The sequence below is a fragment of the Neltuma alba genome, unplaced genomic scaffold (assembly GCF_004799145.2).
Source record: "Neltuma alba isolate B1F8T4 unplaced genomic scaffold, ASM479914v2 tig00011490_pilon, whole genome shotgun sequence".
In the NCBI taxonomy this organism is placed as follows: Eukaryota; Viridiplantae; Streptophyta; class Magnoliopsida; order Fabales; family Fabaceae; genus Neltuma; species Neltuma alba.
In genome coordinates, this window is record NW_021636159.1 from 167,565 (window position 1) to 239,653 (window position 72,089).

The 72,089-nt window shown below is 32.7% G+C and overlaps 2 protein-coding genes across 10 annotated transcripts; both read left to right on the plus strand.

The window, feature by feature from the left end:
* The first annotated feature begins 8,428 nt into the window (after positions 1-8,428).
* Positions 8,429-45,207, plus strand: LOC114714185 (UMP-CMP kinase 3). Of its 6 annotated transcripts, XR_003737424.1 has the most exons (11): positions 38,016-38,122; positions 38,963-39,024; positions 39,774-39,825; positions 41,320-41,437; positions 42,348-42,504; positions 42,606-42,686; positions 42,770-42,877; positions 42,972-43,043; positions 43,904-43,953; positions 44,847-44,860; positions 45,000-45,207. XR_003737424.1 is itself a non-coding variant. In XM_028898908.1 (10 exons), the coding sequence occupies exons 2-9, from the start codon at positions 9,339-9,341 to the stop codon at positions 43,910-43,912; spliced, it is 627 nt and encodes a 208-aa protein (XP_028754741.1). In that variant the 5' UTR covers positions 8,429-8,467; positions 9,307-9,338; the 3' UTR covers positions 43,913-43,953; positions 44,847-45,207. The 6 variants fall into 6 exon arrangements, 5 of the variants coding, with proteins under 5 accessions (XP_028754741.1, XP_028754742.1, XP_028754740.1 ...); XM_028898908.1 differs by lacking the exons at positions 38,016-38,122; positions 38,963-39,024 and adding exons at positions 8,429-8,467; positions 9,307-9,368 and having other exon boundaries at positions 44,847-45,207; XM_028898909.1 differs by lacking the exons at positions 38,016-38,122; positions 38,963-39,024 and adding exons at positions 8,434-8,467; positions 9,333-9,368 and having other exon boundaries at positions 44,847-45,205.
* Positions 9,350-24,104, plus strand: LOC114714183 (nucleolar GTP-binding protein 1). 4 transcript variants are annotated; one of them, XM_028898900.1, is made up of 16 exons: positions 9,350-9,368; positions 10,119-10,169; positions 13,169-13,355; positions 13,799-13,920; positions 16,486-16,606; positions 16,708-16,772; positions 16,881-16,994; positions 17,173-17,247; positions 17,977-18,015; positions 18,092-18,163; positions 18,252-18,365; positions 20,381-20,452; positions 20,545-20,581; positions 21,295-21,407; positions 22,410-22,616; positions 23,658-24,104. In XM_028898900.1, the coding sequence occupies exons 3-16, from the start codon at positions 13,274-13,276 to the stop codon at positions 23,733-23,735; spliced, it is 1,311 nt and encodes a 436-aa protein (XP_028754733.1). In that variant the 5' UTR covers positions 9,350-9,368; positions 10,119-10,169; positions 13,169-13,273; the 3' UTR covers positions 23,736-24,104. The 4 variants fall into 4 exon arrangements, with proteins under 4 accessions (XP_028754733.1, XP_028754735.1, XP_028754734.1 ...); XM_028898902.1 differs by lacking the exon at positions 9,350-9,368 and having other exon boundaries at positions 9,384-10,169; positions 23,694-24,104; XM_028898901.1 differs by lacking the exon at positions 9,350-9,368 and having other exon boundaries at positions 9,385-10,169; positions 13,177-13,355.
* Positions 45,208-72,089: the final 26,882 nt, after the last annotated feature.

Consider the following 72,089-nt stretch of genomic DNA (forward strand, 5'->3'; position numbering starts at 1 on the left):
CATACTTAAGGGTCATACAATGACCCTAAGTGGTTCCAATTGTTATATAATGAGGTAATAAAGAAGGTGTGACAAGTTATTATTGTGTATTATGAATTTAGGACCATGAGACACTAAGAAAGAGGAATGACAAGATTGTTCAAGCAATCTTGGTGGTTGGGAAATAAAAGGAGCAAGAAGGAAAGTTTAAGAATAAAAGGTAGTGAACTTACCTTTCTTGTGTGCTTGATGTGCATGCTTATGTGTTGATGATGTGTATCATGTTGTTTGAAATGATTGGAGATGCAAATGCTAGTAAGATGCTCTGTTCTTTGATGTTTTCCATGGCCATGCATGTTAATGAGAAACATTGAGCATGAGAACATGTTATAAATAAGCATAAGTTAGATCAAGTAAGGATGTCATACACTTGAATCCATCTTGCATGTATAAATGCTAATGTTCACTATTGAGATTCTCTCTAATCTCACCCTCTCTTAACCAGCCATAATGGTTACAAGGAGCATGGGAGAAGAAATCAAAAAGTGAGCAAGGAAGAGAGGAAAAGAATTTAAGAAATATATTACATTATATTGTATAATTTGTATGTTAATATATGATATAAACATGCCATTAATATTATGTGATGTTAAATAATGATGATGGCATGTATAATTAGGTATGATGCTCTATGGGAATGGCTAATACATGGATGGAATGGTAGTATGCAAGGAAAGAATTAATCATGAATTATTAATACAAGTTCCCTAAATGAGCAACAAAATTGAGACAGAGTGGAAGTAAAGCAAATGATTAAATCTATCCATGTAATTTGGTATGATTAAAGTACACATTCTAACTTTAAAACAAGTGGTAGATCACTTAAAATGGATGTGTGTGCTAAGAGTTATGCTCAATCAAAGTTAGGGTAGAGAATTTGGAAAGTATAGTTTTTACCAAATGAATAGTAAAATTCAATGAGTAAAATGTACAAATTGGCAAGGACTAAATCTAATTTTATTTTTTTTCCTGTAGAGAATTGAAAGAACTTCAAATAAAATTTTGAAGCACCTCAATGCAATTTTTCTATAATTAGCTAGGATTTTTCAAAGTTGGACCGAAAATCTAGAATTTAACTTATGAATAGTACCTGAGAACAAATTGCAAATTTTCAATCCATAGGCTTGTTTCGTGATCCCCTTGAACTATAACGCTTCCAAATATGTACTCTAAGGGGTTAAAGGAATGATGTTTCAATTAATAACTCTTATAATAATATTCACAATTCAATTAACACTATTAACCATGTGTTTTTCAAACTTTTAAACAGGGAGTTTTTTAGCATTTGTAATGTGATTGACAACTCTTGTAATTATATACACAACTATATTAACGCTACCAATCACTTCATATGATAGGTTGTAACAACCCCGTAATTCATGGTAAATAAACATTTTCAAAACGATAATTGCTTTAAAAAAGCTAACCATGGTAGGAAGGACAAACCTAATCAAATAGAAATCTACCATAGTCAATAACAATCCAAATCTTTAACAGAGTAGTAGCTACTGTTCTAGAACAGTAAAGATAGTTAATCAAATCAGAAAGGATCAACATTTGATTTTTCATGTATATATCAAATCCATCAGCAATACTCTGGAATCTCAAATACAATTAAGACCAATTGTAAATGGGCTAAGGCATTTGAAGTCCACCAAAATAACTACCACTACTGCCCATCATCAATTGCAATCAAAATAACAATCACATATGTCCACAGAGGGCTCCGCCCAAGAGTGCAAGTCTAGAATGCAGCGGAAAGGCTATGATTATGTTAAGAATAACAAAAAGGCCCTAAAGTTTGGCAATATACATCAGTCAAATCATGTATACCAAAACAGAGGCTATACAGAGTGGAAAAGAAAACTTAAGCCTCGGACACCTTCCCCTTGGGACCAACAATTGAACCCTCACCTAAAAATGTTAAATAACCACGGGGTGAGTCAAATTGACCCAGTAACCACAATTCCAATTCAACAAGTATCCAGGGAGTGATTACAAGATAGCTAAGCGGGCAAAGTACAATTTCAAATAACATATAAGTTAAACATCTTTACAGAAAACAATATATAATAATTCAAAAATAACTTGCATGCACAGAACTTCATCAACCATCCTTATAACCTCCTTGTAACCTCTAACAGAACCCATGGGCTATTCACACATAACAGGATTCGTCTCTTTTACAAGACTGCACCAAGCTCTCCAATAATGAGGTGTAACTCGGCCAAAAGTTACAGAGCTCATATCGGACCATGGTTTCCCTTTCCTTGGAATATGGAAAGGTGTCATGTCCCTTGGGCTGACCCTTGACCCGACCGAAGGAAGGGTGATACCAAGGGCCCTAAGAATGTTAATGCCAACCACTGGGCGCCAAGTAGCGGCTATACCACATGGTATAAATAATCAGACCTCCCACAACTACATTTCAGCACAACCAACACAGCACAATTCAACCATCCAATTCCACACAATTTCATATCCATAAAGTATTCTCAGATTCAATAATCAAATTTGTTCAACAACAACAAAATATTCATAAGATGAAATAATTCATGCCCACTTAACTATTAAATTTAACGAAACATAAATCTTGATATAGATATATAAATTACTTTTCATACAAAAATCACCATAACACATATTGATAACATTTATAATATCAACACATGCTTATAATCACATCAACAAGCATACAAGGTAAATTAGAAAGTGGTTACCTCAATTTCTTGACACAAGAACTAAAAATAGGAGGATTCAAACCCAAGAGCCAAACCAAGCTCACTCTACAATAATAAATTGATAAACATATATTAATATAAAAAGGCTAATTAATATAGCATTAGAATAGTTTATTAACTAAATCCCCATAATTAGCTTACCTTAAAAAAATTATCTTTAGGAAAAATAATAATTCATCTATTCTTCCAAGTGACAATTTCTAGTACTTCCCAACTCTATTTCTCTCATTCACATTATTAATAAGAATAATCCCTTCAAATCATCTAAAAATCTCCAAAAAGTGCTTACTTTAACTCTTAGAAAAATAACCATATATCAACTGCCTTCAATCATTATTAAAATCCTATTCCCTTCTTCCATTAATCATTTCCCATTCATTAGAATCAATAACTTATAATATTTTCCTCAATTTACTCCAAACACCCAACTTCTATTAATTAAAGTCTCTCCAAGAATCATCAACATTACTATTTCAACAACAATCCTCAAAGTTTAAGCATTGGATCCTCAATATAACCTCAAATGAACTCAACTAAGAGATAAATTTCGAAATTAATATCATCATTAACACAAATCACTATTTCCCAACCAAACCCTAACTTATATTGTCTCAAATCAACCATCCAACTAAAATCTAAGTCATAAGACTCTTATTCTAACCACATAAGCTCCATTAATATCCTAATACTAAATTAGAAACTTTAAAAATTAAAAATCTAACAAGCCCTAATAAACTTTATTTTCTGCCATAAACTTACAGAAATAAAAAGAAAAAGCTAAATAAAAATAATAGGATGAAAATAGTTTACCTAAATATCTTATATGTACTCAAGTAGAGTCCTTCCTTTCTCACACCCTCAATCTACCTCTCATAGTCACTCACTGTCACGGCGGACGAATAGGACGACGGATCAAAGGAATACGACGCGAGGCATAAAGGGGAGGGGAAGCATTTGAAAGTGGGGGTACACGTGACCCCCACTTGAAATGCCATTTTTTTTTAATTAAAATAAGGCCACGGCCCGTACCCCTCCTTCCCGCTGGCAGTGGGTGGCCCACGTGCCACCCACTTGCCTTTTTATATATATATATATATAATTTTTTTGTTTATATAAAAAATAATTTTTTTAAATATAATTCTTATTTTTTATTTTTTATAATTTATATGTATATCACAAAAATTATGATTTACAATTTATTCAATAAGCTTTAATGTTAAATATTATGAATTAATCTCATCCATATAACCTAAATCCTATAATAAGATAAAGAAAAAAAATGGAATGTTACATAGGTTTTTAAACTTGGAGAAATTAGAGGAAATATGAATCATGTTAACCTCTTATATACTTAATATGCATTTGTTTTATTACATTAAAATAAAGTTAAGATGCATCCAATACTCTAAAGTATTTTGTGTTATATCTAATATCTTAAAGTATTTTTTAGATATTTGACATCCTAAAATATTTTCTTGCTTGATGATTGATGCACCAAAGAATTTTTTAGGTTGTTGGATGCACCTTAAAAAAAAAGTTTAAAGTATTTGATGCATAAAAAAATACTTTAAAGTGTTGGACCCATCTAAAAAAATGTTTTAGGGTGTTGAATGCATTACAAAATATTTTAGGGTGTTGGATATAAGTAAGAACATATTTCAGGATACTGAATGCACCTTAACCAATTAAAATATATATTAAATTAATACTATTAATTTAAAAGCTTATAATATAAAGTAGTTAATAGATTTAATAGAATTTTTAATTATATTATGAATGCTGAAAAAAAATCCTGGTTAAAAAACTTGAAAATCACAGTTAATAATATTAATAAAATTGTGATTATTATTTATAAGAGTTGCCAATCATATTATGAATATTAAAAAAATCCCAAAAATAAAATAGTTGTTGGTAATGATGGTGACTTGAGGCTTTACAAAGAAAAAGTGAAATATTATAAATTTACCAACATTTCAAAATTTCAATTTTGTCATTACGACTTATTTGAAATTTTACAAATTTAGGTCATCTTTTGGAGTTTTAAAAATTCAACTATAATTTTTTTTTATAATTTTTCCTTAATTAAATTTTTATATATTACCTCTATTTAAATCATTAACCATTCGAAAATGCAATGGAAATTTTGAAAACTTAGTTTAAATATTTGTAAAACCAGAAATTTATTCCATCTTCAAACAAAGTTGATAATTTATATTGATCAGATATGTCTTCACTCTTCAGCTTTAATTCTTTTGGATGGAGAATATGCTTTTACGAAAGTTAGCCTGTCCAAAACTTAACTTGATTCCACTATAAATTAGTTGGAGTTTAACATGGGTTTTGGATGTGATGCGTAAATTTGTTCTAAAAGTTTTTTTTAATAGCTTTGGATATTTGTAATTTTTTAGGAGGAATTACAATAAAGTCTCACAAAAGAGAAATAATTACCAAAAGGTCCAAATAACAATCGTAATAGTCTATAATGACAAGTCTTATAGTGAGAATGACAACCTCTGGGACTTGTTTTTCAATTGTTTTCCTTGCTTGGTACCTCATTGTAATTCTCTCATTTTTTTAGGTGACAAATTTATCCTAAAAGTTTAAAATCTTAGTGATCTTGATCAATATTAGTAAACAAAACTAACATTGACAATGAAAATAGTGACATTAACTATTAATATTTTTAATAATAAAACGCAACATTACTATGATTTTAAATTTTTGGGATAAATTTGTATAAAAATTTTTTTAGATACCCAATGCTCTTGATGAAAACTTTCAGATAAAAGTAATATCTTAACCCATTGGTTAAATAAGGAAATCCCACTCATAGTAAAAAGTTCTCTTATATTTTCAAATGTTGTTTAAATACAATCATTATTAGATTTTTCATTTTTTTTTTCACATTCACTTCTTGTTTACACAAAACGCACTCAAAGTTCCTCTGCCTTGTTAGTGACTCAAAGTTTTCCTCTTCAAGGAACAGTTGATTCACTATTTCTGGCTCAAATTCATTTGGGAATTCCGAATTCCAGTATTACTCTATTATTATTATTATTATTATTATTATTATTATTATTATTATTATTATTATTATTATTATTATTATTTTGTTAAAGTATAGGTATTCTTCTATTGAAAGCAATCTTATTCGAGGCACTGTCAAGCACTAAATGTGGACACCTCTCTCAGTGGGGATTGGAATCTTGGTTCGTCACGTTGTGAGAGACTAGCTCCTTCTGTTAAACCCAATCTCCGTCGGTTATTTATTATTTTTTAATTTATTAATTATTAAGTAATCACACTGCTCATAAGACTAATATCCTAGCAGCAGAGGGGTTTGCTGATTCAAAATTAGCGTTTGAGGTGTTCATATTCAATTTATAATTCTTTAATTTCTCAGCAATTAATTATATATATTTATATATCTTTTAGTTTAATTTTTCTGAGTAATTCATTATATATATTCATTTTGGCCAAAAAACTATTTATTTTTAAACTCAAAAGTAAACTATTATTTTTATTTTCTTTCGAATTAATTGAAAGGATTTTTCACATCAGATGTCTAAATTGAATATCATGTAAATCTCATCTTTGTTATTTCTATTTTTTAAATTTATCCCTCAATTAAGTATTCCAATCAAGTGATAGGATTTTATTTTCTTTCATAAAGGATCATTTGTTTCAACTTTTTTTCATGAAAAATCACTTCCTGTAAAAAAATCACTTGTTAGACATTTTATAATATTTTGAAAGGAGATAAAAATAATTATAATTTGAAAAAATTATTTTTAATTATTTTGAAAAATTACTTGAAGTACTTTTTGAAAATAATAAGATGAGTAAATAAAAATATTTAAATACGTTGAAAAATCATTTAGAGCTTGTTTGGATTACCGTTTGAAGACCCAAACGTGCCTAGGAATTTGTGAAATGAAGATTTGAAGCTTATTTGTGATTTTTTGCTTGTTTGGGTCAACGTTTCTAAAAAAGCTCATAACCGACTTATCATCCGATAAAACCAATGCTACTTTTTGCTGCTTCTCCCCCGTTAGCATCGTATCCAGTGTTAAGATTTTTCACATGCCCATCTTTTCCTCCACACACATCATTTCTCTCTCTTCCCCCCCTTCGTGAATAATGAAATCCATGTTAATATTTTTATTTCATTTTTAGTCGCTATTATTCTTATAACTAATAGTCTCTCCCCAAAAAAATTTAAACAATTCACTAATTAAAAATTATAATTTTTATTTTTATTTTCATTTTTATGTTTGACTCATCAAAATAAAAAATTATTAAAATTACCTTTTTAATTAAAATATGACCAGTTATATTTTACAAATTTTTCAATAATACTTGGACTCCTTTTAAGTCATTCTCACAATTAATTTTAATATTTCTCTTAAAATTATTACATTATATGCATATAATATAAATATGTATTATTTAATATAATTCATATCCTTTTAAGTCATTTTACATTCAAACTTATTTTTTCATTAATTATTCAAACAAGTTTTAACTTTTTCAACTGACTTTTTATAAGCATCTATCCAAACATAAATCGCATTACATTAACTGACTTTTATTCTAACTTCAGTTACAAAAGTTAGTTAAACTAGAAGTCAGTTTTACCTAACGCCAATCCAAATACACCCTTAATTGTGGGGATTGTTTGCAGTTTGTAGCCGTTAAATTCACGCAAGCACGACGTGCATCTAAGTGTAAGTTTACGAGTGTGTTTGGATTAGCGGTAGAGAAGTAACTTTTTTTTCAATCTGACTTCTACAGAAGTCAGATCGGAGAAAAGCAACTTTTTTGAGCTTATTGTATAAGTCCGTTTCAGTGACAGAAGTCAGATAGTCCCACCGCAGATCTAAACATATAAAACTACAGTCACATTAAAGGGGTGTTTGGATATAACCAAACCATGGTTTGGAGAATAGCTTCTGGAGAATAGATTTTGGGGAGAATAGATTTTTTGAAGAATAGATTTTGTGAAAAAGTGATTCTGAGAAGTGAGAGTGTTTGAATAGTTGTTACCAGAAACACTTTTTATATGTACAAATTACTAAAAAAGGCATAAGTTAATATGATAATTACAGAAAAAATATATTTTATGATATATTTTAATTTGAAAGAATAAAATTGTTAATAATATATTTTTTATTAACATAATTAATAATACATAAGATAATATAATTAATAAATAATTAATATGTATATATATTTATAAGATATAAGATTAAATATATTTATAAAAAAATATGTTTATAAAAAAATAACAAGACACGTATCCTATATGCCTCTTTTTTCCAAAAGCAAAAAAATTTTGCTTTTCCCAAAACCATGATTTTAGAACCAAAACCATGATTTTGGTTTTTTTAAGGGTGTTTGGGTGATTTTTTCCCAAATCATGGTTTGGATCCCCAAACCATAGTTTGGGTTGGAACCCAAACACCCCCTAAAAGCCAAATTGGGACGCACGTTTGGGGGCCCAAACGTGGTCCCAAACGGACCTACGATATTGCCCCTGAACGCCAAAACGACCGAGACTAGCGTTATCTGGTCATTTTATTTAAGGAGCCAAAGTTCCTTTTGCCAAATTCGCATCCGTGTCTCCCTCCTCTCCAGCTTAGTTCAGATCTCTCGTTTGTTCACGTACTCATCTTCTTTTCTCAAAGGTACGCTGCTTCAATCTCTTGGAATTTAGTTTGCATCTCTCATATCTCTTTAAATTGAGGACATTTTCAAAATTTCGGCTTTGATCTCTTCCCATTTGAATTTTTTGCTTGTACCCCTCAAATTTTGAATATTTTGCATAGATCCGAATTTTGATTGGGATCTATGAAGTTTCCATTCTGTGAACTGACAGCCTGCGTCAGACCCAGAATGATACCGTTTGAAAGGCAACATTTTGTTGCTCTGTTTGACATCGTTCAACTTTGTAGTGGCTGCATGTCATTTTGGGTTTTGGAGGGGGGATTGGACGAGTTTAATGATATTTCTTTCAATTTTTAAAATCTTCGTTGTCCTATTTTTTCTCCTTTTCTAATCTCTTTTAGAATAAAAATGGTTTCTTCTGGTTGTTTGTTAATTTTGCATGCATTTTATGCTAACTATACTTCAGAGCTGTCTTTTGTCTGGATCTAATTCTGGAAATTTGTTTACTTCAAAGAAGATTTGATCTGTTGTATGAAGATCTGTCAAGATTCTGCCTTGATCTGTTGAACAGTGAATACCACTATGATTCTACGAATCAATTTCTGCAAATAGCTAATTTTCAAAGGATGCGAGAGTTTAAATTGTAAATAATGAATATATGAACTCAAATTAAGTTTTTATCCTAGCTGAATTTATTGTTCTTTGCCTATACCCCTATCTTAACATGTACATGTTTTTGCTTTGATTGAAACCTCAATGGCTGCTTCGCTCTATGACGTCTGATGATTGGCCTTTGCCCTATACTAACTGCTTACCTAAAATCGTAGTTTTTGGACAAATAATAATTTTTTTTTAATAGATACCTTTTGGTACGGCATTTAATAGGTACTCATGGGAACAGTTGTTGAAGCAGCAAGCCAGGTATTTTTGTTCCTTATGCACATTCACTTCCAGCACTTAAGAAATGAAGATCATTCTTTTGAAAATCATATTAAATTGAGGAGAACATTGTATTTCCTTCTGCCATATAGAATTCTTGAAGTTTGAACTTTGTGAAAATTTCCCCCCTTTTATTTCCTTCCTTTTTTTTAACTCATGTAAGTGGTTGTTTGGTTTCACTACAAATAATCATTTTTTTGCTTTATAAGACAAAACTCTTTTCACATATTTATCTCGTGCAGTACAATATCACTTAAGATAAGTTGATACAAACTGATACCAAATCTTAGACATTTGGATTATCATGTTTCGGTTAGATGCCATGGATTATCATGTTGCTAACTCTGGCCAATTATAGTTTTGTTACTTACTATCATAACAAACTTCAAACCTCAAATAGTCTGTCGTTTTTGTTTTGTCGTTTATTCTATCATTTTCCTGTTGTTAGATCTGGCAGGTTATAGCTTCGTTAAACTCAATCATATCAAGCTTCAAATCTGAAATATACTTTGTCTGTCATATTTTCGTCAGCATTTATTTGATCATTTTTTTTAACTCTGGCAAATTATACCTTGGATACTTACAATCATGGCAAACTGAAAACCTTGTGTTGTCAATTTTTTTTTCTGGTCATCTATTTTATCATTATTTTGCATGATTAATCTTAACTGTTCCTTTCCCTTTTTTCCTTTTTGTTACTTTTACTTTTTGGGGTTCTTCATTGGCTCATAGGATGCAAATGGAAATGCCGTAGAGAAAAAGCCTACAGTGTTTTTGTGTTAGGTGAGCACAAATTGGGAGCATTCAAATGATGCAGTTTTTGTTTTGCTATTCTATGGTTGACTTGGGAGAAATTCTGACCTTTCTTCTTTCTTTATAAGCTTTGAATTGATGTTGATTTAGTCAAGCTGATGGCTCACTAAATTTCTGTTTGCAAGCTTCCCCCATGTATCATATCCTGTATACCTCATTTAATTCTTGAACACACAAAAGTCTGATCTGTTAATTTGAAGAGATCAGGTTGTAAATATGATCAATTATTTTGAAGACCTTAAAATCTGTATACTGAGTAAATTTCCTTTTATAAAATTATTTCAACCGACTTAATCAATGTGTTTTAATGGGATTTGCATTACCCTCATTGAATTCATCATCATTATTATTTGGAATTAAAATCGTAGGGCACAAAAAGATTTATGCATAGACTTGTCTTTCTTTAAGAACTCAATAACTTTCTTAATTAACTTGGTAGTAGTTTCAGTGGTTGTCGTACTTTCAGTATCAAAACAGCCTATACTTCCTTCAGATAGTAGCAATGATGTAAGGCCTTTGATTGTTATGTAAATTTGGCATCAGAGCTTCCGTCTTTTTGTGGTGTAATGCTACAAATAAGATGGTGTTTTAGCCTTTAAATAACAGTTTCTTTAATGCATTTAACTTTCCCCAAGATTTCTATTTTACAAGTATAATCTTTATCAGTTACTTGGTTGAGTAGCTGCAGAAAAGTGGTTTTCTTAGTAGGCAAGTATTTTAACTTGTGAATTTGAAAGTACATGACTAATCTGTTTTCATTCTAGAGATTGGTATAGCTTGAAAGGAAAAAAATCTAAACAATACACACACACACACAACAATAAGAAAGTTGACAGAAAAAGAAACTGATTTAGTTCTTATACACTAACAATATGTCTGAGTGTTTTCTCCAAAAACACTTGAACAAAGCCTAGGAAACTTGGTAATTTGGTGCTGTTTGTCATGTGCTGCCATGTTTTTTGTTCATGGTCAACTGGTGCTTTGACAGCAGGTCACTTGGCAACTCTATCAATCCATGGAAATTTTGGTTCATACTTTCTTGTTTTATGTTTCATAATGTTATACAATGTCATACAATATCACTAATTCTTCAAAACTAATCTATTTTTTTTAATAATGTGATATATAATTTTTATTAAAAGTCAATCATCATTGATATGAAGTTATGAAATCACTTGTCATGAATAACGCATTCACTTGTTAATGGTGGTATTGTGGCTTGTCAATGACATCATTGTGAATCTGCTTAAGTTTTGAAAAAATATAATTTAATTAACATAAATTTTAGTAATACATTTGGATTATAATATAATATAAGATGATGTAATAATTCTATTTTAAGTGAAATATAATGGAATTGCAAATTTGAATGAATGTTTTTTTGCATCAATTGTTAATGTTTGCATCTTGACTTATTAATAGTGGTACTATAACTTGATAATTTTCCTGATGATATATATGATTTTGAGAATTGGTTTGCCTTTTATTTTTTAAAAAATAAATAATATAACCCGGAGGAGACACGAACACCACAAGAATTATTATAAAAATATATATATATATATATATATAAGGATCAAGTTGTCCTTATTATAAACTGTAACAAAGAAAGTAACTTTAGTCAGCAAAATAAACTCATGTATCAGAATAGACATTATATAACGTCAATTCACATTTGTTCCAAACTTATATAAGCAAATAAATTAACAAGTGATAGGGCAACCATTGACAAGTCGCACTAAAATTGTTAACAAGTAAATGCGTTGTTCATGACAAATGATTTCATAACTTCATATAAGTGATGATTGACTTTTAATAACGATTCTATATCATATTATTAAAAAAACAAGGATTAGTTTTGAGAAATTAGTGATATTATATGACGTTGTATAACATTATGTAGCATAAAATCACATTTTTCCAAATTTATATCAGCACATTAATTGACAACTGATAGTGTAGCGAGTGATAAGTGACAAAGAATATATTGACAATAAGCGGATAATGACAACTAATTATGCATCAGAACGTAATACACAGCTAACTTTCATTTACAACTTTATATACATATAATTACATCAATTTCATAACCCATTAAAAAAAATACAATTGCATGTATCAAGTATCAAACTAACTGTTTGTGTGTATTGTGACATTTACAAAAAAAATCCGTCACTTCTATTTACAAAAAAATTCTTTTGCCATTATTTATCTAGGTTCGAAGTGGCAATTCTTTTTGTCATTTCTTTTTCTTTTGTCTCATGTGACTATTCACCCTTCTTCATTGCCTCTTCTTTCTCTTTTTGTAACTTCTGCCAATGAGTTAAGGGTATAGAAGGTAATTGCCTTTATGTAAAAAATTCAAAAAATCGGTTAATATAAATCTACATACCACTATTATTATTGACAAGTTAAGAAGCTATATTGATAACTGTCACGGTCCATATTAACAACATATTTTTTTATTTCGCAGTAAGGATTTCTAGCCATACCAATCTTCATCTTTCTTATCAATTCCCCCTGAACCATGCCCAAACAGAGCAAGCTTACTTTCAACTCACCCATAATATACCTAGAAACAGAATACCCATAATTAACCTACTCACCCCTAATAAAAACCCAACTTAGATGACCAAACACATACCAAACCAAAAACACAAGTAATTTTTGCCAATGACTGACATGAGTGGAGTGGGATGAGATTTTCATATAGGAATGGGGAAGAAACAAAATGAAGTTTGAGTTTTTTCCCCCTTGCTTCTTGCATATTGAGTGATGATTTTCAGATTGAAAAACAGGACAACTTTTAGTTACTGTGGATGCATTTCATTAGGGGCAGAAGCATCATTTTACACTTCACCAAATTGCACTCAAGTCCCTTTGGGACTTCAGATTCATTATCACATTTCCTATGACTTTTTTGTAGTATTTTGTGTTTCATGGAACCTTACTGTCATTTTCTCTCTTAGTTTTATAGAGTACCCGAACGCGAACGCATTATCCGCTAGACGCTGAAACATCACAGAGCAATTCCAAGCTGACATCCTCTGACATTAGCCATTGCCACCCCCGAAATGAGAGCCTCTTCAACTCTCTTTCTCAAAGGGCAAACTCCTTACTTTGCTACACTCATCGGAAGCTCCAAATATTACAAAGGTTGTTCATCCCAGTTTTGAACTTTGAGTTTGCTGTTTGCTTTCTGAGGTCTTTCTTTGGCTTCTCATATTGGTTTTCTTCTTCATTCTTCCTTGGATGATGACAATAATATCTCAATTTTTCATATATCGTGCTGTCCATTTTCCAACTTCCCAAATACCAAGGTTGCCTTTTAATTTTGGTTCAAAAGTTGCGTGGTTAAATTATTAGTTGGTTTGTGCAATGTACTTAGTGGAGGAAGATGATTCTTTATTATGTTTTCAATAACTCTATACAAACGCTTTTTTCAAATACGTACTTGCTAGTATTGTGATTTGTTTTCTATATTTATTTTTATCTATTCTTATCCTTTGCCTCAAAAACTTGCATTTTCTCAAAGTTTCAATTTTTCACCTCTCCTTTCGAGAATCCTTCTATTTCCTATAATTGTGTACTAAATGCAGGAATACTCCATGTCAAGAAGCATCCAATCATCCACTTCTGTAAGAACATACAAACTAGCTCATATGAAGTTGCTAATGGAAGCTATGTTCCCACTTTGCAGATCGAAGACAAGAATAACAAAGTATGAATTTCTTCCTTTCATTTATTTTGTACCTTGTGTGAGGTAGAATAATGTTATCCTGTACTGTAGATGGAGCTAAAGTAAACTTATATGAATCTTACAGAAGATAGCTTAGCCACTCAATCCTCTCAATTGATTGAAGACAAAGCAGTATAGCATTGTAACATGCTACCTCTCTTCCTAATTGGAATATTATCAAAGCAGTATAGCATTGTAACATGCTACCTCTCTTCCTAATTGGAATATTATGGAACTTATGTTCTATTATTTATATGGCAAGCTCAGGCTTGGCTTCAAGGATGGATTAAGGACTGTAACATTGGTTGAACCGCTGAGAGTACGCTCATGTTGACTTTGAAATGGAGCATAGAAAATAAAACTTAAAAATGGATGCTAAGCACCCGCTCCTCCCTAGCATTTGATAACCAGGTTTCTCTCCTCTGACTACAAGGAATTCCATACCCTTCAAATCATTTCCCCTTCCAATATTCTTCTCGCTTCTCCTTGCGTCTATACATGAGATCTTGCTTATTTTGTCTCCCCGTTGTGGGTTCATTCTTATTCTCAGGTTGGGCTTGGCCTTCCTTTCTTTTAGCATACATGAAGCATGCTTCAACCTCTTTTTGGGCTGGTTTCTTTCCTATATAGTGTTCTCTTCCCCACGGCCTGTTATTCCATTGAATGGTATGTGATGCCTTATTTCGCATTGGGTAGTGTGGAATGTTGTACAGGGTATATAAATAGGCTGATTTTCCTACCTCAATGACTAGCTTTTGGGGGAAGGTTCCTCATCCCCCTCAGGTGTCTACTAGAATATCAATTTGGCGAAAAATGGATTTATATATATATATATATATATTTTAATTATCACTTCGTTGTTATGCTTTCCCATAGATTTTTCAAACAGTTTGGGGGGCATTAATGATTTAGTCATTTTTCTTCCTTCCTTCATTCCTTCCTTTTTTTTTTTTTTTGTTCTTTCTCATATTGATATACCATTTTCTCATATTGGAAAGTTTTACTACACTGCTATAAGACTAGCAATGCTATATGGCAGTGAGTGTTGGATTTTATAGGGACAACATGAATATAAAGTGACATTTGCCGAGATGAGAATGCTGAGACAAGATCTGTAATGAACATATACAAGGAAAAGTTGGAATGGTTGTTATTGATGAGAAAATGGGACGCGCCGGTGAGAAGAGTTGATTAAATAGTATGGAGTCCTTTAAAAAGGAGTAGAAGAAGGCCTATATCTAAAGATTTGGCTTTGGATAGAGCTCAATGGTGTCATGCATTTCATGTAGTTGACCCCACGTAGTAGGATAAGGCTTTGTTGTTGTTGTTCTTTCTCATATTGATGTAATGGTAGGCTTAATAATTCTGGCTATCTTTGCATTGAAATTTTCTTTCTTTTCTAATATACTTGCTTGATTGTCACTTTTTTTGTTCTCAAGAAGAAGGAAGTTTGGGGCACACAAAAAGTTATGCTAAAACAAATAGAGATGAACAAAGCAATATAAATCTAACAAAGCCTAAATTACTTGGGAAGGGTAATTATTATTTTCTATGTGTAAATTGGTGACAATTAAAAACATATGGGGCAATGATGTTAAAGCTGAATTTCTGCATCAAGAAATGAAGCTGTCCTTTTTGTTTTCCACATGTTAATTGCATTTTTATGGAGACTGAGTGTTATAGATGAGTGATCATAGATTAGATGTTAAAGGGATTACTTTCATCTTCAAGATATTCCCCATCCGCTTTTTATTTTTGCTTCTTTATTACTTTGGCTTGTGTGAGTATGAGTATACAACAATAACAAAACATTATTCCACTAGGTGGGGTCGGCTACATAGATCACATAATACTATTGAACTCTATCCAAAGCCAAATCTTTGGATATATTATTAATTGAAAGATCTTGTTTAATGATTTCATTAAGTGTTGTCTTCGACCTTCCTCTATTTTTTTTAGAGGGCTTCATACTATTTGATCAACTCTTCTCACCAGCGTGTTTCAAGGCTTCTTTGCACGTGACCAAACCATCTCAATCGGTTTTCTACCATTTTCTTATCAATAGCAGCCACTCCAACTTTTCCGATCACAGATAACTCTTGTCGTTTTTCTTCATTTAAACCACCCAGCTTGAATTATATGACTAACATCTCCATCTATTTCATCATCATTTAGGATAATTTATTCCAAATATTTAAACTTGTCCACTTGTGGAATGACTTGATCTCCCAATTTGACCTCCAAATCTGTTCTATCTTGTCTCTTATAAAAAATGCAATGCATATATTCTTTCTGTTTCTACTCAAACGGAAACCCTTCGATTCTAAGTTTCTTCTCCATGTCTCAATTGTTGAGTACGAGTATAGTTTTGGATGTTATAATTTTACAACTTAGGTTTTTTACATTCTTTGCTATTCTTTAAGATCTCAAATCTGTTTTGAGTATTGTGGTGACTATCAAATCTTTGTTATTCTTTCTTTACAATATGTTAAATTAAAATAGTTGTGCAGACCAAATTGTGGTTACTATTTAGATATTCGATGGCAGGAAAAACAATTTAGAAAATTAGAAGCCATAGGAGCATTTCAAAAGCTGCCCATGGTGATGCCATCTATTGACGTTCTTGGTTCAGCACTAAGGAAGGCAAGAAGAGTTTCTCCAACAAAAGGTTTTTGACTAAAATGATATTCTTTTGTTTAATCTTAGCATGTCTGTCTTCCATCAATGAACGTTTTGTTAATATTAATTTTTAGTCTCTTTAAACTCTAGGCATCGTTAACACTGCAAAAAGGGAGAAGAACAAGGGTGCAAAGCAACTTGATGCATTGATGAAAGTATATTCTTAACTTCCATACATTTCATGTTATTCTAATGTTTGTTACAACTTCCACATTCTATTTTTAGAAAAAAGTAGTAAAAATTGACATTGCAAATATTTTCAGGAACTGGCTGTTCCTTTGAGGACTTATGTGGAGAAATTTCCAAAGAAAACATATCTTCATCCCTATGAAAGGTCTCTCATTGAATTGACTCTTGGAGATGGATATTATGAAATGGTATATAAGGAAAATTGCTCTTCAGCAATTAGAACATTTATTTTGGGCTTCCATTGCCGTTGTAAATCCTTTGAGTACAAATTTTGTTGACCATGGATTTAATCTTGTTCTTTTAGACATTTTTGCCACAATTGTACAATATCATGATTTTGTTGACTGCGGATGTACTATCTAACAGGTCTTGGGAAATGTAGATGCTTTAAGGAAGAAGTTGGTATCTGTTGGAAAGGAACATGCTTCACTTTGTGCTAAGGTTTGTCTAGTTAGTAACTCACATCTTGATGGTGAAATTAGAGTTTATTTGGTTTTGTGTGTATTGGATCAATTTTTTTAGTGTGTGTGTGTGTGTTAAATAACTCTACTCTGGATGTTTTTAAGTTTAACATACGTCTGGGGTAGATAACATTATGTAGTTGTCATGCTGTTTAAAGGCTTTATTTATAGTGATATATGGTAAGATTTAGTATGTAGATGACTTTGCCTAGTGAGATAAGGCTTCTTGTTGTTGTTGTATTGTAAGATTTAATGTAAGCATTAGTGAAAGTCTTTTATGCGTGTACTAGGTGTTCGTTGTAACTTGTTCTTGGCTTGATAAAAGCAATAAATTTTCTTGTCTATGTTATGCTTTATGTTTAAAAAATTGACGATTTTTATGGCCTCCTTGTTTCATCCTAAAAGCAGTAGTGATAGCTAAGTTTCTGTTTTAATTTTTGTTTGAGGGGCATAGGCTTTCCACGGCCATTCACTCATGGCATGCATACCCTCTTTGGACCCCACCACCCAAAATATATGCCCAATTTCTATCTCCTTTTCTCTTCCCTCTCACCTAATCTTCACAGATCATGAGTTAGTTGTACATGCATGCTGTGACTCAATATTGAATTTTTTAAGATTCAATAGTTTGATATCTCTCTTATGCAAACATCTTGTTGCTTCTCTTGCCGTCTTTTTCTAAACATTTTGATACCATGATTTCAAGTAGTCTTCATCAAAGAGAGAAGCAGAAGAGAGACTGAATCAGGTGTTCTTTCTATCTTATTTGGAACATCTTCTTTGTTACTTGTTGTGATGGTTCTTACACATTATATTTATAGCAGGGCATTCAAAGAGTTGAAGATATATTTGCCCAAGAAGGGAAAGTTGTTGATGATTTGTTGGGCATTGCTAAGGTATTTGGGAGAACTATTGGATTAGGACTTTTCTTTTCAAACAATTGTTTCCTTTGCTATATTGTGCATCTACTTTTAAACTTTGCAGACTTTAAGAGCGATGCCTGTAATTAACTTGGAAACACCTACGCTCTGCCTTGTTGGAGCTCCTAATGTAGGCAAATCTTCTTTGGTTCGTGTACTCTCTACTGGAAAGCCTGAGGTGTGCAACAGAATCCTTGACTGTTTTTTAAGCATGCTATGTTATGATTCTGTTGAACTATATTCTTTCCTTGTCATGTTTTGCGTGACTGAGCTAGTGGCTGCACATATATTATTTCATTTCTTCCTATATTTTAGCTATAATTTACTCATCATATATTCTTTTTTCATCTGCATTTATTTTGTTGATATTAACTTGTATTCATAGCAATTTGATTAGCCGATCCTGAATTAGTCTCATGTCTGACTTCTCAGCTTGAATGTATATTTTAGTGTTTCTACTCTTATAGAATGTAGACTGAACCAGAGAGTCATTCCACTCTGATTTTTCACTTCTAAGCAAAAACATGCCTAACCATCCCTCTATTATATTTGGTGGTGTTTCTGCCTTGAATACCCAAAAACAGGATGGGATAGAACTCTTTGATATGTCCACTTATGCTCCAAGGAGCGTACAATGCCTCTCCTGCCTTCACGCTGGGCATTGGCTCCATAGAAGTTATTACCTTCAGTAGTCATCTAGTGTTCTGATGTAAACGGAAAAGGCTTGGTTGACTACTTGATGGGTGCTTCCCCTCCTCACAAAGTGAATGACCTAAGATCTAAACATGTGGTATTCTGAAAGCAACGTGATAATTTCATGATTGATCAATTCCTTAACAACTAATATTGGGGAAAATTCTTTTATTGTTAAAGAGCACAGGAAGTATGGCAAGCAGCTAGGCAGAAGTTCTCTTTGATGGACAGTACCACCTTGCTACGCTAAGAGAGATTGAAGGGCCTATCCCTGATTTAAGACAGTGAGAGATGGGAACAAATCAATACTACAACACACTTATGAAGTGCTAGCAATAAATTGATCTATGTTAGATTCATAGATGGTTTTGTGTAGCTGGTCCTACCTACTTCAAGCATGTTAGAAAAGAGAGAATTTATAAACTTCTCCTTTGGCTATATTCAAATTATGAAGAAAGTTAGGGGGGGCTAAATGGGATCTCGGCCACTTCCAACCCATAGAGAAGTTATCAGGTATTGTAGTTCACCCTGAAAGGTTGCTGGTGGTGTTGTTGCTATGAAGTTATCCAATATTTTGGTCCTTAAAAGGTCTTATTGGGTCCTAAGTTGGTTTTTAATTTATGATATTAGCGGGGATCTCTGGAGTGTGCTTAGTATTTTAACATAGGTATTAGTGCAAGGGGGGATGCAATAATCTTTGGTTGTTCTTGATTTTTCTTGTTTTCATGACGTTATTAGCTGGATCAGGCCTCAGCTCTAATACCATGTGAAAAATTTCAGAGTATGAAAGACTCAATTCTGTTGATCCCATCTGAAAACTAGGGTACAAATGGGGGAGTGATGGCAGCAAATGACCAGCTCTTCGACCCATGAAATGAGTGCATTTAAAATTTAAAGGATGGCACGTGCAATGGTACAAGGGATGACCAAATAGCAAGCATTTTTTGACTGAAAAATGAAGTAACTTGAGGAAATAAAGTTTGATAATCAGACATGATTTTCTAACACTAGAATATGTCCTGATCTCTAATACCATGAAAAATGAAGGCAAACAGAATTATAGGGAGAAATGACACGGGTGGGAACAAGAACCAGAGAAGATATAGATCTTATCTTCTTATTATTCGATCAATTGTCCATGGCATATATATATGCAAAAGAATGAAATAATTATGACGGAGATGAGTGTATCGAATCAAGAAAAAATAGTATAGACAGAAGTGACCCCGGCTCAATGTTTTAATTCCATGAATCCCCTGGTTATTTTTGATGTGCTTCATGGAATTTTAGCAAAAATGTCATATTTTCACAGTAGTGTTGTGCTTATGTGAAACTAAGCTATTCTTTCTTAATTACAGGTGTTGATTAACTCTGTTAATACCTTTCATAATATGCTTCAGCAAAAGCTGCAAAACCACATTTGCGCTTAAAATTAAGATTCCATTGGCCATATAATGTTTTCTTTAACCTTCATCCTTTGAATTCTCTCTGGCATTTCAGGTTTGCAATTATCCCTTCACAACTAGAGGGATTCTTATAGGTCATATTGTTCTGAACTATCAGAAGTTCCAGGTCCAAAATTTTCTATAGCTTCTTGTTATTATTTTTTTAAAAGGTTTTCTTTCACTATGCATCTTCTAATTATATACCTCATTTAACTGTAGGTTACAGATACACCAGGCCTACTGAAGAGACAATATGGTAAAGAAACTTTCATTCTTCTTAAACTATCATGAACCTTTAGCTTCATAGTGGCATTTTGTTATGTATCTATGAAATTTTCTTTTATTACAGATCCTCTGTATATTTGTTGGTTTGAGGATTAATTTGGCTTAGAGTGGTCTGGTTGTGATAAACTTTTGGGTGGTCAATTTCTTGTCTTTTTTTAGCTCATATTAGTTATCTATATTAGAGATTTTGCTATAGTCTTTAATGGATTTCCCTTTGGCAAGATGATAGCTCTGATTTCCGAGGTTGGATGGTTGAAACTCGGGGTCTTACTTTTCTTTAGCTTGTCAAATCGGGATCAATGTCTCCTGTTACTATTTAATCTTACTTTAGGATCCCAGTTGCAGTAGCAGATAGAATGCAAATGATTAGGGGTTATGTTTTATGATTTAGTGCAACAGGAAGAAGAGTCACCGAGTTGGGAGATATGGTGTAGGCTGAAATTTTTGTTGTTGCCCTTTTTCCCTGTAGAGGGGTTGCCTTCATTGATCTCGTGTCTATAAGGGAGGGCATAAGATGCAATAAGTACAACTAATGCTTCTTATTGTTGGATATTACACGCGTGTCCAAAGGATGAATAGCCTGAATGTCAATTATTTACTCAATCAGCTATATTGAATTTAGTACTGTTGATTTGTTTTCTGTTCTTTTATTAATTTTTTTTCCTTCCTGGTTTGCATATTCAGAGGACAGGAACAATTTAGAAAAGTTGACACTCGCTGCCCTTTCACATTTACCAACTGCAATTTTATATGTTCATGACCTTTCTGGAGAGTGTGGCACTTCACCTGCTGATCAGGTACTATTAGTTCCATGCTTCTGTGACAACTTGATTATTAGAATAATTGATATGCATTGTGATACTTGTTTCATATCAGTCGGCATATAGAGAGTTCTAGGTAGTAATGCAAGAGTTGAAATTCATTTTATATATATCTTGTTTACATGTCAGTTTATTTTGAATAAACGAATTATTTATTGGCCTGCTTCATTTCAGGTATGGATAGAAAAAGATAATGTGCATTTTCCTTATTTCTTTGACTTGTTAATTCGTAGAATGATCAAGATGTTTTAGATTAAAAGTTTGTAGGCACGCTCACAATTTACCCATTTTCATATCAAACTTTTAAAATAAAATGATCATGATGCTTATTTTGGAGTATTCAGAAGTACTCAAAGTGACTGGAACAGGTGTGGCTTGAATTTCAGAACACCCAGAACTTCCTGGTGATACACTGAAATTGAGAGAATTTAGACCACAACTTATAAGATCTAACAAGTATGGATTATGAAGAGAATGATATTGACAACTAGATTTTCTTTAAAAAGACATCTCTATGCTCTTATTTGTTAAGGAGGTTGTTAACAACTACAATGATGACGCCCACTTGAGAATAATCAGTATCATGTAAAACTGAATGGACTAAGCTTGTGCTACTAAAATCCACAAATTTTGTGTCTGGCCTTGCACTTGTCTGTGGGTATAGTTAGGTGGAAGAAGCATGCTATTCTTTCATACGGACTGGTGACTACGTTGCCTGCGCATCTATTTCATTTACAACACAGAAAGAAAGGAAGGAACAGATGAACAATTAAAAAGAAAAAGAAAAAGAGTCCATTCAATTTGCATGTCTTGTCTCTAGCCTTGTGAGTGTTATTGTGCCCCTTCCTTTTTTCCTTCTTGCCTTCTCTCAGTCATGTTTTATGTGAAGAGAGTTGGGAGTGTATAAATGATAAGGAGTGGTCAGTTTTCAACTGTCTTCCTTTTGGTAAAAGCAGTTTATGATGGTTGATTATGCAGTTCACCATATACAAAGAAATAAGGGAAAATTTTACTGAACACTTGTGGCTTGATGTTGTATCCAAATCTGATTTGTTGGAGAAGGCTCCAGTAATCTATGCTACAGAAGATGCAGATCCTGAACAAGTTGAGCTGTTGAAGTACCGGAAATCAGGACCCGATGGAGCTCTTTGTGTCTCTGTGAAAACAGAACAAGGACTTCATGAGGTGAGATTCTTGTAATTCCTCTTAGTGAAATAGGCTTCCCTACTCTCACATCTTTCTTGACAGAATGGAAAATTAGGAAAGATTTATTGGACGTTTTAGTAATTTATTTTTACTAGGCTTTCTCTTGTTGTTTTCTATTTTATGCTTTCTTTTACTTGAAGTTTAATATAGGTTTTCTTTTATTTTTACTATGACTCCCTTTTTTTTATTTTTAATTTTAGATTTAAGTTATTATTATGGTATTTAGGGCTCTATAATTTGTCCTAAAGTTAATTGCATGATAGACCCTTTTATCAGTTATTACTGAGATTATTTGCCATCAATTCTCTATCCCTCCTTTCTCTTTATTTCTCCCTATATCTCTTTACTTCTCTGTCCTTCTGCTTCCTCTCATACTCCCTTTACATCCCTTCTTGTTCCTCGTCCTCTTTCTTCTTCATCCCTTTTCCCTTTTGCCTATGTCAGTGGCCATCATGAAAGATGCGTGGAAATTTTAGCACAAAGAATGGAAGTGAACATAACCACTTTTTATAAATTGGACACTATTACTTTGTAATATGTAAGAAATAAATAACCTTTGGTGGTCTAATAATATTGGTCATTGTCATGTTTCTTCATTATTTCTTATCTTGGATAACACTATTTCTTGAAATAATGTCAGTTTTCCACCCACTCTACCAGCATGATCAAGGATCCTCACTCTACTTCATTGCAAACTTTGAATCATGTGCTTTAAATTTGAATTGTCTAGAATTATACTTTTGCAGTTTTATTTTTTTTCTTTTTGGTTACATAAGAAGTAAAATATAAAATCAAAATAATCTTCTAATTGTAGAATTTGAAAGAAATAGTTTAATGAATGAAAGATAAAATTGAAATGATACAAATGAATTGTGAACAATTTAGAAATGGTAATTGAAATGAAGATCTCAATTGCTATAATTGAGGGCACCCAAACTCATACATTGGTCGTATATAGTGCGAAAGTTTTTTGTGCTCTCTTATAAAATTCCTTAATACAAGTATGCTTTTCATGTGCAGCTGAAATGTAGAGTTTATGAGCTGCTTAATTTGCAGATGGCTAAGATCAATGATAGAATCAAGAATCAAGAAAAGTGAAAGGTTTAATTTTTGGAGGACACCAAATTTATGAAGTAACATCACAGTCAAAATGCAATCCTCAGTTCCATGGTGTATTAACGTGGGCTTGCTCTCTGGTTGGTGATATGGCCGACAGTGGTTAACAATTAAGCATAAGATGGTGAATCTTGAGATTCTGCTGCAACATGGCTGCTTAACAGCACTGATTTGAGTTATGAAGAAATCTTAATGCATTAGAAACCCTGGAAGAAACTATATAAACTAAATCTTTTTTGACCCTCAAGCTTTACGATCCATCTTTGGCATAACAATTCATTGATACTTGTATGTAAATTTGGTGTAATTAAATCCATTGTTACAAATAATTAAATTTTTCTTTCATGTTTTTATTGTTCTTTGCCTTATAACTCTTCCTCTGTCATTGTTATCACCTCAGACTAACAAATTTCAAAAGAAAAACCTTGATTTGGATTTTAGTGTTTGTAATTATACTTGTACAAAGTGATCAATATTAAAACTAGGCCCCACAACCTTTGTTCTTAAAACTAGGTTAAACTAGGTTGGTCTTAATTTAAGGTAATGGACTAATCTTAGGTTGATAGGTGCTTTTATCTGCTACACTAGTGAGATCTCATCTTAGTGCCCACTTAACTTTTGCTCGAATGGTTTGTAGAGGAGCCCTACCTTCGTTGATCTATCTAATTCTTTGCAATTTCTTTTCTATCAACATGTCTTGCAATTTGTACTTGAACTCTTTTTGTATTAGCTTGTTCAGTTAATTTAATAGCTTTCTTCATTACTTTACAAAAGAAAACTATGTTCATGTAATTTTAACTGCAGGTGATAAAACCTAAATCTATCTAATGTAGCATATTTACAATGGGTTCATTTATCAAGAACTTAAATGTTGAAGTAGTTCGGTTGGGTTGTTGTTTGTAGACTTGATAAATTACAGCACTGGCAATATATGAAAATATGCACTATAGAGATTGAGCCCAATTTGCAGAGTATATGTATTTTTTCTCCTAATATTTGCTGTATGTTATTTTGTAGATATTGCAATCTATTCAATGATATACATAGGAGGAGGATGTTATTGTGTATTGTGCTAGACTCCTCTCTCTTGTATATATACCCCAATCCGCAAAATAAATAAAATAACATATTTTGAATCATATTTAGCCTCAATGTATATCAAAATAGATTGCAAAGAAAAGTTGAAGCCTTTGGAAAAATAATTCTTTCTCATTTCTAGATGATACATCACATCTTAATATATATACCTTGAAATAGCCAAGAAAGTAATGGCTGATAAAGTCTAACAAAAAACTAATTAAAACCTAATTAATGCTGATATGCAATCTATACAATAAATGACAGAATATTTCTACACTCCTCTTTAAGTTGGATCATATGTATTACTCATGTCCAAATTGTTGATGCATTCGTCGAAACTGTGTCTTGGTAGTCCTTTGGTAAGGACAACGGCAACTTGCTTCTTTGATAGAACATAAGTTAGAAACACAATTCTATTTTCAATCTTCTTTTTGATTAAGTGCCTATCTACTTTAACATATTTTGTTTTGTCATGTTGGATAGGATTATGTGACATATTTATAGCTGCCTTGCTATTAGAATAGAGTTTAACAGGTAACTTTGCCTCAACTTATAGATCCTCGAGGAGTTTTTGCAAACACAACCCCTCACAAATTCCATATGCTATGGCTTTAAGCTTGGCTTTTGTTGCACTCTTGGACACCACATTTTGTTTCTTACTCCTTCAAGCTACTAGGTTTCACCATACAAAGGTGCAACACCCAGATGTGGATCTTCTATCATAAGCAGCGTCAGCATATATTTCTATATTAGGTTGTTCACCTCTTTTCAAGAATAGGCCTTTTCCTGGTGTACCCTTGAAGTACTTCAAAATTTTGTACATAACTCGTAGGTGGGTCTCTTTTGGTGAATGCATGTGTTGGCTCACAAAGCTTATTGTAAAGGCAATGTCTGGCCTTGTATGTGACAGGTATATCTCACCAAACTTTGATATCTTTGCTCATAAATAAGGTTCTTTCTTTTTTTTCCCTCCTTTTCTTTTTCATCGCCATTGTTGTTATCTTTTCCCTTCTATGGCAATGGGAGTATCAATTGGCTTGCAACTGAGCATTCCAATTATGTCAAGAGATCCAGGATATATTTTCATTGTTAGATGCATATTCCCTTCCTTGACCTAGTAACTTGCATGCTGAGGAAATAACGCATTTGCCCCAGATCTTTCACTTCAAATTCGGAGGTTAAGACTTTCTTTAATCTTTCTATTTCCTTAATGTCATTTCTATGTAGGACGATATCATCCACATAGACAATCAGTATGGCTTTTTTCCCATTATTGTGTTTAATTATGAAAGGTTTGATAGGTCTATACGTGGGTCTAAGGTAGGAGGATCGGTGATATTTTGCAAGTTCACAAACCTCACGATGAGTGGTACTGATATCATGGTTAGGACACAGATTAGGGAACAATCGTTGAAGGTATTGGCAGTTAGGATGACCCATCCTCGTATGCCATAAAATAAAATCGACATGCAAAATGACTTACTATAGGTGAGAGTGAATTACCTACTTGGTTGACCTTGAAATTGTATAACCCCTTGTACTCTTTGGCACTTCCAATTATCACACTAAATAATAGATCCTGAAAAACACAATGAGATGGGTGGAACTTAGCAAAACAATTTGACTGCTTGCTTAATTGACTTATTGAAATGAGAGTGCAATCAAGTTTAGGCGCGTGTAAGGTAGATTCTAAGACTACGAAGTCTGAAATACAAATACTCCTTTTATCGGTAACCAATACTAAGGAACCATCTCCAATCTTTACTTTGATGTTACCTCCACATGGGGTGTAGGTAAAACACAACTAGTCATGTGATCGGATTCTCCCAAATCAACAATTCGTACTATTGTATCATGTGATATCTGTAATGCCTGGAAAAAGGTTCCCCTCTTTGCCACTGATGTAGTAAGGCTCTGCTTTGTTACACCTTATTTTTGTACCTCATTTTATTTTAATTGGAACTATTTAGAACCATTTCTTATTGCTCAAAGTTGGAAGAATTTAAACTTTGAATTTCTTGAAATTTGGGTTATTATTCATTATAATCTTCACAAAATTCATAACTAATTTTAGAAAAATTAAAATAAAATGGTTCTAAGTTCTATAGAAATCTCATGACATGTTTTTTAAAGAAAAAATGCTCATTGGTATCCAAAAGTCATCAATTACTCCCATAATTCGTTCATAGAGATATTGTTCATTTGGTAAATTTTTAATTTTTCAGAATTTATGCTCAACTATAGGAGGGCATAACTTTCTATACAAAATTCCAAATTTAATGAATTATCATTTATTTTAAAGCTAAAAATGAGATCTATAATCTTGTCAAATTTCAGTTCCAGACTTCACCAATTATTTAAAATGTCATTGGTCAAACTTTACCCCTAGAAAGTCAACTTTTATCATTTTATGTTACCATATTTGATTTTTCTTTCCTTTTCAATTCAAATAATCAATCCACTCATACTTTCAATACTAAAGCATAATTTTTGAGCAAATGTTCACATACATACTAGCCTTAATCATCAACACAAACATTGAAAATAATTTATAATAATCCCCAATAATTACAAACATTGTTTAAAGAGACATATTAATCAATTTTCTCCCAAAGTAACTTTCTTCTCTTTGTCTTTGCTTGATTCAACTCCTAGATGGTGAAATTTGAACATAAAGATCAGTAGTAAAGAACCATTATCATCATGCAATTCATGCTATGTGAAAATGTGGCATCTGTACATAAAATCAATATCATTATGCGGTATGGGAAGAGAGCAATTAATCAAGCCATAAGTCATTCCTCGTACATAATACCAATGCATATTCGACATACAATTCCATACATAATCACATGATTTGCTCAATCATATTATGGCAACATAAATCACATAACACATACACATTTAAACACGTAAGAAAGCAATCAAATTATGAGTTCAATGCTACCTCTTGGTTGACAACTCAATTCGGCTTCTTTAGGGAAATTGTGTTCCTCTTTGATCTCTTACAATGTGCCTATCATTCCAAGTACAGACATACTCCGAATCACCAATGATTCAAGCATAAACACTAATGCTTGACTTAAGCTCAATTAAAACCCTTTTTTCCTTGATTTTTAACATAATTATTTCTTCTTTGTTTCAATCAATCTCTTGGGTAATTTTTATACAATTTTTCATGTAAAATTCAAATATTAAATCAGATTTTACAAAATCAAATTCCTTCCCTTCTATTTTAGCTTGACCGAATGGGGTAGTACAACTTTCAAAAATTTCATTTTTGATTCCAATGATTTTAAACACTTTTTCTTGGTATTCTCCTATACAAAAACACCTTTTTACATTCATTGGAATCATCAAATCATATTGAAATAAACTCCTACCCCAAGAACACAAAGTGGCTGAATGGTATGCCTAATTACCCTAACTTAGTTTTCTTCCAAAATCACTCCAAACACCATTTAAACATGATAATTTCAACTCATTTTCAAGGCTTCTATCCTTCCCTAATTCATACTCATTCCAACTGAAACATGGCAGTACCATAACCTTGGATTGCAATGTGAATTTCTAACCATAACAGGCTTTAAACTTAACCAAAATAAAGCTCAAACTTGCTTTGATAAATCCTTGACCAAAACTTGGTATTGCCTCCTTCAAATGCACTGTCTAAGGCTCACTTTTAAGTATTGGTTATTTTAGTGTAATTTTTTGTCAATTTTTTTGGCTATTTTAGTGTAATTAGGGGGTTTTTATAGAGCATAAAATATGACTCCTCCCCCTCATGAATGGCATGATTTTTAGCAACCTAAGAGAATACCTCATAATTTCTGATCATGTCATGTGTATAAATTCAAGATTATTCCATGAATATTTAGGGTTAATTGGGCTTAAATCCATTTAAATATTGGGCCATGTTTTTGCACAAAATTTTTGGGCTTTCTTGGCCCAAAATGAGGCCTAATATTGATCTGGAATGATCAAGGGAAGTGGCCCAATCATAAAATATCAATTCTAAGCAAAATTAAAGTTTATCGATTACTATTCACTTGTAACTTTTCATAATTATTTTAGGCCTCCAAAATTAAATTTTTCTCCATGAAAAAAAATCCTATTTTAATATAAGAAGGCATTCTAAAAAACTTTAGAATTTTTCTCCACCCCTAACTATTTATTTTGCATTTTTTTCGAAATAGGGTTTACTAATAAGATTTCGGTAATAAATATTCTAAAATTAATTCTTGCACTTCTAAGGCATGAAATCAGTTTTATAAGTTTAAATAAACACTTAGATAATTTTTTCTGATTTTTTGAAGAATTATTGAGGCCTCTTTATTTAAAATAATTATTTTTACCCGATTTTTACTATTTTTCTCGTTCAAGAAATTCCGTAATAAGCTATTTTCACTCCAATTTCACCTTCAGGGCCTCTATTGAGGTTTTAAAATCTCTAATTTGCTAATTTTTTATTTTTAGGGAATTTTCTAGAGTTTTTCTCAAAGTTTTTCATTTTGCCCTTTCTAGATCGATAATTTTGAAAATATCAGTCTGGACCCTTTCTGGATCTTGTACCATGCTTGGCTTCCTCAGTCGATCTTCTTTCCCTATTGGCCTTTGATCTAATTTTTTAATCCCTTTTTTAATATTAAATTTTGTAGGATGTGATAGGCTTAACCTCATTAGACAGGATGCTTGGTAGTATCCATAGTGCCACTGCTATAGCATTAATCAGAAGTGGTGACGGACAAAAGATATGAAGCAAACTCCATAGCAATAAAAAATTCACGTTACAGTATACATCACGCATTATACAACCATGGCTCATCATGGGAGTGTTGCCCAGTCGTAGAAAAGGGGTGGGCTTGATTGGAAATTGCTCATTGCCACCAATAGAAGTAATTACCAGCAGTATTGCCCGTCCACACGACCCCATGCATAGCTGCAAGCTTATTGGAGTCGAAGATTATGGTAGCACATAGGGTCCACATGTGTGTTGTTCTCCATGATACTGTGGGAGGTGGTTGATTGAAGCCTTCTCTTTCCTCTGGGACTGGCAGTGAGACTCCATAATGTCTACACCACCATGCACACAAATTCCCTAAGATACTAAACAGGAACTCTCATATGGTTTGGAACCCACAAACCCTAAGTGTATGGGTTTTGAACCTGATGCTCTGATACCACGTGGAAAAATAATTCTTTCTCATTTCTGAATGATACATTACATCTCAATATATACACCTTGAAATAGACAAGAGAGTAATGGCTAATAAAGTCTAATAAAAAACTATTTAAAACCTAATCAATACTGATATGCAATCTATACAATAAATGACAGAAGATTCCAACAAAGCCCATAAATTAAATTTTCCATTTTAGTCCCTTAGGTTACAATATATTTGGTATATCTAAAATTTGTTCTGAACTTTAAAATAATCGTAATTAAATGCAGAAAGATTACGTGAAAGTGCTCTAAAGTTCTATTAAAAGCTCTTGAAGTCCTTTATGATGGTAAAATATCACTCTAACTTAGTTATGCTCAAATCTATAATTGATGGTATGTATTAGAAGCTTCATGTGACTTTACTCAAATCTATATGGTGCTTCTTGAACATAAAAATAACAACTTCTGTATTGCTTTTTTTTTATTTTTTTTAAGAAGAATATATTCCATTGATAGCATAAACTAATCATCCTTGAGATAATGAGAGTAAAAAATGTATCTTTTTTCACTAGGTTTGCTCCATACACACAAAAATAGAGGAATTGAATCTCAAATCACGCACTTAAAAGGTGAGAGTTTTTAGCATTCATGCCAACTTGAATTGGTTCTAGTTTCCTCATATTATTTTCAATTTTAGTTATGATGGCTTTTTGCTTGTTTAGGTTTTTCCTAGACAATACTTACCATTTACCTCTCACAGGAAAAAAAAAATAAGACTCTATTTTAAAGTGTTAAACTTTTCGAAAGACTTGACTATCTCTAATTATTTTGATGCCGGAAGAAAACTCAATTGTCAATATTATGGAGTTTCTGACTTGCTGGCAACTCGTGTTAGTGAACTTTGAATCTTCCTTGCAATTTGTAGGCTTTGTTGGATTTCTTATGTAGCAATCTTTATCTTTGCATCTGTATCAAGTATCAAGATTGCTGACTTGCTATTCATTTAATGGGTTTATTTAACCATTGCAAGGAGTGAAACTAAAATTTTGCTGATTTTTTTTAGCAAAAAATATTTTTTACTTTGTTCACCTTTTTTTTTGTTTGGTTTTTTTTTGGTGAAATGCCTTTTTCACTTTGTTATCAATTGTTGCTATTCTTTTTAACAACTTTTTTTTTTTTAAGAACTTGACATAATGAATATAAAGAATTTGACATAATTTTTTTTTCTTGGGAAGAAATACAAGAGTTCCATGGAAAGGAAATTAACTACCAAAAAGTCTAATGACAAGTGAGGAGTTGTTATTTTTTACTTTAGAACTTGTCATTATAAGCTGTTCAGTTGTTATTGAGACTTTATAACAATTATGTTCCTTATTTGGGACTTAGTTGCAACTTTCCTTTTTTTTGAGAGAATTGCAATAGAGTCTCATGAAAAGAAAATAACTCGCCAAAAGTTCGAATAACAAGTGAGGAATCTTTCATTTTCTATTTTGAAAATTTTCATTATAAGCTACTTACTTGTTGGTCGGACTTTATAACAATTATGTTCCTTCCTTGAGACTTAATTGCAATTCTCTCTTTTTTTTGGGAGAATTGCAATAAAGTCTCATGGAAAGAAAATAACTATAAAAAAGTCTTAATGACAAGTGATCAGTTGTCATTTCTTACTCTGAAACTTGTCATGATAAGCTGCTCAGTTGTTATTGGGACTTTATAGTAATTATATTCCTTTCTTGGACTTAATTCTCATTCTTCCTTTTCGGAAGAATTGCAATAGAGTCCCCTGAAAAGAAAATAACTACTAAAAAGTCCCAATAACAAGTGAGGAGTTGTCATTTCCTACTCTAAAACTTATTCTTATAAAAAATCCTACACGAGATAATTCAATCCCTAGAGAGGAATGAAATTAGCAAATCAATTCATTGACATACTAGTTGAGGTGAATCATTTGCATGCGGTCAAGTTCATGCCTTTCATTTAGGATCTGTTTGGTACGAGGCAAACAGAGAAAAGGAGAAGAGAAATTTTAATGAGCTCAATTTAAAAAATTAAAGAAGTGGGGTTATAAAATTTTGATAAAAAGATGTAAGATAAAGGAGTAAGAAAAATTAATTATTAATCTTTAACCCCATTTAAAATTTTTTTTAAATTGAAGTCATTAAGAATTTTCTCCCCTCTCCTCCAATTTCCTTCTACCAAATATAAGGTAAGGGTTAAACAAGAAATTTTAGGTGAATTGAATTTTTGGAGCTTACCAAAATCTAAGCAAGTCTTGTGTGTGTAATTTTCAGTTGCACCTTTTTTTTTTTTGCCACTAATAGATATTATTTTTTATGCTACTTTTATATAAAAATTGTAGGCTTGTCAAGTGATAGGTTGGGTGAAAGTTGAAGCAAAACTTTAAATTAAGATTATTAGATTTGAACAACTTAAATCTCATATCAATGATGACCATCTGGTATTGGTTCTTATTGTGATGATAAGCACGGGTTATTGGCTAGACCTAGAGGGTGTTTGGTTCATCAAAAAAGCAATTTTTAAAAGTGTTTTCATGTAGTTCGAAATAAAACTCCTCTCGTATACTTACATCCCCTACCATTTCTCTCCACTACCCTCATTTTCCCCTTATTACAATTGGATTAAAATTTTAATCATTCAGAATTAATATTTTATAAAAATATTATAATTTTACATAAAATATATCAATAAATTTAAATGGTTCATATTTGAACTAAACAATTCATAACTACTATTATTGTAAAGTAGATTTTTTCTTACTTTTTTAAATTACAATTGTGAATTGTTCAGATCAAATTTTAGCATTTCAAAATTTATATTTTTACATAATTTTAAAAAGGAGGATTTAGGTGCTACTGATTTGTTACCTAAATCCTCACACATGATGATCGATCTTTTCTGCATCCCTGATCTCCTTCTACTGAGTTGTCTTGAGGTAGATTTTGATAAATGATTCTATCTTTTATATGATTTGATAGGTTATTCCCTAAAATACAGTTTTTACTCAAAAGAAAAAGAGAACAATAGTGGTAGAGGGGAAAAGAAGGGTAAAGGAGTAGCAGGGGGGAAGGGTAGAGGGGATGATCTATTACGGACTCGAGCAATGAACCCATAAAATAAAAAAAAGGTATGGGGTGTTGTTCAGCCCAATGATTAAAGAGTTAGACCAAATACTTCCATTAGTTGGATTGTGATTGGACTTGCCAGCAGCTCAATTTGAATAAGAAAATTGTTTTCAATGTTTGAGTCAGGTTAGGAATGGAGATGAATTGTCATTAAATCATTTGGATCTAAAGAAAGCGAAGGCTGAAAATTTAAAAACTTATCAAAAAGTTTAAAGAAAAGAATTGACTTTCTGAAAAAACACATATAGTCATATCATTTGTAATTTATATGGTGTTATTTCATTAATTCATTTATTATGGTATTTTTGTATTGATAATTATACTTACAGTAAATTCATATATACACACACACACATAATATGCATATCATTATTTTTATTAAATTTTATTTAATTATTATATTATTGGTTTAACATCAATCTAATCAATTGAATCATGAAAATTGAAACTTGTTGAGTTTTCCGATTTAATACCTAATCTAGCTCTTAGAACATTGGTTTGAATGATATGGACTAGTTTGTTCTTTGGTCTAGTTCTAAAATATATGCGGACAGAATCAGGTTTTAATTTGCTAATTTTTCCCACGTATCTGGCCAGTTCATTCTAACTTTTATAACCATGACAGTTTATAACTATGATAAAAACAAGACCCACCTGGTCAACATAATATTGCAAGGTATATCTTTTTGTTATATTATTATTATTTTTGGACCTGGAATATTGCATGGTATATCAAAAATCCAAAGAAATGCACATAAATTGAGGTGCATAATAATTTTAATCTTAACTTCATATATACACACATTATTATTATTTATTAGAGTAATATTTTTTCTGCTTGTTTCATTAGAAAAAATTGAATATTTTTCGAATATTTTTCTGTGTGGTTATAATGACTACCATTCAATTCTCAAATGTGCATACCCACCTGGAAAAAAGATGGGTGTTTGGATACTTTGAAAAGTGCTTCTGAGAAGCACTTTTCTGTAAATTGAGATAAACTCCTCCACATATTTATCTCGTAGACTAGAAAATCACTTCTGAAACCATGGTTTAGTTTTCATCCAAACACCCCCTAATCTTGAAACCTTTTTGTGGCATCTCATGGAACCATTTTTTGTCCTGTTTATGAAACCCTTTTATCGGACAAATTATAAAAGAGGAAAATATCAGTCCAAGAATTATAAAATTAAGGTAAAATGATTCAGACAAATTACATTAGTCCAAGAAAAGGATAAATTACAAGAATGAAAAAATAAATATTTGATGGGCATTTTCAGTAGCTCCTAGGAAAGAGATCTCAATTTTTTATCCTTATGAAATCCAACCTAATCTTTCGGAGACCTAACCTACCATTAATTAAGGCTAATCCTTACATTCTTACTTTTCTGCTTCATGTCTGGTAAATTTAGGTAATAGCATCATGACTGCGTGTTGAAAGTTCAATGAGAGAGACTTTTTTAGAATGAGTCTGGCATGGTATTAAATTCCTTGTCACAATTCTTATGGGATATACTTTATTGTTATCAAACTAAGATAACATCTATCACTCTCATCTTATTTATTAGGTGCATTTAGTATCTTAATCTTATTTATGGTACATCTCAGTATGTGTCATGATTTTTTTTTTTGTGACACCATCACTCTAATTTTATATATAATGCATTCAACACTCTAAACTATAAATAAGATTATGGTGTTGGGTGTAACTGAACAAGTAATATCAGTGTGTTAGACGTATTAGAAAAATAATATCAAGATGGTAGACACATCTCGCAAATAAGATCAAAGTGCTGAATGCATGTGGGAAACCTTGTTATTATAAACAATTTCTAAAATTACAAGTCACTTGGTGAAACTCCGGTCAAAAAAAAAAAGTCACTTGGTGAAACATATTAAATAAAAAATTTCAGAAAAAAATGATAATTGAGTTTCAAAAACCCAAAAGGTACACGTAAATTAAATAAGTTCCAAATTAGTCATAAGGACTAAATTAAAATTTTAAAACATTAGTAAATTTATAATATTGGTCGCTGCAATTATTATTATTTTTTAAAAGCCACAAGTCACCCTCACCGCCCGGTTGGCCATTGACTAATCATCAAAGCTTTTGAGGACTGGTGGCTTTTTTAAAAAAATATTTGTAACGTGATTGACAACTCTTATAATAATATTCACAACTCAATTAACACCATTAACCTTGTGTTTTTTCAAACTTTTAAACAGAAAGTTTTTCATCATCCGTAATTTGATTGATAACTCTTGTAACGATATTCACAACTCTATTAACGCTATTAACCACTTCATATGATAGGTTTTTAAACTTGGAGAAATTAGAGGAAATATGAATCATGTTAACCTCTTATATACTTAATATGCATTTGTTTTATTAAATTAAAATAGAGTTAAGATGCATCCAGCACCCTAAATTTTTTTTTTTTTTTATAACGAGAAGGTAAACCAAGGCTAATTATCCCTTGTCCATTACAATGATGCTATTGAGCTCATCAGGCACTTGTACCACTGTATGAAAGCCCGGCTGTGCTGTCAAGCTTTTCTTTGCCAACCAGTCCGCTGCTTCGTTCACTGCACGCCTCACATGTTTGATATTTGCACCCTAAAATATTTAACACTCTAAAATATTCTTTTGCTTGATGATGGTTGCACCAAAGAATTTTTTAGAGTGTTGGACGCATCGAAAAAAATACTTTAAGGCATTAGATGTCTAAAAAAATATTTTAAAGTGCTGGATCCATTTAAAAAAATATTTTAGAGTGCTGAATGCATCACAAAATACTTTAGAGTGTTGGATGTACATAAGAAAATATTTCAGGATACTGAATGCATCTTAACCAGTTAAAATATATATTAAATTAATACTATTAATTTAAAAGCCTATAATATAAAGTAGTTAATAGTGTTAATAGAATTGTTAATTATATTATGAATGTTGAAAAAAAAATCCTAGTTAAAAATTTTGAAAAACACATAGTTAATGACGTTAATAAAATTATGAATATTATTTATAAGAGTTGTCAATCATATTATGAATATTAAAAAATTCCAAAAATAAAATAATTGCTGGTAACTAGTGGCCTACTTAAACCTAGCCCTGAGGGTGACTTGAGGCTTTGAAAAAAAAAAAGAAATATTATAAATTCACCAACATTTCAAAATTTTAATTTAGTCATTATGACTTATTTGAATTTTTACAAACTCAGGTCATCTTTTGGAGTTTTAAAAATTCAGCTATTCGAAAATGCAATGGAAATTTTGAAAACTTAGCTTAAATATTTGTAAAACCAGAAATTTATTCCATCTTCAAACAAAGTCGATAATTTATATTGATCAGATATGTCTTCAGTCTTCAGCTTTAATTCTTTTGGATGGAGAATATGCTTTTACAAAAGTTAGCCTGTCCAAAACTTACTTGATTCCACTATAAATTAGTTGCAGTTTAACATGGGTTTTGGATACTATGTAATGTGTAAATTTGTTCTGAAGTTTTTTCTTGTAACTTTGGACATTCGGAATTTTTTTAGGTGAACAAATTTATCCTAAAAATTTAAAATCTTAGTAATCTTGATCATTATTAGTAAAAAAACTAACGTTGATAACAAAAATAGTGACATTAACTGTTAACATTTTTAATAGTAAAACACAACATTGCTATGATTTTAAATTTTTGGGATAAATTTGTATAAATTTTTTTTTTCAGATAACCAGAGTTCCTTGATGAAAACTTTTGGATAAAATTTATATCTTAACCCATTGGTTAAATAAGGAAATCCCATTCATAGTAAAAAAATTTCTCTTATATTTTCAAATGTTGTTTAAATACAATCATTATTAGATTTTCATTTTTTTTTTCACATTCAGTTTTTGTTTACACAAAACTCACTCAAAGTTCCTCTGCCTTGTTAGTGACTCAAAGTTTCCCTCTTCACGGAACAGTCGATTCACTATTTCTGGCTCAAATTCAATTGGGAATTCCGAATTCCAGTATTACTCTATTTATTATTTTTAATTTATTAATTATTAAGTAATCGCACTGCTCATAAGACTAATATCCTAGCAGCAGAGGGGTTTGCTGTTTCAAGATTAGCATTTGAGGTGTTCATATTCAATTTATAATTCTTTAATTTCTCAGCAATTAATTATATATATTTATATATCTTTTAGTTTAATTTTTCTGAGCAATTCATTTTATATTTTCATTTTGGCTAAAAAATTATATATTTTTAAACTCAAAAGTAAAATATTATTTTTATTTTTTCCGAATTAATTGAAAGGATTTTTCACATCAGATGTCTGAATTAAACATCACGTAAATCTCATCTTTGTTATTTCTACTTCTTAAATTTATCCCTCAATTAAGTATTCCAATCAATTGATAGGATTTTATTTTCTTTTATAAAGGATAATTTGTTTCAAACTTTTTTCATGAAAAATCACCTCCTGTGAAAAAATCACTTGTGAGAAATTTTATGATATTTTTTAAGGGTATAAAAATAATTATAATTTGAAAAAATTATTTTTAATTATTTTGAAAAATTACTTGAAGTACTTTTTGAAAATAATAAGATGAGTAAATAAAAATATAAATAAAAATATTTAAATACGTTGAAAAATCACGAAATTTGAAAATCAATAAATAATAAATATTTTATATATAAAAAAAGAAAAGATCATATGAGAATTATTTTTTATTATTGTAACCGTTATTAGTTAATCAATTAATTGTGGGGATTGTTTGCAGTTTGTACTTGTAGCCGTTAAATTCACGCAAGCACGACGCGCATCTAAGTGTAAGTTTACGATATTGCCCCTACACACCAAAACGACCGGGAAGAGCGTTATTTGGTCATTTTATTTAAGGAGCCAAAGTTCCTTTGCGCAAATTCGCATCCGTGTCTCCCTCCTCTCCAGCTTAGTTCAGATCTCTCGTTCGTTTACGTACTCATCTTCTTCTTTTCTCAAAGGTACGCTGCTTCAATCTCTTGGAATTTAGTTTGCATCTCTCATATCTCTTTAAATTGAGGACATTTTCAAAATTTCGGGCTTTGATCTCTTCCCATTTGAATTTTTTGCTTGTACCCCTCAAATTTTGAATATTTTGCATAGATCCGAATTTTGATTGGGATCTATGAAGTTTCCATTCTGTGAACTGACAGCCTTCGTCAGACCCAGAATGATACTGTTTGAAAGGCAACATTTTGTTGCTCTGTTTGACATCGTTCAACTTTGTAGTGGCTGCATGTCATTTTGGGTTTTGGAGGGGGGATTGGACGAGTTTAATGATATTTCTTTCAATTTTTAAAATCTTCGTTGTCCTATTTTTTCTCCTTTTCTAATCCCTTTTAGAATAAAAATGGTTTCTTCTGGTTGTTTGTTAATTTTGCATCTATTTTATGCTAACATACTTCAGAGTTGTCTTTTGCCTGGATCTAATTCTGGAAATTTGTTTACTTCAAAGAAGATTTGATCTATTGTATGAAGATCTGTCAAGATTCTGCCTTGATCTGTTGAACAGTGAATACCACTATGATTCTACGAATCAATTTCTGCAAATAGCTAATTTCAAAGGATGCAAGAGTTTAAATTGTAAATAACGAATATATGAACTCAAATTAAGTTTTTATCCTAGCTGAATTTATTGTTCTTTGCCTATACCCCTATCTTAACATGTGCATGTTTTTGCTTTGATTGAAACCTCAATGGCTGCTTCGCTCTATGACGTCTGATGATTGGCCTTTGCCCTGTACTAAGTGCTTACCTAATATCGTAGTTTTTGGACAAATAATAATTTTTTTTTTAAATAGATACCTTTTGGTACGGCATTTAATTGGTACTCATGGGAACAGTTGTTGAAGCAGCAAACCAGGTATTTTTGTTCCTTATGCACATTCACTTCTAGCCCTTCAGAAATGAAGATCATTCTTTTGAAAATCATATTAAATTGAGGAGAACATTGTTTTTCCTTCTGCCATATAGAATTCTTCAAGTTTGAACTTTGTGAAAATCCCCCCCCCCCCTATTTCCTTCCTTTTTGTTAACTCATGTAAGTGGTTGTTTAGTTTCACTACAAATAATCATTTTTCTTCTTTATAAGACAAAACTCTTTTCACATATTTATCTCGTGCAGCATTATATCACTTAAGATAAGTTGATCCAAACTGATACCGAATCTCAGACATTTGTATTATCATGTTTCGGTTAGATGCCATGGATTATTATGTTGCTAACTCTGGCAAATTATAGTTTTGTTACTTACTATCATAGCAAACTTCAAACCTCAAATAGTCTGTCGTTTTTGTTTTGTCATTTATTCTATCATTTTCCTGTTGTTAGATCTGGCAGGTTATAACTTCGTTAAACTCAATCATATCAAACTTCAAATCTCAAATATACTTTGTCATATTTTTGTCAGCATTTATTTGATCTTTTTTTTTAACTCTGGCAAATTATACCTTGGATACTTACAATCATGGCAAACTGAAAACCTTGTGTTGTCATTTTTTTTTTTTCTGCTCATCTATTTTATCATTGTTTTGCATGATTAATCTTAACTGTTCCTTTCCCTTTTTTCCCTTTTGTTACTTTTACTTTTTGGGGTTCTTCATTGGCTCATAGGGTGCAAATGGAAATGCCGTAGAGAAAAAGCCTACAGTTGTTTTTGTGTTAGGTGAGCACAAATTGGGAGCATTCAAATGATGCAGTTTTTGTTTTGCTATTCTATGGTTGACTTGGGAGAAATTCTGACCTTTCTTCTTTCTTTATAAGCTTTTGAATTGATGTTGATTTAGTCAAGCTGATGGCTCACTAAATTTCTGTTTGCAAGCTTCCTTCATTTAATTCTTGAACACACAAAAGTCTGATCTGTTAATTTGAAGAGATCAGGTTGTAAATATGATCAATAATTTTGAAGACCATAAAATCTGTATACTGAGTAAATTTCCTTTTATAAAATTATTTCAACCGACTTAATCAATATGTTTTAATGGGATTTGCATTACCCTCATTGAATTCATCATCATTATTATTTGGAATTAAAATCGTAGGGCACCAAAAGATTTATGCATAGGCTTGTCTTTCTTTAAGAACTCAATAACTCTCTTAATTAACTTGGGTAGTAGTTTCAGTGGTTGTTGTTCTTTCAGTATCAAAACAGCCTATACTTCCTTCAGATAGTAGCAATGATGTAAGACCTTTAGTTGCTATGTAAATTTGGCATCAGAACTTCCGTCTTTTTGTGGTGTAATGCTACAAATAAGATGTTGCTTTAGCCTTTAAATAACAGTTTCTTTAATGCATTTAACTTTCCACAAGATTTCTATTTTACAACTATAATCTTTATCAGTTAATTGGTTGAGTAGCTGCAGAAAAATGGTTTTCTTAGTAGGCAAGTATTTTACTTGTGAATTTGAAAGTACATGACTAATCTGTTTTCATTCTAGAGATTGGTATAGCTTGAAAGGAAAAAAATCTGAACAATACACACACACGACAATAAGAAGGTTGAAAGAAAAAGAAACTGATTGAGTTCTTATACATTAACAATATGTTTGAGTGTTTTCTCCAAAAACACTTGAACAAAGCCTAGGGAACTTGGTAATTTGGTGCTGTTTGTCATGTGCTGCCATGTTTTGTGTTCATGGTCAACTGGTGCTCTGACAGCAGGCCACTTAGCACCTCTATCAATCCATGGAAATTTTGGTTCATACTTTCCTGTTTTTTATACTTGTAGAAGGGCAAGAGGAATGCTGTGAATGGTCTATGCATGTCTTACTAGTATTAATTTCCAAAATATGCTCATCTCTGGTTCTGCCGATAATCCTCATCTTAGTTTCTTATTCTTGTGGTTGAACACCAGAGCTAGCCTTCAGAGCTAGGTCTGGCTCAGTGTTATCATTTAATCTGTGGATAGATATTTCTGTAATTTTATCTTTGTTTCCATCTGTGGTTTACATTGGGTGCGGTGCAAATTTTTTTATGACTATGGTGTAAGGGGTATCTGTAGTTCCTTTTGTTCAGTTGTTTTTCTTTTCCAAGATTGGGACTTGTTTTTCCTTCTTATGCTCTTTTTTTCTTCATTTCCTTATGTTCTTATTTTCTTCGTTGGAAGTTCTAGTGGATGATTTCTGACTTGCAAATTTATTATTATCTGCTGATCATATAGGTGGCCCTGGCAGTGGAAAGGGTACCCAATGTGCAAAAATTGTCGAACACTTTGGGTACACTCACCTAAGTGCTGGTGATCTTCTGCGAGCAGAAATTAAATCTGGTTCTGAGAATGGGTACAGTTTCTACACTTCTAAAACTAGCAATGAAAGATTTATGGCCCTATTGTGTGGACTATATTTAAAGAAACTCTCTACCTGTCCTTTCTATCCTTAAAATCAATGGTGACTAGTCCTTTTGGTTGTGCACTACCCTTGCTTTTTGGGATCTTGTCCTCTAGCTTCTTTGCGGTTTTCATCTCAGTTTTTTCCCCTGCTCCCTTGTGGGAAGGGAGGCTCATTGATGGACACAAGTGAAAATCTTCTATCTCAGAATTTTTTCCTTTGTTTTGGTCTTATGTGATTTAATTTTCTTTCTCTTATCTAGATCTATTCTTGTTTTCTTTCAGCACTAAAGAATTATTCTTTCATATTGCAAAAAAAAAAAAAAAAAGATTCGAAAGGAGTGTCAAAGTTGTTAATTTGAGTTGTTTTGTTGAAAGTTAAAGCTTCCTCTTTGTTTTCTATTTGGAGGGAAACATTATCAAAATACTTGTTACTTTGATTGGAACGTAGTATGTATGTAAGATAACCTGTCTTCTTATCAAAATTGATTAATTGGGTGGTGGCTTGACCTTTAGACAGTTGCTTGACCTCTTTAATCCACGCTTTTTAGGGAATGTGTAATTGTGCCTATAGTTTCTGTGACAATTAATCTGTATGGCACTTTGCTTTCCATTCAATATGCTAGCTAGAACACACGGATAACCCCACAAAGCTATGTAAACTATGCCATTTAATTAATGCAATGTGTTTACATCTTTGTTCTGACAAAACTCTTGCTGCACCAACGATGCTCTGTGTTCTCAGCAAGTTTCGATTCAGGAAGATGTATATGTGTCTTCTTATAGTGGTTCTCATTAAACCCAGAATGCTATTGTCCTGGGTTTGATCTTAATTGTATAGTTATTTGCTGTATGTTTGACAGTACAATGATTCAGAATATGATTCAAGAAGGGAAAATTGTTCCTTCAGAGGTAACAATTAAGCTTCTGCAACGAGCAATGCAGGAAAATGGCAATGACAAATTTCTTATTGATGGTTTTCCTCGTAATGAGGAAAACCGTGCAGCATTTGAAAATGTGGTAGGTTTTTATTTTCATTACTCAAAATTTCCTTTTGTTATTTTCGTGGGGGAATCAATGTATGTTCCGTTAACTTGCGAAATGCATTGTGGACCTTGCAGACTGGAATAGAGCCAACATTTGTCTTGTTTTTTGACTGTCCTGAGGAAGAGATGGAGAAGCGCCTTCTTTCTAGAAACGAGGTTGATTTTTTCCTTCTTGTTGAATCTTTGTTAGTTTTCAGCATTTTTATATGTCCTTACTCTTGCATATAAATGTGATAAAGGGAAGAGTGGATGACAACATTGAAACTATAAGGAAGCGGTTTAGGGTTTTCTTGGAGTCTAGTCTCCCAGTGGTAAATTATTATGACGCAAAGGGAAAAGTTCACAGGGTAAATTATTTTCCCCCCTTCTTTTTCTTGCTTCTATAATATTTTTGAGTTGTTGCTTCTTTTCTGTACTGAGGGCATACATTTTCATTGTTAGATTGATGCTGCAAGGCCTATTGAAGAGGTATTTGAAACAGTCAAGGTCATTTTCACTCCAAAAAATGAGAAGGTATCCCATTATGTTCGCTTCATGTCAAAAGTTTATATGTATAAATTTCGATTGGCTTCAAAAATAAAATTAGAAAATAGTAATTGCCATTTTTAAGTGAGGATGTATTGTCTTCTTTTTTTCAATACATTGTGTATTATTTATACTAGTGACCTCAAGTGAGTGAAGCCTTGTTGGCAGCTGGTGATGGAAAGCTCCTGATAGGAAAAAAATAAAAATAATCACTGATCATTCCTTATACGTTTGGTAACTTGTATGAACTTTGTTCAGTATAAAATAATGGAAGTGTGCTCAGCTTTTATGATTGACTTATCAATTGCTCTCCCCAACTGGAACGGACTTACCAAAGTTGATACTTCCAACGGAAAATAGCAAACTTGCAAATATATAGATGCTTGTCAATACAGGTCATCATGATCCTGCAGTAATCTTGATATGCTTGACAGCTGGAGAAAAGAAAAAGAGAGAATTATCAGATTTAGAAAGATTTGGAGCTACAAAATATTAAAGATTTACAGAAGTATTGCTAGCCATTATACAGGGCATAATTTGGTCTTAAACTTTTGCTACACAAGCAAAGGAAAGAAAATCCGATGAAGTTTGCATATCTTGTAATCTTGCGGCTTTACCTTTTATCTTCAATCTATACATGTACTGCTTCAATGAAGTTAACTTTCTTTTCACTTGTCTGTGCGAACGCTACCTGAGAAGTGCTTAAAAGGTTGAAGCATGTAACAATATATGACCAAATATCCACAAGAAAAATGAATTCATCTCTGTTACTTGATAGAAATTCTATCGTTGTGTCATTCCAATTGCAAACTTTTGCTGGAATTGATTTTCATCTGTGGCGTCTGCAGGCTGATTGAGAGTATACAAACCCCGGATTTTGTTTGCTTGAAAATTAGAGGTAAAATTTGCACCATATCTTGCTAAACGTCCCATAAATGTTTCAGACTTTTTTTGTTTTTCCTTTTTTCTTTTCTTGGGGCGGGGCGGTGGTTTTGGCCCCTATTACGGCTTCATCTTGGCGCGTTATATTCCCCTTCTCCTTGCTTTTCTTGTTGCAAGACATTTTTTCATTAATGAACCCAATACAATTTTTTTATGATACAAGTAGAACCCTAGTAGGTAATGGAATAATTTTGTCAGAGTATTGGACAAACACTTGTACGGTGATTGGGCAGCGGGCCATCTCCTTCTCTACTTGATTTAGAGTTTAGTTTTAAAATTTTACTTCTTTTGTGCAGCTCTTTACAATTAATGAGGCATTGATTCTCCTGTGTCTGCTTTTAGAATATTCTCTTTTGTGATGCGAAATTCTTATGATCTTGTGGCCTTCATGGGAATATTTCAGATGCTCAACCATTCTGCGTAATACTTTTAAAAATGCTCTGCTATTACTGCCACATAAAGCATATATGTTTGTGGCCACGGTGACTCCCCCCCCCCCCCCCAGTTATCCAAGGTCGGAATAGCATTTTGGTATATTTTCTTGTGGCTCAGCGTTTGGCTTCATATTTAATTTGTGTTGCCTCCTTTTCCCGAAAAGAAGCCAGTGTTATTTAGTTTGTATGCAGATATGAAAAGTTATATATTGCCTATTTTCATATAAAGGAATTTGTCATGTAACTATAATTATAAATAAGAAAAGTGGTAAATAGGATGAATAGGGTTTGCTTGATATTAGTAGGATTTATATAGATTAGGATATCTATTAAGATTTGCTTTTTTAGGACTTATGCCTATTAAAAAAAAAAAAGAGAGAGCATTGATTTACTCTATCAATGTTTCCCCTTTCAGGTATTCTTATTTCAATATATTGCCATTTATACACCCATATCTTTTCCTGTCAAGCTCTTTTAGCTGCACATGGTCACAACCTGCGTTCGTATAGTTTAAAGCACTGAAGGCTTCTGTAAGACTAAATCTCAAGCTTGGCTGCTACCGAACTATATATACAATGGTTGTTTCTATGGGACCTTCTCTTTTGCAGAACATAGATTTTATTAATCCTTGTGTGCATTTATACAGATGTATTGACAGTATACACTGGTATTTGGAGTCTTTCTGGATATCATTATTTTTAATTATCTTGGACTTTAGAGACTGAGTATAGAAATAAATCGTGTGCTCCTATGCTCTTAGGGGTGTTTGGTTTATAGAATTGATTGGAATTCAAAGAATCGATTGGAATGGAAATGGATGGAAAAGAATTAAAAGAAAATGAAAAATTTTTAACTGAGTGTTTGGTTCATACTGAAATTGGAAATGGAACATGAAAAATTTATGTTAGGTTAGATAAAAAGATGTGGGAAAATTGAGTTATTTTACCATATTATTTTTTAATGAAATGATATAATATTATAAAATAACTTTTTTTGTGGGAAAAAAGACAAAATGATATAAATAAAAAATGCTTTTAAAACTTGCACAATAATAATATTATTAAAAATTCAATAAATTATTATGTAAATCAATAAATAAGAATATTTAATTTAAATATAAAAATCATTATAAATATTAAATGATTAAAAAAATAAAATATACTAAAGAGAAAAAAACTCAATTCAAATATGAAAAAGAAATATTTTTATCAATTGAGCCTTTTTGTTGCAGAAAAATTTATATAATATCTTTTAAGTCGGTCTAATTTTGTTTTTAAATCATAACATGTAATATGACTAAGTAAGACCATATCATTTTTATACAATACCCACTCAAAAAATATTTTTATGGGTTAAACTATAATTTTAACAATAAAGTTTACCCTAAAAGGCACTCAGCACCATAATGTTTACTTAGGTGCAAAAATATATATGAAGTTGTCAAATGGAGGCATTTAGCACCAGGTTGATAACGTCCGTTCGTTTACCGTTAGAGGGATCCACGAAGTCAATTTTGAGGTGCATTTTTAACAACAAAGTTTACATCAAGGAACACTAGGCATCATGAAGTTTACTTAGGTGCAAAATTATACATAAACTTTCTAAAAGAAAAAATAACAAAATTCTTCAACTCCTATAAACGTCTATTTATTTTATTTTTTTGGATCCCACCAAATTTTATATTTTCTCTCCATTAATTTCTACTTTCAAGTCGATCTATCTTTTCTCATCATAGTCAACATGCACTCTCTTTGTCATGTCGTTTTCTCAGCCTCCAAGCCTTTTATATGTATTTATGCGAAACAATGTCTTTCCCTTCTAGGATATGAGGTTCATTGCTTGTACCTAAGTACTACCTCTAGTCCTTAATGTAGGACGCGATAGACTAATTTGAGGAGATTTAAAAAAATTAAATAAATTACTTTAAAGTATTATATTTATCATTTTTTTCCAAATTGATTTGTTTCACTTATAAACTAATATATAATCAAATGATGCATATAAATATTTTAGAGAGATCATGTACTATATGCTATATTTAAGTAGTTGTTTTACTTCTTTAATTTCTTTTTAAATTTGTCCATTATACTAAGGAGGAGAGGAAGTAGGAATGAGTAGAGAGAAAAAGTGATATTTAGTAGGATCTAACAAAATAAAATTAATAGACGTTTATGAGAGTTGGAGAATTTTGTTATCTTTTTTCCTTGTAAAAAGCTCATGTATATTTTTGCATCTAAGTAAACTTCATAGTACCTAATGTCCCTTGATGTAAACTTTGTTGTTAAAAATGCACCTTAAAACTGACTTCGTGGGCCCCTTTAATGGTAAACTAATAGACGTTAACAGCGTGGTGTCAGATGCCCCCTTTTGATAATTTCATGTATATTTTTTGCACCTAAATAAACTTTATGGTGCCTAGTGCCCTTAGAGTAAACTTTGTTGTTAAAACTGCATCTTAACCCTATTTTTGTTTTTAAAGTTATGTGGCATGCAACAATACCCATTCAAAAAATATTTTTATTTTTAAAGTTATATGTCTAGTGAAATTTAATATAATAAGAAAAGAACTAAGTAAATTTGAACCTGATGCGGCAAATTCGAACTTTTTTGCATTAAGTCAAATTTACTCCACAAATTCCAATTAACTTGCACTCTGTCATGCTCTATTTTTTTTTTTCTCCCGGCGAATAGAGTCAATTTTTAAATAAAAAAAATTATGACATATTGTAAACACTCACATTTTCCCAGGTAACTTCCTAGTCATGATGGAAGAAAAGATGAGAAATATAAGGGACATTCTCCTTAGATAACCTCCTAGTCACTATAGAGATAGAGGTTTAATGTTGAAATTTCAAGGACGAAATTTTTAAAAGAGGGAGGAGGAGGAAATGTCACATTCCAATCTTTGGGTCTAGAAACCTACAAAATAGTCTAAAGAAGATAGGCTACCAAGCCCCTTTAAGCAGAAATTCCAAAGATGCGAAAGGAAGCTAGAATAGGAATAGAGACTAAACTGCCAAGTGAGAGAATCCTTAAGGGCAAACATGTAAATAAAGTTAGGGGGTTCCAGGAGACTCTTAAGGGCTCAGAAAGGAAAAATAGGGCAAAAGTAGGCCTAAAATTGAGGTGCAAACCTCAAAGTGATGATACATGAGGTTAAGCCCAAGCAGGGGTAGAACCGTATTTTCAGAAAGTTATAGGCCAATGGGGGTAATTATAAAAAGTATACCAAAAATTCTATAAAAATCCCAGAAAATGGGAAATGGTGTATAGAGGCCTTTTGATGAAGATAAATGATGAAAATACCCCTACAGTAGCTTTAATGGAATTTTCAGTATAGTAGCTCAGTTTAAGGTAATTATCTAGATGCAATTATTTGATCCATGAGGAGGCCTGAAAAATGGGGAATAAATAGTTTAGAGGCTAAAGAAATTTATAAAATTAATTTTATCTCCAAAAGGCTAGCAGAGTGGCTTTAATAAAATGTAAAGTTCGGTTATTCCCTTAAGAAGCATTTTACGAGAAATTCAAAAAGAAATAGTTAAAGGAAGAGTTATGGCCCAAGAAAATTTATAGAATTTTCCTATAATTAAAGGAAGTTTATGGAGCTGATAGAGAAATTTTCTAAGCTCCAGAAGGCCAATAAAAAGGCAGGATAAATGTGAGCCAAGTAAATTAGGAAGAGACTTGGAGTTCAAGTTTGATCCAAGGGTCAAGATCTAATCTTCTCCTTTTCTCTCCTTGAGATTTCACCACATGGCATGGTGAGGCAAGAAAGAAGTTTGATGATGTCAAGGGTATGATGTCATAAGGACACTTGGCAAGTTCTTGTGGAGGAAGACTTGAAGCTTGGACAAATGGCCTTTGGAATGGTCACATTTTATCAAGGGTAAAATTGGCAACCCTTGTCATAATTTGGCTATAAATACCCTATTGGAATAGCATTTTGGCAAGCATTTGTAGACAGAAAACTCTGCAGAAACTTAGAGAGAAAAACTTAGGGATGAAGGCTAAGAAGAAGGAACAGGATTCAAGCTTGAAGATCAAGATATGTGATGATTCTAGTATCTGTTTTGATGCTTATTTCAATTAAGTTTATGTTTATATATGATTTTGAAATTTGGCATGATTAAGATAAACTCCCTAAGCTTTAAATCTATAGGTAGAACACTTCATTTGGATATATGTACGATTTATGGTGATTTTTCAAAATTAGGGTTTAAATCTGGAAACAGTTTTTGACCATTGGAACAGTAGAAAATTCCATACAATTCTGGCATTGTTTCGCACCGAATTGGTTCCTAAAACTATTTTTCATTTAAAGAGAACTTAAGGAGCTTTCAATAGGAGTTGGAACCATGCAATTTCGGTTTTTTTGGAATTAAATAGGAATTTTCAAATTTGTGTAAAAATTCTGGAAATACCAAATGAACAGTACCCATGAAGCAAAAATTTCAGATTTGATCTTTTTGAATCTAAGGTCATCCAAAGTGGTGTTACTAACCGAAAAGTTTAAACATGGAAAATGATGAGACTTATGTTAGAAATATGGCTAAAGGATAGAAAAGCTAGAAAGAAAACCCTAAAATCAAGAGAAAATGTTAAGTTCAAGAGAGCTAGTCTTGAACATTATGAAATCTCTTAGTCCTAATAGATTGTATGATCAATACGGCCGTGTTTAGAACCTTGGAACATCCAAGAGGATGTTCTGATGGTGTTGACCGTAAGCCCTCATGGTTGGGTAGTCAAGAGAGTCAAAAGAAAAGCAAGAGGAAAGCTTATGGTACAAGATAGTGAACTTACCTATCTTATGTGCTTGATGTTTATGCTTGTTGTGTTGATTTGCATGATGCTAATTGTAATGATATGAGCAATGTATAAGTGATGTATGTTTTGTCTCTTGATGATTTGATGGCCATGTATGTGTTGGAGACATTGAGCATAAGATTAGATCACTAAATTGGCATAAAGATAATCAAGGAAGAATATCATACACTTGCATTCATCTTGCATATATTGATGGTATTGTTTGCTATTGAGATTTTCTTAAATCTCACCCTTCCCTAACTAACCATTTAGGTTAATCAATGATGGGCAATGATTACATGAAGGAGAGTATGAGAAGGAAGGAAAAGAAAGTGTAGAATCATTGATGTTAATGAATGAGACTAAGGATTAATGTATAATTCTCCTATTATGTAAATTATATTTATAAATGCCAACGATGCAATGTAATTGATTAGAATGTTTATGGCATGAATGAAAATGTATGAAAATGAATGGAAAAGAATAAGGACAAGTTATGCATGCCAAAAGAATAAAAAGAATTAAAGTAAGAAAAAGTAAAGAGAAAAATGTAGGTCCTGAAGTAGTAAGTTTCGAGGTTTAGTTTGACCTATCAAATGCATGTTTGACCTATCCAACGTATGAATTTTGGCAGGCTTATTGTGCACATCCTAAGCTTTAATTGCATAGGTAGTTTACCTTAGTTGAATGTGTATACTAAGAGATATGAATTTGCAAAATTGAGGCAAGAAATCTGAAAGTTCCAGAATTTACTAAATAAACAGTAATCTTTACAGATTAAACTGTACGAATTCGGAAGAGATAAGTCCAGTTTGATATTTTTCCTTTAAAGAGCACTAAAAGAGGTTAGAGTAGAAATTTGGACATCTCCATACGATTTTTGTAGAATTAGTTATGATTTTTCAAAATTAGACTTGCAATATGAAAATATGCACAGTGAATAGTAACTTGAGGACTTAAAGGAAAATTTTAATTTTTAGACCTAAGTAAAGCTTCCACATATCCAATTTGCTTCCAAATGCATACTTTGAGAGGTAAAAATAAGAATGTTTCACTCACAGTAAGAAATGAACATGTAACTTATTCTTGATAAATATAACTTGAATTTAGCGTACTCAAAATAACAAATAACCTTCCATGACAATTTAATAGCTTGTTAGCTTCAAAGCAATGAAGATGTCATTGCTTTCCTAAACATGTTGGCCATCATTATGGGACTTGAACATGACGAATAAAAATGCTTAAAATAAAGGAAAATAAAACCAGTGACAACTACTAAAAGGAAGGGAAACAATAACGGATTTTGAGAGAATAAATATAAAATAAAACTGTATACAAAAATTAAAGCTATAGGAAAAGTGTTCAAACTGGATAACCTATAAGAAGGATGAATATACACTGTCTATACTACTACAAAAATATAAATGCTTGATGGTTATTTTTGCTTATACTTGATGGTTGGAAACCGTCAAATATGAAGGCATCAAATATTTGACAGTTAATAACCATCAAATATTTTTGAAAGTTGTCAAAGTGCCAAAACCAAAAACACAAGGCATGACAGAGTACTACATGCAAAAAAAAAATTGATGAAGTTAGATATAAATGTATAATTGACTTAAGTATAAATTGAACTTTGAACAATGTGTCAACATTGTGCATGAGTGTCTCCTTCATGAATTTCATCACACAATATCCACATTTCAAGCTTTGGTCTGGTTGCCGTAGGCGCTATAAAGAAAGGGGAAGGAAAATATATTAGTGATATTATGATAAACTATATTTAGTTAATAGTTAATGGTGATGAATACATTCACTTTTTTCTATGTGAACACAGAATCAAATAGGTCGCCTTTGATTAGGGGGCATGTTAAGCCTTGATCCATATGGAACAGCCATAAAGCTTTAAGAATATAATGAAATTAAATGTTAATGATTGTCAAAAATTAAATAGAAAGATGAAATTAAATTCAATGTGAACATGTTCAAGATACCTATTAAACAGTGATTGTATAAATGGTCAATTGGTTGGATCTCCATTAAGAGAATCAAAATATCAAATCCTTGACTTGAAAGAATTGAACATAATCAGCATCTAGTGTCCCCTAAGTACAATAAAGGCAATGAGAACAATTAGGAAATATTAGAAAATATAAAAATTTAAGAAAATTTAATATACTTACCCTTGGCAGTAAGGCACCAAAAAGAAAGTGTTCCCATTCTTTACTGCCCTTGAAATGAAGATATTTGCCAAATTCCTTGATAGCTCTTGCTTCATATCAAGGCCATGGCTGGCAAAGGTATGGAGACCAATGAACTTGAACTTTCATCAAGCCTACCGGGGGCTACGAAATGTTAGATTCAAGGTTTTGATGATAACAATTTAAATGCTTGTCTTCTTTATTAAGTTGCTCGATCACCTGATCGATCAATGGTTAATCGATCAACTGTTAGATAATTGCTATATGTTTTTAGTTACTAAGCATTAAACTTGATCGATAATGTGTTAGATAAATCAAAGTTTATGAGTTGATCGATCGATCGATTGATCATTGATAACACTATTTAATGTAGAAGATCATAGCAAATTATTGATTAATTGATCGATAATCTAGTGTTCGATCAACTGTCAGAAAAAGCTAAACCTTGGCAAAGTATATGAAAGCTTTTATCAATCACCTGATTGATCAAATTGTTATTGATGTGAACTTAGATAAATGGTCAAGTCTTCCCACTTAATTTATATTTTGAACAATTCGCCACTTATCGATAACTTGTTCAAACACTGTATGATAATTTACTTATGGTTAATTGATAATGTGTTCTGTCAAAATATTCGCCAAGGTCTTTAATTGATTAATTGATCGATCAATCGTTTTTCGATCAAATGATCAATCAACAACACCTTCATTGCATGTATCTTATCAAGTATCTTTTGAGCTATTTTCAGATCACTTGTTTGATCATTTGTTTATCAATAGAATGATCCATCATCAAGACCTTTGTATCTTTTTTTCACTTCACATGATCGATCAAAGTCTTTACCTGATCTTTTCTGAAAACACCCTTCAACAATCATTTCTCGATCACTTAATTGATAACATTAATTGATCATTTAATCGATCACCATCTATTCTATGTCTTTAATGTGAAAACTTTCTTCAAAACCATTTTTCAATCATTTGTTCTATCAACCATTTATCGATAAAGTATGCGATCAACACACTTTGAAAAAATATTTCTCATATTTAGCTTTATCGATAATATAATCGATCAAAGGTTTTTCAATCATTTGTTTGATCATTGTATTAGTTCATTTCACAAAAGCTCTTCACGATGATCCTTAAGGCCTATTATCTTTTTATCTTTAAGCTTTTCTCAGTCTTCCTTTAACACTTAACTCTCTTTTGAAAAAGATATGAAGGCAAATGAAACTTAAAAGAGATTAACCTTGCATACTTCTTTTAGAGTTCACTATGTTCATGTTTCATCGTTTATTGATCATTTGTTCGATCATCCTATGATCTATAATCTATTCAATAAATGTATATATTTGCTATAGTCTTTCTTCTAATATTTAATCGATAACTTGATTGATCAAACATTTATCGATCAAGACATCGATCAAGTAAGTTCAGATTACCTTTTAAGTATCTGATGATTGATTCTGTGCTTTTCAATTTATTGTATCAATGTCTAAGATCATCACTTATTCTGTTACTCTTATTAATTTCCTTTGAGAAGAAGACTTACTTGTATCAAAAGATTTATGCAGATTACGAAGCTTAACAGATATTTCATAGCCTTTAACCTATTGTGTCAGAAGCATTAATGGTGAACTACTATTGTAACTGCCAAACACACGCAAGTGATCCTCCAACAGCTAGAAGCTCTTTAGTCTAACGAATAATTAAACTACTCTAACTATAAAAGGCGTGAAGGGTATTGAATGAAGTATTGAATACGTGAGCTACCGTCGGTTAAAAAATTTACTGTTGCTTCAATACTCTGTTTTACTGAACTTCAGTTTAACATTCATATACTCTGTAAGAGAGCTTGATACACTTTAAATTACTTAGTTTCTGAGAGTAACTCAAGAGTGTGAACTCTTGAGGGATTGTAACCTTACGGGTAGTAAGGGGGAGTGATTGAGTGACTCAATTACTGTACTGAGGTACCAAGAGCCCACTTAATCTTGGAGACTTAGTGGAAATCTCAGAGGCATTCTAAGGACTGGATGCACGTCAAGTGGTTAAGACCAAACCGGTATAAAACTCTATGTCTCCATTCTTCGGTGAAACCCTCCAAACTCTTCTCCTCTGTTTTATTTGCTTGGTTGTTTTATTACGTTAAATTTTTATACTTCACCTAGTTTACCCCCTCTTGGGTGAAACTACCACTAACATTTAGTATCAAAGACTAGTTTATTCATTTAAGACTTAACCGTCTGAAGAGAGATCCTACAGCAGGTTTCGGAGATAGTGTGCTACCTCAAGGTTGCTCAACTTCAAAACCACCAGGCTTCAATGGAGAGAACTACACATTCTGGAAGATGAGGATGAATATTTTCATCAAAGCAACAAGGTACAGTCTATGGCATGTGATCAAGCATGGGAACTATGTTCTAAAAAAAATCATTGACAATTAGTAAGTTCCTAAAAGTCCCAGAGAGTTTGACGAAGAAGACAAAAGGCTCTTGCTATTAAATGATAAAGCAATCAACATTTTGACTTGTGCCTTAAGCCAAAAAGAATATTTCTAAGTTTCAAGCTTGGAAACTATAAAAGAAATGTGGTCGGCACTGGAGATTGCATATGATGGGACAACTAGTGTAAAACAGAGCATAATCAACACTCTCACCATAGAATTTGAATTATTCAAAATGAAGGATAGAGAGAGCATTTGAGACATTGAAGTTAGATTCTCACATCTTATCAATCACCTCACTGCACTTGGCAAGAAGTATAGTCAAGAAGACTAACTGAGGAAAATACTAAGCGGTCTCACGAAGGAATGAGAATCGATGGTAATAGCCATTGAGGAGACAAAAGGAGAATCGATTGGCTTTGTTGCTGCACTATTCGGAAGCTTGGCAAAATATGAGAGTAAGCAAAAGTACAAGAAGGAGATGAATGAGATGAATCGTAAGGGTATTGCTCTCAAGACTTAGGAGAGTGAAGATGACGATGAAGAGGACCTGAATGATGATGAAATGGGTCTTATAGTCAGAAGATTCAAAAAGTTCTATAGGAATAAAGTCAGAAGAAGATTCCAATCAAAATGCAAAGCCTCCACGTCTCAAAATGAGCCCAAAGATCTGATAATCTACTTCGAGTGCAAGAAGCTGGAACACATCAAAGTAGAGTGTCCTCAACTGTCCAAGATGAAGGACAAAGATAGAAAGAAAGAAAAGTTCAGAAAGAAAAAGGCGTTTGTAATGTCAATTTGGGGAGATAGCTCTCCAAAAGAAGAAGATAGTGATGATGAAGAAACCGCTAATATCTGTCTCGTGGCACAAGAGGATAGAGATTCAGAGACAGATGAGGTAATCACTCCTGAGCCCTCTTATGATGAATTATAATCTAAGTATAATATGTTACATTTAGAACTAGTAAGAATCGCTAAGGAGTTGGTAAGCTCCAAAAAAAAGATAAAAATTATGAAGGAACAGTAAGCGAAGCAGATAGATAGTGTACCTCCAGTCTGCATAGAATGTGTGCAGAGCAGAAAGAAAGCTAAGGAGCTCACTAAAACTCTGGAGAAATTCACTAAGGGCAGTAAAATGCTCAAAGTGATTCTGGGAACTCAACGCTGTACAATGGATAAATTAGGAATAGGATATGATCCTACTCAAGATAAGAAAAAGGGGAAGAAGAAAAGTAGTGGTCGATCGTATCTAACATTCTTTAGAAATGCTGTTCATTCTTCTAATCCTTTTACATTATGTTCATATTGCAACCGTAAGGGCCGTATAACTTCTTCTTGTCATCACAAGAAGAAAGGGACTTACGGAACATGAAAATAGGTGCCCAAAGGTACTTATGTACTTAAGACAAACCATACTAACCAGAAAAGACCCTAGAAGGTATGGGTACCTAAAACATGATTCTTCTGTTGTAGGTATGTCTTAAAGCATCCAAAACAAACAAATGGTACATTAACAGTGGATGCTTTAGACATATGACTGGTGATACTGAGAAGTTCTCATCACTCAAACTAAAAGAAGGAGGCAAAGTGAGCTTTGGTGGAAATAAGTCTGGAAGATTTGCTGGAATTGGAGAAATAGGAGGTGACAAGAGAATAAAAGTTGAAAACATATAATACATTGAAGGCCTATGTCACAACCTACTCAGTGTCAATCAGAGGACCGACAAGAACAACTGAGTGATCTTTGATTCAGATGAATGTCTAATCATCAGCAAAGATGATTTGCCACTAAAGAAGGAAGAATTGAATGTAAAGCTAAGGGCTCCAAGGGACAGTAACTGCTATACTATTCAAATTGAGTCTAAACTCTCTGAAAACTGTTTTGTTAGCAAAAATGAGGAAAGTTGGTTTTGGCATAAACGTCTTGCTCATGTTAACATAAATCAGCTTACAAAATTAACAAAAAGGGATTTTGTTATTGGTTTACCCAAAATTCAATTTGAACATAATATTGTCTGCGATGCTTGTCTAAAGGGTAAACAAACAAAGTCCTCATTTAAATCAAAGAAGATAGTTTCAACTCAAAGATCACTCCAAATGCTTCATATGGATTTGGTTGGTCTATCAAGAGTTAAGAGTTTCGGTGAAAACCTATATACTCTTGTAATAGTTGATGACTATTCGAGATTTACCTGGACCTTGTTGCTTTCCTCTAAAGATGAGACATTTAGTGCATTCATCATTTTTGCTAAAAAAGTCCAAAATGAGAAAGGTATCTATTGTGTCAAGTAGGACTGATCATGGAGGAGAATTTGAGAACAATGAATTCACAGACTATTGTGACGAGCATGGGATTGATCACAACTTCTCATCACTAAGAACTCCTCAACAGAATAGAGTTGTAGAAAGAAAGAACAGGGTGCTCATAGAGATAGCCAGAGCAATGTTGAATGAAAAAGGAATCTCTCAAGTGTTCTAAGCAGAAGCCATGAGCATAGCTTGTTATATCTCAAACAGAGCTTATATCAGACCGCTGCTCAGGAAGACTCTGTATAAGCTATACAAGGAAAGAAAGCCTAACCTAGCCCATCCAAAGATCCTCGAAAGCAAATGCTACATTTACAACAACGACAAAGAAAATCTTGGTAAATTCGATCCTAAAGCTGATGAAGGTTTATTTTTGGGTTATTCTAACTGTAGTAATGCCTATAGAATTCTCAATAAGAGAACCTTTACTATTCAAGAATCAATTCGTGTTGTGTTTGCTGAAACAGAGTTGATTTCAAAACCTCTAGATGATGACGCTGAGATCGTTCAAAGTTTTGAAAAACTAAATTTGAATAAATCTTCAAACAAAGTGTCTTATAGAGAAACTATCAAAAATAAAGATGATTCAAATGAACCTCTTTCTCATCTAGAACAACGTAAGGCTTGGAGGCATAACAGGAACCATCCTCTACAACAACTCATTGGTGAAGTCAATAAACGGGTAAAAACCCGGAGACAAGTGTTCAATGAAGTGCGCTTCTCTGTATTTATTTCACACATTGAACCAACCAATATTGACAAAGCTCTATCCAATAAATTCTAAATAGCAGCAATACAAGAAGAGTTGAACCAATTTGAGAGGAATTAAGTTTGGGATTTGGTTCCCCGACCTAATGACCATCCAGTCATAGGCACCAAATAGGTATTCAAGAATAAGCCTGATGAATCTATGCAAATCGTTAGAAACAAAGCCAGATTAGTGGCCAAGGGCTATAATCAGGAAGAAGGTATTGATTATAAGGAAGCATATGCTCTAGTAGCTAGATTGGAAGCTATACAAGTACTCTTAGCCTTTGCTTGTATAAAAAATTTTAAACTATATCAAATGGATGTTAAAAGTGCATTTTTGAATGGTTATATTATGGAAGAAGTTTTCATTGAACAACCTCATGGTTTTGAAGATCCAAATCTCCCTGATCAGGTTTACAAATTGAAAAAGGCTTCATATAGTTTAAAACAAGTACCCAAAGCATGGTATGAATGACTTAGCAATTTTCTGATAAAAAAGGTTTTGAGAGAGGCAAAGTGGACGCTACACTTTTCAACAAAAGGAATAGCAAAGAACTTTTAATATTTCAAATTTATGTTGATGATATTATATTCGGTGCTACTAATGAAGATCTTTGCCAAGAGTTTGCCAAGTTAATGTAAGGTGAATTCGAGATGTCAATGATGGGGGAATTGAATTTCTTCCTGGGATTACAAATTAAACAGAAGAAAAATGGAATATTCATATCCCAGATCAAATATCTTAAAGAATTGTTAAAGAAATATGGCTTGGAAAATGCAAAGAGTGTAAAGACTCCTATGAGTGCAACCATATCACTAGACGCTAACAAGAAAGGCAAAGATGTGAATCTAACTAAATACAAAGAAATGATTAGGTCACTACTCTGCCTTATGGCAAGCAGACCAAACATTCAGTCTAGTATAGGAATGTGTGCCAGATATCAATCAGCTCCCAAGGAATCACATGAAGAAGCCATCAAGAGAATTCTCAGATATCTTGTTGGAACACCAAATCTGGGAATCTGGTATCCAAAGAAACGAGTAGAATATCTAATGGAATACTCAGATGCTGATTATGGAAGCTATAAAATAGATAGGAAGAGTACCAGTAGACAATGTCAATTTCGGGGAGGATGTCTTGTCTCGTGGTCGAACAAAAAGCAAAACACCATGGCTATATCCTCTACAGAATCAAAATATGTTGCCACTGCCAGCTGTTGTGCTCAGATCCTATGGTTAAAGCAACAACTACAAGATTTAGGAACCAAGTTGAAGGAAATCCCAATCCTGTGTGACAACACAAGCACAATCAGCTTATCCAAAAATCTAGTTCATTATGCCCGAACCAAGCATATTGATGTTCAACATCACTCCATTCGGGACCATGTTCAAAAGAAAGATGTAAAGGTAGAATTCATTCCCACTGAATATTAGATAGTTGACATATTCACAAAGCCTTTTGATCAACAGAAATTCAATTACTTCAAAAGAGAATTGGGAATGGTAAATCCCAATGAGTTGTAAGAAATCTCACATTAGTTTTTTAGTTTGAGTATTTAGATTTAAAGTTTTGAAGATTAGAAGACTAAATTAAGCATCGGAGTGGGTAGAAATTTATTTTGCACGAAGCTCTATTTAGGTGCTAAAAAACATAGGTAAACAGAGTATGGTGTGATCGATGAAGGCATCGATAACCATGCCTTGAAGACAGTTTATTTTATCAATCACTTGATCTATAAACCCAAATTATGGATCAATTTATTAATCAACAGGCATATGGAATTGACCAGAAATGATAAGGAGCAGAATTATCAATCACCTGATCGATTACTCAATTATCAAACAATGTATCAATCAACAGCAGAATAGGACTCTTGGTCAACTCTGTCAAGTGGGTAAGGATTATTGATAAATTGATCAAATAACAGTTAATCGATCAAATAATCGATAACCCAGAACAGGTATGACTTTTACTCAATATTTATCGATAAAGTGATTGATTATTGATTGTTTGATAACATGATCAATTATTGATTGTTCGATAACTTAATCAATAATTGCTCTTAATGTTCTTATTTGTTCTTCATATTTATCGAACACTTGATTGATCATGCATTGATCAATAACTTGATCGATCATTTTGAGTTTATAATGTTCAAAATTTGAAAACCCCGTCAGTTTTTCAAAACCCTAACTCGATAAACCGCTCACCCCTGTTTCACATAAAGGTAAAAAATCCACTGTTCCATTAAATTACCAACTCTACTTCCCTCGAAATCACCTCCTAAGTCCTCTTGATCACTACCAACTTCTTCAAACTCACAAACCACCAAACAATCTCTCAAAATCCTTCCTTGTGGTGAGAAATGGTGAGAGTCAAACAAGCTAGAAGTAACCGAGAAGAGTGTACTGAGAAGAAAGCCTAGTCCAAAGGGGTTACTCCCTTGACTACTAAAAAGTGATACAGATCTAAAGTAAGGCAAGAATTATCAAAGAAAAGGGGGGGTATTGAAAATCAAAGAAAGCCAAACTAAGGGCTCTGAGCAACTCACACTGCAAAGGAGGTCCCCACGATTAAAATCCAAGTTGCTAGTGGTGACTGAGGAATAAAAAACTGAGTCTTATGATGAAATCTTAATTCAGAAAGCTATGGACACGACATTAAATATTTTGATACCATAACAATCGAGACACAAGAAATAGAGAACAAGTGAAAGTGTGTCTCAACAACCTCCTACCCAAGGTATTCTATCTGAATCATCTAAATTTTTAGTTGGGAATCTGGATAAGAATGTAAATATGATCAAGTTTAAGATTGATTTTGCTACTCAAAAACTTTGTCTTGTGGTCTCTGTGAATCTGGATACCCTGAAGAATAATGAGAAAATTCGGTTGCACTTGAGTGACCCCCTAGAATACTATTCTAACTGGTTAAGTATTGGTGGTGAATACTGCCCTAAGGTGATCAAGAGATTCTACTACAATATGGAATCCATTAAAGAATATGATGAACAAGACAACCTAGTGAGTGATTATCTCAGAACAAAACTCACAGGCAAAACCTTCAATCTCACTCCTGTAAGGTTGAATAAACTTCTGGGGACTCAAGATCATCTGAGAGGAGGTGATATGAATGATATAAAAGCCTACAAGATCTTGATGTAGAGTGACAACTATCCTGGTGACCTGAACTTCCCTCCTAAGCATATGTGTGATTATTATAGAATAATCCATTATATTTACTCAAGAAGCATGGTAAACAAGTCTAGCAGCTTCTCTCACCTGAACCAGGATGACTACCTCCTATTGGTGAGAATCATTAGTGGAGAGAAGATTAATATAGGAGCTCTGATTTATAGTGAAATGAAGGAATTTGTTCTCAATAAGTCCAAATCTACACCCATTCCATATCCTCAATTGGCCACATACCTCCTTTAAGTGCATAACATTACACCACTGGAGCCCGGAGAAATCAAAGTGAAGGTGCCTACATTTGGCATCAATAAGCTCAATAAGATAAGGATAGCAGTGCCATTTAGACCTTCACAGAAACTGGCACAAAAGGAAAAAGGGAAACATCTAGTTGCAAGTACCTCCAGACTCAAGATGAGACTGAGTCCATTACAGACCCCCCTCACACTTCTGGACCATCATTTTATGGAAACATAATTAAGGAGATGTTCCAGGTGAAACATCCTTTCTTTAACCCCTTAGAGTACATGTTTGGAAGTATTACGGTTCAAGTGTTTCATGAAACAAGCCCATAGATTGAAAATTTCCATTAGGTTCTCTGGTTACTGTTTACTGATTAATTTTTAGATTACAGGTCCAACTTCAAAAAATCATAACTAATTCTATAAAAATTGTATTGAGGTGGTTCAAAATTATATTTGAAGCTCTTTCAATTCTCCACAAGAAACAAATATGAAACTGGACTCATCTATGCCGAATTCGTACAGTTTGTTCATTAAACATTACTGTTCATTTGGTCAATTCTGGAACTTCCAGATTCTGTGTCTCAAATTTGGAAACTTGTATCTCTTAGTATGCACATCCAATTAAGGTGAACTACCTATCATTTTAAAGCTTGGGATGTGTATAATACATATGCCAAGTTTCATGGCTTAATTCATACGTTTGGTAGGTCAAACTAGAGCTGGAAGCTAACTGCTCTAGGACCTACGTTTTATCCATTAGACAATTCTTGCTTTTTGGCATGCATAGCTTTGCCCTATCCTTTCTCATTCCAATCTTGTACATTTCCATTCATGCCATAAACATTCTAAAAAAATACATGGTATTATTAGCATTCATATACATAATTTACATAATAAGAGAATTATACATTAACCAATACCTTCATCCATTAACATGAATAATTCTCCACTTTCTTCTCCTTTCTTGTCATGCTCTCCTTCATGCAATTATTGTCCATCATACTTAACCTAAATGGTTGGTTAGGGAGAGGTGAGATTTGGGAGAATCTTAGTGGCAAACAATAACCACCCCAAACATACATGGCAAGCTTGGCATTTATAATATGCTTGCAACTTAACATCTTTATAACATAATAACATGTTTGGAAATCATCATGCATTTATCATAAAACACATAGGCCTATGGCATGATTCAAACACATTCACAATCACAACACATGAGTTCATAACATCATATAACATAGAAACATGTCATATATGCAAGCAAATACCAAGCACATAAGAGCAAAGTCAAGTTTGCTACCTTGTGTCTTTAAACTTTCTCTTTACTTTCTCTGGTTCTTTTTTGCTACCAACCATCAAGGTTGCTTGCTCAAGCTTTGCTATTCATCTTCCTCAATGTCCCATGACCCTAAATGCATCAACACATCATTTCCATTCATTCATTAGAGCCATGGTAATCAACAATATCAACACTTTGTTTTCTTTGAGCTATATTGACTTCTAACTTCTGAGCTTGATTTCCAACCTTTCTAAAATTAATTCCACATAATATTCCCACACAATTTTGCATGTAGAATCCATTTTCAAGCTCAAAATAATCAAAATAAAACTCCTTCCCCATGAAATAGCCTTGACCGAAATATAACTCAAGTCACATAGTCATGAAATTCAACCAATTTCAACATAAAGCCACTTAATTCTTGTTTCTTTCAAGCCATTAAACATCATTCTAACATTAATTTCATCTTCCTCTATTCTTAAGAATTTCATGCAGCATGTCCCCCTAGAGTGTCAAGCTCCCAAAAATCATTAAAATCCATAACCAAGCTCAACAACAAAAAAGGTAGTGAAAACTACATCAAAAACCATGAACATACTTTGTTTTGGAGCTTGATCTTGCATATGACCACTTGACCTCTCTCTCCTCCTCTTCTTTCTCTTTTTAGAATCCATTTTGCAAGAGTTTCCCTATAGGTCCATGGCTTGCACGAAAATGAGGGGTGGGGAGCGGATATTTATAGAAAACAAGACTAAATCTGGACCGTTGATCTTAAAAATATGTGGCTTGATCTGGGCCTTCTATTTTCTCTTTTAATCTTATAGTGACAAGTGTCCCATGACATCATGCTTACATCATCAATTCACATGCTTTTAATCCAACCGTACACGTGTCTTGCATCCAGCTGTACGCGTAATACATTCTTTTTCCATCTAACCATACACTTGTTTCCTCCATATTTCTTCATCATTTTGGCATTCAAATAAGGAGTAAATTAATATAAAATTCGTGCAAAATACAATCCTTAGGCATTCATCCACCTATCTTGCCATTCTGCACCGTATAGGGTACTTTTTCGGGTCCTGAATTTCCGAGATTACTGGAACATGTCATGGCACCATTTTCTCACATCAAATAAATCCACATAACATTATATAACATGCCCAAAGAGAGAGTGATGCTCGTCCCTTGTTCTTCCATTAAAATAATTAAAATAATTAATAATATTTATTTCAGATTGATCTTGACCAAATTCTTTCTACCGATCCACAACTTCGAGAATCTATCTCTGGGTACCAATACTATTTATTCATCATGGGAAACTCCTTTAATTTTTCTTAAGTCAAAAGTTAACCTCTAGATAGTTAACTTTGACTTTTCACGGATAGTGTATAAATAGGCTTTAAATTCCATTAAAGCTAACCTCTTTGCTTTCTGGGGACGGAATTATTTTCAAAACCTATGATAATTCCTCAAATATCTTCTCCCATTTTATTCAAATTATCTGGGGCCTCCCTATACTTTAAATAATTCATTTTCACTATATTCAAAATCAGTCGAAACCCTGGGAATTCCAAATTGCTCCCAAGGGCATTTTCGTCATTTTTAGCCTCATACAGGCCTCTGAACCTTATTTCCATTTTTCTAGAATTTTTTTGAAGTGTTCAGGCATTAACCTACTATTTCCCATTTTTTTGGATTTTCGGGCATAATTTTCATTTTTGCCCTTACCAGCCCAAAACTTTATAAAATTATGATTTTACCCCTGATTTGGCTTAACCTCAAAATTCATCTCATTGAGGCCACCAACATAACTTTTAGCCTATATTTATCTCTATTTCTCATTCCTGGGCCCCGAGACTTCTTCTAGGTCTCTAATTTCCTTTTTTCTCAGTCCCAGAAAACTTTTCCTTTGCGATTTAGTCCCTGGGAATCCTACTGTCCTTCCAGGGAATCTCTAGGACCTCTGCCAAAAAGGCTCTGGTAGCCTGGCCATTTCTAGCTAATTTTGGTACTTCTAGGCCCAAAATTCGGGATGTGACACCAGGTAAAGCTCTAAGAATTTGAGAGAAGAGTGTATGCCACTGCTAAGGACTATGGAGCAGTCTCAGATAGAAAATTTGAGGGGTTATACACTATGCTGGATCTTCCCCATCAAGCCATAGCAGTCCTTGTGGAGACAGAGCATAAAGAGCTCAAGGGAATGGTCGCCTCACTTTGCACAAATTTCTCGACCCTTAGCACATCATTTAGCTTTGAGGACCTTCTTTCTCACCCCCCTCCTCCTTACACCGATCTTGAACCACCATCCTCTCCTATCCCTGCATCCACCACTTCTGTGTCACCTTTTTTTCCACACATTCCTCCTTCAACCACTTTAGCTATCATTCCAGTTCCTCAGCCTACCCCTTCCATTACTTTACCAGCTATTTCTCAGGCTCTCTCTCCTATTTCCCAGCTACCCCCTCTCCCTATTCCTTTCACCTTGCTTACTTTTGCTTCTCCTTCCACTTCCTCTGATGCTGACAAAAAGGAGAAGAAAAGTTTTGACTAGATGTTTTAGCTTCATTGTTTTTGTTTTAAATGCTTATATTGTTTTTGTATGCTTATGTGAAACTGCTTATGTATTCTGACAGTTTGATGATCTTTTGGATTTATTAAAGTTTATTGTGTTATCACTTTATCAGATTATCTTGCGGTCAACTTTGCTGTATTACTTATGCAGTTCTATCAAATTTCATTGTCAAATTTTGTTCAATTGAATTTTTTATCTAATGGATTATGCTGTTTATTGTTAACTTTGCACTTATGTTTTGTCATCATCAAAAATAGGAAGAATGTTAGATTTAAGGTTTGATGATAACAATTTAAATTCTTGTCTACTTTATTAAGTTGCTCGATCACTTGATCGATCAATAGTTCATCGATCAGCTGTCAGATAATTGCTATCAGGATTTTAGTTACTAAGCATTGAACTTGATCGACAATGTGTTAGATAAATCAAAGTTTATGAGTTGATCGATCAATTGATCAGTCATTGATAACATTGTTTAATGCAGAAGATTGCAGTAAATTATTGATCAATTGATTGATAATCTAGAGTTCGATTAACTGTTAGAAAAAGCAAAAAAACCTTAGTAAAGTATATGAAAGCTTTTATCAATCACCTGATCGATCAAATTGTTATCGATGTGAACTCAGATAAATGGTCAAGTCTTCCCACTTACTTTATATTTTGAACAATTCGCCACTTATCGATCAAACCTTTATCGATAACTTGTTCAAACATTTTATGACAATTTACTTCTGGTTAATCGATAATGTGTTATGTCAAAATGTTCTCTCAAGGTCTTTAATCGATCAATTGATAGATCAATCATTTTTTGATCAAATGATCAATCATCAACGCTTTCACTGCACAGATCTCATCAAGTATCTTTTGAGCTATTTTTAGATCACTTGTTCGATCATTTGTTTATCGATAAAATGATCAATCATCAAGACCTTTGCATCTTCTTTTCACTTCACATGATCGATCAAAGTCTTTCCCTGATCTTTTTTGAAAACACCCTTCAACAATCATTTATTGATCACTTAATCTATTAAACATTACTCGATCATTTAATCGATGACCATCTATTTTGTGTCTTTATTGTGAAAACTTTCTTCAAAATGATTTTTTGATCATTTGTTCTATCAATGATTTATCGATAAAGTATTCGATCAATACAATTTGAAAATATATTTCTCATATTTAGCTTTATTGATAATATGATCGATCAAATGTTTTTCGATCATTGTATCAGTTCATTTCATAACAGCTCTTCATGATGATCCTTAAGACCTATTACCTTTTTATCTTTAAGCTTTTCTCAGCCTTCCTTTAACACTTAACTCTCTTTTGAAAAAGATACGAAGGAAACGAAACTTGAAAGAGATTAACCTTGTATACTTCTTTTAGAGCTCACTATGTTCATGTTTCATTGTTTATCGATCATTTGTTCAATCATCCTATGATCCATAATCTATTCAATAAATGAATATATCTAGTATAGTCTTTCTTCTAATATTTAATCGATAACTTGATTGATCAAGACATCAATCAAGTAAGTTTAGATTACTTTTCAAGTATCTGATGATTGATTCTGTGCTTTCCAATTTACTGTATCAATGTCAAAGATCATCACTTATTTTGTTACTCTTATTAATTTCCTTTGAGAGGAAGACTTACTTGCATCAAAAGATTTATGCAGATTATAAAGCTCAACAGATATTTCATAGCCTTTGACCTATTGTGTCAGAAGCATTAATGGTGAACTACCATTGTAACTACCGAACACACATAAGCGATCTTCCAACAGCTAAAAGCTCTTTAGTCCAATGGATAATTAAACTACTCTAACTATAAAAGGTGTGAATGGCATTGAATGAAGTATTGAATACACCAGCTACCATCTGTTGAAAAATTTACTATTGTATTCATTACTCAGTTTTACCGAACTTCATTGTTTAACATTCATATACTTTGTAAGGGAGCTTGATACACTTTAAATTACTCAGTTTCTGAAAGTAACTCAAGAGTGTGAACTCTTAAGGGATTGTAACCTTACGGGTAGTAAGGCGAAGTGATTGGGTAATTTAGTTACTGTACTAAGGTACTAAGAACCCGCTTAATCTTGGAGACTTAATGAAAATCTCAGAGGCATTCTGAGGACTAGATGTAGGTCAAGTAGTTCAGACTAAACCAGTATAAAACTCTGTGTCTCCATTCTTTGGTGAAACCCTCCAAACTCTTCTCCTCTGTTTTATTTGCTTGGTTGTTTTATTACTTTAAAGTTTTATACTTTACCCAATTCACCCCCTCTTGGGTTAAACTACTACTAACATGAAATTCTTGTAAAGGTACCTAAATGCCCAACATATCAATATAATAAATTAAGTAGTTGAGTATTTAATCATGGTTTGGAGAAATAACTTGCTTCATATTAGGGCCATGGCTGGCAAAGGTATGGAGACTGATAAAACTGAACATTCATCAAGCCTACCAGGGGCTACAAAATTCTTGTAAAGGTACTTAAATGCCCAACATATCAATATAATAAATTAAGTGGTCGAGTATTTAATCATGGTTTGGAGAAATAACTTATATAAAAGTTTCAAACATTCATCTATGTCACATCTAGCATTATGGTAATTAGAGATAAGAAATATTCTCAAATTATTGAGGATTAAAAATGATAAGGAAAAGTCAAAGGATTTTGGTAGAAAATAATTACAGTAATTTTTCAAGCCAATTATAGGAAATTGACTAATTAAGGAAAATTGGTCAAATGTAAATAAGGAAAAATATTTCCGAGCCTTGTAAAATAAAAAAAAAAATAGGGACAATATCCTTTGAGAGTTATATGAAATTACAAAGTTGGTTTTATGACCAAATTACCCTTAGAGAAATTATAAGAGAATTTAAGGGTGATTTCGGCTAATTAAGGAATTTTATTTAGAAAATTCCAAATAAATATTTTTAAGGGGAATAAAATTCCAAGAAAATTCCTATGAGATTTCAAGGAATTATAAGGAATTATGGAATTAAATGGAGACCCTCAAGTATCCAAGGTTTTTCCAAATAATTTGGAAAAGTGGAAAAATCCCTAAGGAGAAGGGAATTAATTTTCCTTTTTAATTAATTATTAGGAAATTAATTTTGAGACAAAGAGGGCAATTTGGGAAGATAATAATAAGGAGAATAAATTAAGGATCTGACAGAAAATAATTACAGAGACTAAGTTACTGTAATTATAGAAAAGAAGTTAAACTCAGAGCCTAAAGTATACCGATAAAGCAAGATTGGTGTCTTGCAAATCCAAGGGATCCTATTGAGCCATGTGTCAAGCTCTTGAAGGAGAAGATTTGAATTAGCCAAGTGTCATTCTATAAATGGAGAGGATTTTGACTTTAGTAAATAATTTCATTTGGAATTATGTTAATTATGAAAGAGAAACCAAGACTTAGTAGGGTAATGACACTTGGATTATCATTAAAGAGGGTGGTTGAGATATTTGAACCATTAATCAGCTCTTCCCTCCCCATTTTCAGACCCACATTTCGGCCAAGAGAGAACCAAAGGGAAAAGAGAGAGCTTGAGAGAAAACAAGAAGGAAAGGAGGCATCTTTGATCATTCAAGCAAGCTTTCAAGGTAGATCTTGGTACTAGAGGTGTTCTTACTTTGTTTTCTTTCATTTTTATGGTTTAAAATCTGTCTCTTCCCTCTCTTGTGACTGGCCGAACTGCTTGTTAAAAAAGGAGAAAAGAGTTTTGGTTTTTACCCTTGCTAAGACACAACTATACAAGCTAGGTTCTAGTGTTGCAAGTGAGTTTAAGTGGTTTTAAAGCATTTTTCATGGTTGTTGTCATGAGAGTTCTTTTTGGCCAAGAGGTGAAATGGACCCTAGGATGAGTTTTTCATTGTTTTAAGGCTTCCATGATGCTTAAAATGAAGAATGTTGTAGGGTAGACTAAAAGGAACAAGTGTTGGAAGCTTAAAAAACAAAGCTGAAAATTTTGGGTCAAAACCCTCTTTGGTTCGGTCAGTTTGTTGCTGGAAGAAGCAGTTTTATTTTCATAAATGTAAGTCCATTTTTGGAATCTACATGAAAAACCATGTAGATTTAGGTCAAGGTGTAATTTTTAGGGTTAAAGAGAACCAAGTCTAAAAGTAGTGAACAAAGGAGGAAGCTTTATGGTCCAAGAGTTGTTTTGTTTTGTGTTCTTGCTTTGTCATGGTTGAATAATGATTATGGCTGCCCTTTTTGTTGGATCAGATGGTTAGGGTTTGATATTTGTCAAGGGAAAGAGGAGAAGGAAGAAAAGCTAAGACTTTTGGAGCAAGGTAGTAAGTTAAACCTAGCTACTACCACTAACTAGCATTGTTGATTATTGTATGGTTAATTCCTATTATTGTGGTTGAGCTTTCTTGATTGTTATGTGGCTGCTTTTTATAGTATCTTGCTTTGGCCTTTGCATGTTTGAGTTTTCCAAATGATAAGCATGTTAGTTCACCAATAGTAGCTAATATGATCATGCATAATAATGATGCTTGATTGGTGCTATAGTTGGTTAATTTGCTACTGGGATTTTCAAAAATATCATCCCCTAAAAATAATGTAACATTTTAGGGCCTAAATCCTCTAAGGGAAAGCTGCAAATTGAAGGCTAATTTGTGGGGTTTAGCCACAAAATTCGTGAGCTCATTTTGGTTATGTAAATACTAAACTAACAGTACTGGAAGCACACTGACCCTGACTGGTTCACATGACTTTTTGATTATGCTCCCGAATGCTTTTAATCCTGAAATTTAGCATGATGAAAGATAACGTCCTGATCTTCAATTTGATAGATAATATGTTAAAAATGGCCCAGTATACGATTTATAATGATTTTTCAAAGTTAATGGTCAGAATCTGGGAATCAGAGTTTTTGGAAATTGGACAATGTTGCTTTCTAAAAAACCTGACGCTTTCTCATAAGGAATTGGATAATGAAATTATTTTTCCTTGAAAGAGGACTTAAAGATATTTAAGTAGAATTTTGAATCACCCTAATTGGATTTTTGTAGAATAAGTTATGAATTTTTGAAGTTGGGCCAGAAAAACTGGATTTTTACCCGATAAACAGTAAAAATCCGAAAATTAGCGTTTTTATAGAAAAATGAGTCCAAGACCATCCGATGTGGTATAAAATGATTTAGGAAGGAACCTAAGTCAATATAATAGTAAGGTGTGACAATCTAGCCATATCATGAGTCAGAATTTCTTTTAGTATATTATTTATGACATATTCAGATACAACTCTACTATAGACCTTCAGCTTAAAGTCGAAGGGAATCATCAAAGAGTAGCCATGTTCTAATCTTAAACCAATTGCATGTTTCTCAAGACATATTCCATACCTTGATAACACTGTGGGAATAGGCTTAAAGGGCTTCTTACAACAATGACCGATCTACCAATAGGCTCTTCTTTCCCTTAGACCAACAAACATATAGTTAGCAATTAAAATAGAATTTAGTATTCATTTGGTCAATTCTGAAACTTTCAGATTCTCTACCTCAACTTTTAAAATTTGTATCTCCTAATATACACATCCAATTAAGGGAAACTACCCATGATTTTAAAGCTTGGGAGGTGTACTATAGGATCACCAAATTTCATGATCATATTCCACCATTTGCTAGGTCAAACTGGAGCTGAAAACTCACTGCTTTAGGACTTACGTTTTATCTTTCATTAGCTTCTTACTTTTAATTCTTCCTAAATTCAAGCGTGCATAAACTAGCCTTATGGTTTCCCATTTATTAATTTACATGCCATTAATATCATATCGCATTTCATGTTAGGCATGTCTACAAAAAATTACATTACTAGCAAAATCAAGCATCACATTATAACACATAGAAATTCTTATCATTCTTTGCTTCCATCTTCTTGCCCTTTTTCATGCATACTTTCTCCTCAAAATTTGACCTACTGCGGTTGGTTAAGGGAGGGGTGAGATTTAGAAAAATCTCAGTAACAAACAATATCATCAATATATGCAAGATGAATGCAAATTTCCTCTTCTTGACATCATCAAACGTCTTTATTGCCTCACCATGCCATGTGGCAAAATCTCATGGAAGGAAAGGAGAAGATCAGATCTTGACCCTTGGATCAAACTTGAATTCCAAGTTTCTTCCTACTTTACTTGGCTCACATTTATTTGGCTTTCTTAATGGGTTTTTGGAGCTCAAAAAATTCTTCTGTCTACTCTATAAAATTTCTTTAGTTAGAGGAAAATTCTATGAATTTTCTTGGGCCATAACTCTTCCTTAAATTATTTCTTTTTGAATTTCCTGTAAAATACCTCTTAGGAGCATAACTGGACTTACACTTTATTAAAGCCATCTGCTGGCCTTCTAGGGATGGAACTAGTTTTATAAACTTATTTTGCCTCTTAAATATTTATTTCCCATTTTTACATGCATTTTGAGGCTTCCTCATGGCTCAAATAATTGCATTTAGATAATTACCTCAAATTGAGTTACTATATTGAAAATTCCATTAAAGCTACTGTAGGGATATTTTTGTCATTTATCTTCATCAAAAGGCATCTATACACAAATTCCCATTTTCTAAAATTTTCTGTATACTTTTCATAATTACTGCTATTGGCCTGTAATTTGCTGAAATTATGATTTTGCCCCTATTTGGGCTCAACCTCATGAATCATCACTTTAAGGTCTGCACCTCAACGTTAGGCCTACACCTAGCCTATTTTTCCTTTCTGAGCCCTTGAGACTCTTCTGGAGCCCCTAACTTTATTTATACTTTTTCCCCTAGAAACTTTTTCGCTTTGCAATTTAGTCCCTATTCCTGTTCTAGCTTCCTTTCATGTCTTTGGGATTCTGCTCAAAAAGACTTGGTAGCCTACCTGCTTTAGGCCACTTTCTAGACTTCTAGACCTAAAAATTGACATGTGACATATTTTTCCCTCCTTTAAAAATTTTGTCTTTGAAATTTCAAGGCTAAACCTCTATCTTTATACTAACTAGGAGATTATCCAAAGAGAATGTCTCTTACATTTCTTAACTTTTCTTCCATCCTGCTGAACTTTGTGCATTTTTACCAAAAATTGCTTACTCTAGCCTCTGTACACTTTTACATAACTTCCTAAGGGGTCACCCATCAATGGGCTACTCTTGCCCGAGCACACTTAACTGAAAAGTGCTGATGGGAATCTGAGGCATTAGTGCTAATAGGCTCGAATCCTGGTACTTTGCTATCTTAGACCCTTCTTGTTCTACCTTTTATCGGGTTTTTCCAGCTCACATTCTTGACTTTAACTTCCTCTTTGGGATCTGCCTATCTATACTCAGTCTTGTCTCGTATCATAAGGGGTTCTTCTTGTATCTGGATCTAGCTTGAACACCTCTTGTTCAGGACTTATAATTCTAACTCCTTTAACTTTGGCTTTCATGCTTTATAGCCAGGTTTTGATCCTGGGGGCCTATGCTCATTTACTGCATTGTCATGTGCTTTCTTGATACTTGCATGATCAAGACCTTGGCTTTTAAGCATTTTATCTAAGCTTCTCACATTCTTTCTATCACTTAGGCATGCTTACCCTTAACAATGCCTTGACAGTGTACTCCTTATCATGGTATTTTATCATACTATAGTGTTTTAGGCTTTTCTCACACTGCCTTTACCTTACCTTTTTTGTTACACCGTCATCATTCTCTTTGTCTTAAGGATTTGATGCCTTTCTTTTACATTTCATATCACATTTGACTTGCCTGAATACATACCATTCAAGACTTAAAGCCAGTGTTTCTTTAAATTCTTACTTTTCTCACCTTCCTTTGTTGATTAGAATAAAATTGAGCTTGGTCTA

Coding starts and splice junctions, on each gene's coding strand:
- LOC114714185 (XM_028898908.1), top strand. CDS start 9,339: ATGGGAACAGTTGTTGAAGCAGCAAGCCAG. Junction 9,369..39,773: donor TTGTTGAAGCAGCAAGCCAG/GTATTTTTGTTC, acceptor ATTGGCTCATAG/GGTGCAAATGGAAATGCCGT. Junction 41,438..42,347: donor AAATCTGGTTCTGAGAATGG/GTACAGTTTCTA, acceptor TATGTTTGACAG/TACAATGATTCAGAATATGA.
- LOC114714183 (XM_028898900.1), top strand. CDS start 13,274: ATGAGAGCCTCTTCAACTCTCTTTCTCAAAGGGCAAACTCCTTACTTT. Junction 16,773..16,880: donor AACTTGATGCATTGATGAAA/GTATATTCTTAA, acceptor AAATATTTTCAG/GAACTGGCTGTTCCTTTGAG. Junction 16,995..17,172: donor GAGATGGATATTATGAAATG/GTATATAAGGAA, acceptor ACTATCTAACAG/GTCTTGGGAAATGTAGATGC.